Source organism: Sorex araneus, chromosome 2, assembly GCF_027595985.1.
Source record: "Sorex araneus isolate mSorAra2 chromosome 2, mSorAra2.pri, whole genome shotgun sequence".
NCBI classification, from domain to species: domain Eukaryota; kingdom Metazoa; phylum Chordata; class Mammalia; order Eulipotyphla; family Soricidae; genus Sorex; species Sorex araneus.
Genome location: NC_073303.1, coordinates 196,882,947 through 196,939,292, shown reverse-complemented (window position 1 = coordinate 196,939,292; position 56,346 = coordinate 196,882,947). Strand labels below are relative to the sequence as shown.

General features: G+C 48.5%; 1 long non-coding RNA gene across 1 annotated transcript; it reads left to right on the top strand.

The window, feature by feature from the left end:
• Nucleotides 1–357: 357 nt before the first annotated feature.
• On the top strand, nt 358–30,466 carry LOC129402393 (uncharacterized). The gene is made up of 3 exons (XR_008628651.1): nt 358–493; nt 28,877–28,952; nt 29,343–30,466. It is a non-coding gene; the product is annotated as an uncharacterized LOC129402393 (long non-coding RNA).
• Nucleotides 30,467–56,346: the final 25,880 nt, after the last annotated feature.

Sequence of the window (56,346 nt, the reverse complement as noted above, 5' to 3'; positions counted from 1 at the left end):
TTGGGTTTCCAGTTTCCCCAAAGGGAACATAGCATAAAAATCGGAGGGAAGTTGCGAGCCTCCCCCATGATGGAACTAGAGCCCCTGTAAGAAGAGGAAGAGGCTCTCACCAGAACTCTGTGAAACTCCCCCCCACCCCCATTGTGTGTGTGGCTTGCTATGGAAACCTGAGCACACCCAGACAGCCTGGTTTGTGATAGAATCAAACTTGGCTGGAACATAAAGGTGGATTGTCAGAGCCTAACCAACCGTGAGCTTGCTTTTATTTTTATAAAATCCTGCAAACGGCAACACCCCAGCTCTCGCCTGTTCACAGACTCTCTGGCATTGGGGGTCGTGAGGCTGGGTCCAGAGGAGGAGGAGAGCAAGATTCCTCTCGGGCTAGCGAGTTCTCTCCTTGCTGTGTCTGGGGGAGCCTGCGGGCGGTCGGAACGGGCTCTGGAGCTCAGGGTGGACCCCTCTGGAACTCGGATGGAGGGTTCCCGGATTGCAGGTCGGTGGAAGGGACGGGCTAGGATGATTCCAGAAGAGGCATAGCAGGACTCGGTGCTGGGTTGACTGTGTGGGGTGAGGGTCCCGGAGAGTCCAGGTAAGCTGCAAGACCGTGACTGCTGGACCATGGCAAAACGATTCTCCAAGGTGGCGTCTGGGAGAGTCGATTTCATGTGACAATGGGTGAGACCATGGCACCCAGGTTTGGGTTAAATCCCAGTCTAGATTTTCTTGTAAATAGTTGCATCTTTTTAATTTTATTTATTAATTTTTAATAAATATTTATATTTATTTACTTTTTTCTTTTTGGGTGGACTGGAGCAATAGCACAGTGGGTAGGGCGTTTGCCTTGCATGCAGCCGACCTGGGTTTGATTCCTCTGTCCCTCTCGGAGAGCCCGGCAAGCTACTGAGAGTATCCTGCCCGTACGGCAGAGCCTGGCAAGCTACCCGAGGTGTATTTGATATGCCAAAAACAGTAACAACAAGTCTCACAATGGAGATGTTACTGGTGCCCGCTCGAGCAAATCGATGAACAATGGGACTACAGTGTTACAGTGCATTGCTATATTTATTTTATTGAATCACCGTGAGATACAGTTACAAAGCTTTGATGTTTGAATTTCAGTCATACAATGATTGAACACCCATCTCTCTACCAGTGCACACTTTCCACCACCAATGTCCCCGGTATATCACACCCCCTTCCAACTCTTCCCCAGTATCCATGGCAGACAATTTCCCCCATACTCTCTCTTTACCTTTGGGCATTATGGTTTGCAATACAGATACTGAGAGATTATCACGTTTGGGCCTTTATCTACTTTCAGCACACATCTCCCATCCTGAACAATTCCTCCAACAATCATTGTCTTAGTGATCCCTTATCTATCCCAGCCACCTTCTCCCACAGCTCATGAGACAGGCTGCCAACTATGGACAGTATTCCTGGCCCTTGTGTCTACTGTCCTTGGGTGTCAGTCTCATGTTATGTTGTTTTATACTTATATCCACATATTTTATATCCACAAATGAGTGCAGTCATTCTATGTCTTTCTTTCTGACCCTCTTTCTGACTTATTTCACTTAGCATGATACTGTCTATGACTATCCATTATAAGAAAATTTCATGACTTTATCTCGCCTGACATCTGCATAGTATTCCATTGTGTAGATGTACCAAAGTTTCTTTAGCTGGTCATCTGTTCTCGGATACTCGGGTTGTTTCCAGATTCTGGCTATTGTGAACAGAGCTGTACCTTTTTTAAAAAAAAGGATGTGGTTCTGGTCATCACTTTGATCCAGATGATGACATTACTTTAAGTTACAACTACCTTCAAGAAATACTTTTATTCATTCTGATTCCCTTTACAGATCCCCAATTATCCCATACTACTTGGGATTTTCTAATGGATGATGCCCCAAAACTAAAATGAATAAGTAAATCAGAATGTGAAAGCTTCTATTCTATTTTTGGTCATATTGTCCCCTAAATCTAAAAGACCCTAAACAGTATCAGTCTATGTTTTCCTGGCACAAGTCTGCAGCTGGCAGATACTTTGTCATCTATTCTATCCTTGCCTAACTATTCTTTTCTGGGTGCATGTTTGCTATCGGAATACCCTAACCTTAGGGTTTTTTGTTAGGGGATGATTTCTCATAACAATCCATCACTTCCTAACCCCAAAGTAAATAATAATGTATATTATAAAGTATGAACACATAATTTAATTTTATAAACATTACATAAAATATATTAGTAATAACTTAATGTTATTGGTTACTAGGCAATATAAATGATTACCTAGTAACTTTGTTAATTTATTAATGAAATATGTAAGCTCTTGAGTATAATAAGAGTATTTCCCAAACATGAGAGTCTGAGGAAGATGAAATTGTTATAACTGTCTTGTAGGAGTCCATCTCCCTAGCCTGCTTAATTCTACCACTCTCTATCCAATCCGGTCTTCTTGGGAATCTGACTCCCTTATTGGCTAGCCTCTACCTTTTAACCGCCCGCTTTATGACATAATTCTCCCACCAAACCTACCACCACCTTCTAGAACCTTGGGGTTCCCATGCAGTTGTTTGTGAAGAAGTTGGGATCATAACAAGTGACCAGTGACCAATGACCAATCACTTGTGGTCTTCTGATTCAGTGTTCAGATGTACACTCGTATCGTCTCCTCTTCTCATCTATCTTTTGTTGATATTTCCCCTTTGCTGACCATGTCAGGTAAGAAATAATACTTTTCAAAGCTTTTCATTAGATTTCTTATCCCTAAACTTAGTAATCAAAGAGAAACGGCATTTAATAATGGAAGAAAGTATTCAACTAGGATTTTTTTTAATTTATTTATTTTTAATTAGAGAATCACTGTGAGGGTACAGTTACAGATTTATACACTTTTGTGCTTATACTTCCCTCATACAAAGTTTGGGAACCCATCCCTTCACCAGTGCCCATTCTCCACCACCCGTAAACCCAGTGTCCCTCCCACCCTCCCCAATCCCATCTCCCCCCCACCCCACCCTGCCACTGTGGCAAGGCATTCCCTTCTGTTTTCTCTCTCTAATTAGCTGTTGTGGTTTGCAATAAAGGTGTTGAGTGGCCGCTGTGCTCAGTCTCTAGCCCTCATTCAGCCCGCAACTCCCTTCCCCCACATGGCCTTCGACTACAATGTAGTTGGTGATCGCTTCTCTGAGTTGACCTTTCCCCGGAACGTGAGGCCAGCCTCGAAGCCATGGAGTCAACCTCCTGGTACTTATTTCTACAGTTCTTGGGTGTTAGTCTCCCCCTCTGTTATTCTATATACCATAGATGAGTGCAATCTTTCTATGTCTGTCTCTCTCTTTCTGACTCATTTCACTCAGCATGAAACTTTTCATGCCCATCCACTTAACTACAAAATTCTTGACCTCCTTTTTTCTAACAGCTGCATAGTATTCCATTGTATAGATGTACCAAAGTTTCCTCAACCAGTCATCCGTTCTGGGGCATTCGGGTTTTTTCCAGATTCTGGCTATTGTAAACAGTGCTGCGATGAACATACATGTGCAGATGTTGTTTCGATTGTACTTTTTTGCCTCTCTGGGATATATTCCCAGCAGTGGTATTGCTGGGTCAAATGGGAATTCAATATCTAATTTTTTGAGAGTCGTCCAAATTGTTTTCCAGAAGGGCTGAACCAGTCGGCATTCCCACCAGCAGTGAAGAAGGGTCCCTTTCTCCCCACATCCTCTCCAACAGCGGTTGCTTTTGTTCTTTTGGATGTGTGCTAGTCTCTGTGGTGTGAGGTGGTATCTCATGGTTGTTTTGATCTGCATCTCTCTGATGATTAGTGATGTAGAGCACTTTTTCATGTGCCTTTTGGCCATTCGTATTTTTTCCTTGGTAAAGTTTCTGTTCATTTCTTTGCCCCATTTTTTGATGGGGTTGGATGTTTTCTTCTTGTAGAGCTCAACCAGTGTTTTATATACCATTGATATCAACCCCTTATCTGATGGGTATTGTGTAAATATCCTTTCCCATTCTGTGGATAGTCTTTGTATTCTGGTCACTGTATCTCTTGCGGTGCAGAAGCTTTTTAGTTTAATGTAGTCCCATTTGTTGATCTCTGTTTTTACTAGATTGCTTAGTTCCGTGTCACCTTTGAAGATACCTTTATCTTCAATATCGTGGAGGGTTTCGCCGACCTTGTCTTCAATGTACCTTATGGTTTGTGGTCTAATGTTGAGGTCTTTAATCCATTTTGATCTGACTTTTGTGCATGGTGTCAGGTCAAGGTCTAAACCCATTTTTTTGCATGTGGTTGTCCAGTTGTGCCAGCACCATTTGTTAAAGAGGCTTTCCTTGCTCCACTTCACATCTCTTGCTCCCTTATCAAAGATTAGATGGTCATACATTTGGGGTTGTGTGTAGGGATATTCCACCCTGTTCCATTGGTCTACGGCTCTGCCTTTGTTCCAGTACCATGCTGTTTTAATTGTTACTGCTTTGTAGTAAAGTTTGAGGTTGGGGATGGTGATGCCTCCCATCATCTTTTTCCCAAGAATTGTTTTAGCTATCCTTGGACGTTTGTTATTCCATATGAATTTTAGGATTGCTTGATCCATTTCTTTGAAGAATGTCATGGGTATATTTATAGGGATCGCATTGAATCTGTATAATGCTTTAGGGAGTATTGCCATTTTGACAACATTGATTCTCCCTATCCACGAGCAGGGTATATGTTTCCATTTCCTCATGTCCTCTTTGATTTCATGGAGTAGCGTTATGTAGTTTTCTTTGTAAAGGTCTTTTACTTCCTTGGTTAAGCTGATTCCGAGGTACCTGATTTTCTGGGGCACGATTGTGAATGGGATTGCTTTTTTCATGTCCCTTTCCTCTGCCTCATTGTTTGCATATATGAAGGCCATGGATTTTTGGGTATTGATTTTGTAGCCTGCAACTTTACTGTATAAGTCTATTGTTTCTAAGAGTTTCTTAGTAGAGGTTTTAGGCTTCTCTAGATATAGTATCATGTCGTCTGCAAATAGTGAGAGTTTGATTTCTTCCCTTCCTATCTGGATGCCCTTAATCTCTTTTTCTTGTCTAATAGCTATCGCAAGTACTTCCAGTACTATATTGAAGAGGAGTGGTGAGAGTGGGCATCCTTGTCTTGTGCCTGATCTCAGAGGAAAGGCCCTTAGTTTTTCCCCGTTGAGGATAATGCTTGCCGTAGGCTTGTGATAGATGGCTTCGACTATCTTGAGGAAAGTTCCTCCAAACCCCATTTTGGCGAGGGTTTTCATCATGAAAGGATGTTGGATCTTGTCAAATGCTTTCTCTGCATCTATTGATATGATCATATGGTTTTTATCTTTACTTTTGTTGATATGCTGGATTATGTTGATTGATTTCCGAATGTTAAACCATCCTTGCATCCCTGGGATGAATCCCACTTGGTCGTGATGTATGATCTTTTTGATGAGTTGTTGGATCCTATTTGCTAGTATTTTGTTGAGGATCTTCGCATCGGTGTTCATCAGGGAAATTGGTCTGTAATTTTCTTTCTTAGTGGTGTCTTTGTTTGCTTTTGGTATTAGGGAGATATGTGCTTCATAGAAACTGTTTGGGAGAGTTCCTGGTTTTTCAATTTCCTGGAAAAGTTTGAGGAAAACAGGCAATAGGTCTTCTTTAAATGTTTGGAAGAATTCGCCAGTGAAACCATCTGGGCCTGGGCTTTTGTTTTTGGGGAGGTTTTTGATTACCGTTTCAATTTCCTTAACATTGATGGGTCTATTCAGGTATTCCAGGTCTTCTTTCTTCAGTCTTGGGAGATTGTAGGAATCAAGGAATCCATCCATTTCTTTTAGGTTCTCCTTTTTTGTGGCGTAAAGACTTTCAAAGTAGTCTCTAATGATCTTTTGAATCTCACTGGTTTCTGTTATGATGTCCCCCTTTTCATTTCTGATTCGATTTATTAGAGTTTTCTCTCTTTCTTTCTTTGTGAGACTTGCTAGCGGTTTATCAATCTTATTTATTTTCTCAAAGAACCAACTCTTTGTTTCATTGATCTTTCGGATTGTTTTTTTGGTTTCGATGTCATTAATTTCTGCTCTAATTTTTATTATTTCTTTCCTTCGGTCTGGTTTGGGGTCCTTTTTCTGGTCCTTTTCTAGGGTCTTGAGTCGTGAAGTCAAGCTATCTATGTGGGTCCTTTCTTCCTTCCTGAGGAATGCTTGGAGAGCTATAAATTTTCCCCTTAACACGGCTTTAGCTGCGTCCCATAGGTTTTGGTAGCTCGTGTCTTCATTCTCATTTGTTTCTAAGTATCTTTTGATTTCTTCCTTGATTTCCTTCTTGACCCACTCATTGTTCAACATGGAATTGTTTAATTTCCAGGTGTTTGATTTGATTTTCCGTATTTGTGGGTGGTTAGCTTCTATCTTCAGCGCATCGTGGTCTGAAAAGATGGTTGATACAATTTTTATTTTTCCGATTCGATTGAGGTATGTTCTGGGGCCCAGTACATGGTCTATTTTTGAAAATGTTCCATGTGCACTGGAAAAGAATGTGTATTCTTTCTTTTTGGGGTGTAAGGCCCTGTATAGGTCTATTAGGCCTCTCTCTTCAATTTCTTCATTCAGGGTCAGTGTTTCCTTGTTGAGTTTTGTTCTTGTGGATCTATCTAGAGGTGATAAGGCCGTATTGAAGTCTCCGACTACAATTGTGCTGTTAGTGATGTCCTCTTTGAAGTCTGTTAGGAGTCGTTTTAAATATTTAGCCGGTCGTTTGTTAGGAGCATATACGTTTAAGAGTGTGGTTTCTTCCTGTTGTACATATCCCTTGATAAACAGAAAATGACCTTCGCTGTCCCTTTTGATCTTTTTCATCCTGAAATCTATGTTGTCGGATACCAGGATGGCCACTCCAGCTTTTTTAAGGGGGTTGTTTGCTTGGAGGATTGTTTTCCATCCTTTGACTTTGAGTCTATGTTTACTCTGTTTGTTCAGGTGTGTTTCTTGCAGGCAACAGAATGTTGGGTTTAATTTCCGGATCCATTTAGCCACTCTGTGTCTCTTGATAGGTGCATTTAGGCCATTGACATTGAGAGAGATTATTGTGATGTGGTTTTGTGTCATCTTTCTGTGGGATTTGTTGTTCTTATGGGGCTCCTCCTTGTCTTACAGTAGCCCCTTTAGACCTTCTTTCAAGATTGGTTTTGAGTCTATGAAGGTCCTGAGCTGTTGTTTATCCGAGAAGTAGTGTATGGTTCCTTCGAGTTTGAGTGAGAGTTTAGCCGGATAAAGTATTCTTGGTGAGGCATTCATTTCGTTGAGTTTTTTCACTATGTCCCACCATTGTCTTCGGGCTCGGAGGGTTTCTTCTGACAGATCGGCCGTAAATCTGAGGGGTGCTCCTTTGTATGTGATTTCCCTCTTTGACCTTGCTACTTGTAGAATTGTGTCTCTATCTACAGCATCCGCCATTCTGACTATGATATGCCTTGGAGTCTTTTTATTTGGGTCTCTTTTTGCTGGCACTCTTCGGACTTCTTGTATCTGGACGCCTGCCTTCTCCAGCTCTGGGAATTTCTTAGTGATGATGTCTTTGACTGTGTTTTTTTCATTGGGGTTACTTCCCTGTGGTTCTGGTACTCCAATGATTCTTATGTTGTTCCTCTTGAAGTCATCCCCCAGGGCTCTGATTCGCTCTATAGCCATTTTGAGGTCTTTGGCCATTATTTTCAACTAGGATTTTATAAGCCTCATTTTAGCTTGACTTTGACATTTGCTGTGTGATTTTAGACATTGACTTTCTTTCTCTCAGGTGCAAAGTGTTTTTCCTCATTTATTACATTGTATTTTATACAGATTTCAAAAGCTCAAATACATGCTTATATATTAGTGTTCATTCTCTGTGTTTCCTTTTCCTTTTAATAGTGATTTTTACATGATACCCATGAAAAAAGCAAATCAGAGACACTATTTTGACAGAAACAAAAAATGTAGGTGCTGTAGAAATCTGTTAATGTATACCAGGATGCTTTATCTGTAACGGTCTCTCCACTTGTATTTGTACTTTATTATTTTTAAATTTAGTTCTATTCAAAAGTGTGTGTCTTTGAGTTTTCTATCTAAATTAGGTGATAAGAAAAAATGGGGTGTGGGGAAGGTTTGAGGTGCTGAATGATAGGGAGGTAAGTTCTCAAAGGTAAGGAAGTTTAGGGTCATTTTCATCAAGCATTGACCAAAAGAAACCAAGAAGAGGAGGATGATATGAGGGAGAATAAAACAGGAAATAAAGAAAGACTATGGAGGGATTTATCAAGGAATGGGAAACCGTTTGGGATAGAATGTTGAAGAGAACCAAAGATTTCAAATCAAAACAGAATGACTATAGTTAAATATGCTGAGAGCAAGTCAAAGCAGTTTATTTTAATGACTGCTAGGACTAGAGGGTGTCCTATGCCTCGAGTAGATACCAGGAGGAAGAGCAGTTTAACAGACAGCCACGTTGGTGGTTTCTATTCTTTTTTTTTTCTTTTTGGGTCACACCCAGTGATGCTCAGGAGTTACTCCTGGCTTTGCATGTAGGAATTACTCCTGGCGGTGCTTGGGGGACCATATGGGATGCCGGGGATCGAACCCGGGTCGGCCGCATGCAAGGCAAATGCCCTACCCGCTGTGCTACCGCTCCTGCCCCCGGTGGTTTCTATTCTTATTGTCTCTTAGAACACACTTGTCACTTGGCAGTTTTGAATATAAACACGCTTCAGAAATGATGCTTCCTATAAATAACTAATACTGGTTTTCTAGGGGGATGGAAGAAGCAGAATCTTCCATGTTTTTATTGCATTCTAGTTTGTAAGCCACATATATGCTCTGCCTGTTAAAATAAAGAAATGATATCTTCTTTAAAAAAAAAGGATGTGGTGAATATTTAAATCAGTAAACCTTGAGTAAAACTGATTGCCTTCCATTCTAAGGGGGATGCCACAGTGAGAAATTTAGGTTCCTTAAGAGGAAAGACTGGGGCTGGAGCGATAGCACAGTGGGTAGGGTGTTTGCCTTGCAAGCGGCTGACCCAGATTCGATTCCCAGCATCCTATATGGTCCCCTGAGCACCGCCAGGAGTAGTTCCTGAGTGCAGAGCCAGGAGTAACCCCTGAGCATTGCCGGATGTGACCCAAAAAGAAAAAAAAAAAAAGGAAAGACTAGGGATTAATGGATAAGTATTTTTTTTCTTTTTTGTTATTTACTTATTTGGGGGGGGACATGCCCCTGGTTCAGGGGACCCACAGCCACCCCCATCACTACCCAGCCCATCTATGTGGGGCTAAAATTTTCCGTTTTGGCCTTGCAGCTCAGAGCTGCTGGGAGCTGCCAGGGCTCCGTGGCAGAGTAGAGGGAGGGCGGGATTCGGTGCCAGTGACCGGGTAAAGTGGGGAGCAAGGGAGACTGAAACAAAACGTTTCCACCTCTCTGTTGCCGACCCACTTCAGCTGCCAGTGCTCAGAGAAGTGCCCGGCCTAGCTCAGGGCAGTGCCAACTTCCCACGGGCGCTTGGGGGTGTCACTGTCACTCGCAGAAGAGGATTTCAGGAGGCGGCGGCACGGTGAAACGACACAGCTTCCTGAGACTTGTTGAGACAGATGTGGGGAGAGAGAAGGAGAGGACGTGCTTAGCGGGACACAGGCTTCTCCAGAGTGGACAGGGGCAAGCCAGGGAGTGGGCTAGCCAGCGAGAGTGTCCGAGAGGTTGAAGAGCAGGCAAGAGAAGTTTCTGTGTCCGGCTCTTATATTCTTAAATTCTTATCAATAACATAGATTCTCTCTCTATATATATCACTTGTATCACTTGTAGTCCCGTTGATCTTCGATTTGCTCGAGCGGGTGCCAGTAACATCTCTATTTGTCCCTGTCACGAGCTAGTGCAGCCCAATGATATCTGCTCGCTCCAGGAACAGGAAGAGCCTCAAATCGTTCATTCTGAGATTTGATGAAGTAATCTGACCATCTAGTTGGTGGGTGGCCACGAGGTCTTCTGACGTCCCGTGGAATCCAGATTTTGTTGTTGGTGGTGGGGGAGGGAAGGCGGGTTTGGGCTACACCAGGCAGTGCTCAGGGCTTGCTCCTGGTTTGTGTTTAAGGATCATTTCTGGTGCTTTTTTGGGGGGTACTATATGTGGTGCATGAGAGCATGACTTGGGCTAGAGCAATAGCACAGCCGGTAGGGTGTTTGCCTTGTACACAGTAGACCCAGGTTCGAGTCCTCCATCCCTCTCTGAGAGCCTGGCAAGCTACTGAGAGTATCCCGCCCTCACGGTAGAGCCTGGCAAGCTCCCTGTGGTGTATTCAATTGCCAAAAATAGTAACAAGTCTCACAATGGAGACATTACTGGTGCCCGCTCGAGCAAATCAATGAACAATGGGACAACAGTGTTACAGTGCTACGATATGTGGTGCCAGGGATTGAACCAAGTGAGTCATATGCATGCCAAGTGTCTTAGCCCCTACCTCTCTGGACCCATTTTTGTTTGTGTGGGAGCCACACCCAACTGTGTTCAGGGCTTACTCCTGGCTCTGCCACTTAGTGATCACTCTCCGTGGGGCTTGGGAACCTCATGGGTGCCAGAGATTAAACCCAACTGCCCTACTGGCTGTACTATATCTCTTGCCTCTGGCCCCATTTTTTTTTCTTTTCAGGTCACACCCAGCAATGCACAGGGGTTACTCCTGGCTTTGCACTCAGGAATGATTCCTGGAGATGCTGGGGGACCATATGCAATGCTGGGAATCTCTTGGCTGCGTGCAAGGCAAATGCCATACCCGCTGTGCTCCCATTTTTTATTATTTCAGCCCCAGCCCCCATTTTTTATTATTTCAATTTACTCTGTCAGTTTCTGCCCTTCTATCAGCAGCATTCAACCACTCAGACTCGAAGGCATTCTTGATTGAATCGGGTCAGACCTACTACGTATTGTTTCTGTTTTCTAGTCATTGCTTGCTCCTCGTTTGCCTTTTTGTTCTTAATCTTTGACTTTTCTTCTGTCTTTACGCTCTTATTTTCTCTCCACAGTTAGATATTTTTAAATCATAACTCTGGTTCCCCTTGATGAAGGACTTCTGCCTCCCAAGTCATTTGCGACATCAGCTCTTGCCTAAATCTCTGGTTTGCCCATTGTCATGTGAGCCAGTTCCTTGAACGGAATCTCCCTTATGTGCACGTTGCATTTTCCCCTCTAGAGAGAGAGAGAGAGAGAGAGTATTTTATGAGTGGGGCTTGCATTGGGGTGTGGAGGAAATGTGGGGTACAGAGATTTGAGATATGGGGACCCCTCAAAGATAGTTCCACCAGGTTGCTGGTTCCCTGCACCCAGAGGGAAGGTGATTTGGGCTCCCAGAAGGAGGAGGACACCAGAAATGTGCAAAGGGCAACTCGCCCTGTAAATGCACAGGAGCTCCTCAAGGGAAACTCACTGGTGCAGGGGCCAGAGACGTGAGGACAGAGGGACCCGTAAGCCCGAGGTGAGAGCAAGTGGGGTGGCTGGACCTGCAGAGGAGCCAGGGAAAGGAGCTGTCGGGGGCTTCCAGGACAACCCAGAGAAGTCGCTATGGCCCTGGGTGGGAGGAAATGGCCAATCAAAGGTCCTGAAGGTGTCTGGAGAATTCACATCAAGGCAAAACTCAGGTGCAGAGGCAGAAGCCGTGGGCTTGGGACAGCGGGTAAGCCGGGCAATCAGATGATTCCTGGCATTAGGACTGAGACTGGGCGACTGGAGAAATGTTAGAATCAGCTGCGGGAGGGAAGACGGAGAAGAGAGAAGAAAGGGCATTTGCTAGTGTGGGCATGTGTTCTGGCTTTTTTTTGTTTTGTTTTGTTTTTTTGGTCACACCTGGCAGTGCTCAGGGATTACTCCTGGTGGTGCTCGGGAGACCATATGGGATGCTGGGGATGGAACCCTGGTTGGTCACATGACAGGCAAATGCCCTCCCCGCTGTGCTATTATTGCTCTGGTCCCCAACCTTATTTTCTTCCTGCCTTCAAAGCCCTTCCATTTTGCAAAGCTTTTCAGAGTTGTTGTCTGTTTGCTGAATGGTATTGCTTTCCATTTACTGATCACTTAATAAAGAATTTTTTTTATCTTCTGACCACTCAAAACCCCTATTGCAAACCACAACACCCAAAAGGAGAGAGAACAAATTGGAATGCCCTGCCACAGAGGCAGGGTGGGGTGGGGGGGATGGGACTGGGGGGGTGGGAGGGATACTGGATTCATTGGTGGTGGAGAATGGACACTGGTGGAGGGATGGGCTCCTGAACATTGCATGAGGGAAAAACAAGCACGAAAATGTGTGAATCTGTAACTGTACCCTCACTGTGACTCACTAATTAAAAAATAAATAAATTAAAAAAAAAAGAAACTGAAAAAAAGAGAATTTTTTATCTTCAAAAATAGCTCAGTTGGATTGTTTTGGCATTAAACAGTTTGGAAAAAATGTTTAAATAGCCACAATTATTATTTTGCATAACTAACAAGTAATTGTAATAGGTGCTGGAGAGATAGAACAGAAACGGCTCTGCTGGGTGCAGACCCCAAACAAAATACACACTTGCCCCGCACAGAGCTGACTCAGGGAAGACGGGTTCCACCTCCGAGTCCTCTTCCTGGCCCTTTCCTCTGTTTTTTCAGAAACAGACCAAAATAATGCTGAATATCCTAGTGACACTGTCATTTCTCAGAAAAGTCCTCATCTGCGTCTGACTTGCTGTCTGGCGCTGAAGGGAAATTCCTGAGAGGCTGTCCCCGCGGGAGCAGCGGCTGTTGCCAGAGGCAGTGCTGAAAAATGGTCTCTTGAACGAGCAAAAATTGATGGCTCAAGCCCTGACTCCAGAGTTGAGTCACTCCACGAGAGACACTAGGCGGATTGAGTATTAACCAGAAGGAAAACACAGACGGTAACTGCCTCAGCCTCCCCTGAGTCACCTCTGGCCTGGGGCTGAGTGTGTCAGGGCTGGCTCCCTGCTTCAGCCTGAACTTTCCAGAGTTGCTCCATCCGGCACCTCAGGATCCGGCCACATCTGCCGTGTCTGCGCTGTGGGGACAGCTCTGGCCCCTTTATAGCCGGTTTGATAGCTGAGAGAAAGGTACAAACCAGCAGACACATATATGTGCATGCATGCACACACAGAATGCACCGCACATACACATTACATACACAAACACACCATTCACTGCACACATCCACAGTATTCACCATATACCGTTTGCCACACAGACTACTCAACACACACACACACACACACACACACACACACACTGCATCTTCCGCTACACACACTACACTAACTCCCCCATGACTCAACACGGCCCACACCATACATACAACACACCATTCGCCACATACGTTATTCACTCCCCCACTATTCACCACATACACACCATTCACTACAGACCATGCACCACACACGTACACACACAATACACATCACACACATGTACCAACCTCCCCCACTACTACCACTACTCACCCCCACACCATTCACCACAGAGACCATTCACCACACATATACACAAAGCTCTTACCACACACACACATACACACACACATACCACTCACCACACATTCTCCACAAAATACACTGTGCACCACGCATAGACATTATTCACTACATACACCACTCGATACACACACCACTCACCACACACATCTACATCATTCACCCACATATGTGCCAAACGATGCAGCACTTAACTGTGTGTTCAGGATTATTCTATTCCGTTTTATTTTCCCAGCGCATACCGTCCCAGCCTACCCTTTCCTTCTTTCTCTCCAATGTCAAGACTCACCACAAAGACTTAATGGCCCTCGAGCAGGTTTCAGGCTGCTGCTGAAAGACACCAATTCTGAGGAAGGCAGGGATTCTCTAGGAAAGTGGCATCGGAACCACAAGCAACGAGAGAACATCTTTGGCTCCCACTCGCCAGGGACACGCAAGGGCAGGCTGTTCCGTGAAGCTGCAGGGTGAGGTGGCCGGCGTCTCCGCTGCCCACAGTACCTCCTGCATCCCGAGGGGCTGAGGCACAGGCTGAGGCCGGTGGGGTCTCACCCACCCCCAAAGCTACCTTCTCCCAGCCACAGAAAGAGGGACCTATTTGTGGGCCATTAAGCCAAGGCAGTTTTAGGCACTAGGAAAACAACAGAAAGGTAGAATAAGATGAGGGGCACAGATTGTGTGGTAAAAATAAGTTTGACTTGTCTTACATGTGTGTAATAAATGTGTGTGTGGTAAATGGTGTGTGGGATAGGTTGATGGTCTCTGGGGAGTGAATGGTGTGTGCATTATGTGTATATGTGTACGTGTGTGAGTGTGGGGAATAATAAGTGGCATATGTAAGTGTTGTGTGTGAATGTGGTATTTGTTGTGTGTGGGGTATGTGAAGTGGTATGTATGTATGGGTGTTTACAAGTGTGGAAGGTGTTTGTATAAACATGTAAATGTGATGTGGTAAGTGTGTTGTGTGTGGGGTATGTGAAGTGTGGCATATAAATGGGCATGTGTGAGGTATGCATGTGCAAAAGTGAGGTGGACATTGTATGCAATTAGTGGTGAATAGTGTGTGGTGCATGTAAGTGTGATAATGGTTTGTGTTATGAGTATGCATGTTGTAAGTGGTGTTTGTGGTCTGTTGAATGATGTCTGGTATGTGCATAGTGTGTGTAACAAGAATGGTGAATGGTGCACAGTGAATGTGTCATGTGTAATACATGTGTATGATATATAGTAGGTAAAATGGTGTGTGAGGTTTGTGACCTGTGGTATAAGTGTGGTGGTGTGTGTGTGAGATATGTGAAGTGTGGCCTGTCTGCACTTTATGTGAGGTATGTAAATTGTTATGTGTGGGGTATGTGAAGTGGTGTGTGTGTGTTGTGTGTGGAATGTGTGAAGTATGTGAGGTGTGGCATATGTGTGTGCTATATCATGTGTGAGGTATGGAAGTGTGGTAATAGTTTATGAGAATGTGATGTGGTATATTTTGTGCTGTGTGTGAGATATGTGAAGTGTGTGTTGTGTGTGAGGTATATGAAGTGTGTGTGTTGTGTGTGAGGTATATGAAGTGTGTGTGTTGTGTGTGAGGTATATGAAGTGTGGCATTAGTATCTGTGCATGTGATGCTTTGTACTGAATGTGGTTGAGTATGAGTTATGTGAGGTGTGGCATGTTGTGTGTGTGGTATGTGATATGGTGTGTTTTGTGCTGTGTATGGGGCATGTGAAGTGTGTGTTGTGTGTGAGGTGTGTGAAGTGTGTGGTGTGTGAGTTATGTGAAGCATAGTATGTTGTATGTATGGTATGTGATGTGTTGTGTGTGTGGCATGGGATGTGTTGTGTGTGAGGAATATGTGATGTGGCATGCTATGTGTGAGGCGTGTGATGTGGTGTGCTGTGTGTGGGGTATGGGATATGGTATGTTGTGAGTATGGCATGTGATGTGTCGTGTGTGTGGTATGGGGTGTGCTGTGTTGTGTGTGTGGTATGTGATGCGTGTTGTGTATATGATATGGGATGTGGTGTGTGTGTTGTGTGGGAACATGTCACGTGTGGCGTGTGTATGTGCGGCAAGTGTCCTGTGTGCCTACAGGGCTGTGTTGGAGTTCCTGCAGGATCCCTCACGGCAGTGCCCTTTTGGTGGCACTGAGTTGGCAAAGCTTCGTCCCCAGGGATCCGGCTGGTGGACCACAGTCGTGCTGCCCAGCCCAGGCCGGCCTGGCCTTCCCCCGCGCAGCCTCTTGCTGGAATGCAGGCGCAGGCCCTTCCTGTTCCGTCAGCTGCAGCCCCACCCGCACCCCGACTCTCACTGGGGTCCCCAGGCCTCTGCCCTCGTGCCGGACTCTGCTCCATGGGGGGCGACTGAGCCTGTTCTCGCTCCTGGCGGCCGAGTCCCGGCTGGACGGTCCCCAGCACCTGCCGGGGTGGAGCCAAAGGCGGGGCAAGGAGGCAGGCGCGGAGGGGGTCTGGGCTGGGCTCCCCCGCGGGCCCCTCCCCACCCCCTCTGCCCTCCTGGTGCCCGGCACAGCCTGACCCAGCCGCAGACACCGCTGCCAGTCTCCTGGCCCGTCGCTGTTCACTGTCCACGGACACTCGGTGCGGCCGCTGCCTCGCCCGAGAGGAGCCTGGATCTCGCTCTGTGCGGCCACCTATAGGCCAGAGTTCTCTGCCCCTGATTTTTCTGTCTGGCCACTCATGCACAGAGACCTTTGCTTTTATTTATTTATTTATTTATTTATTTATTTATTTATTTATTTATTTATTTATTTATTTAGGGTTGGCGGCCACCCTCCGCGGTGCTCAGGGTTTGCTCCTGCCTCCGTGCTCAGGGTGAACAAAATTGAAAATCAAGTGACTCAGTTGTGCACCCCATCCCACCCCCACCCCAATGTTTTTTTTTTTTAAGTCAGCCATTATTAGCACCTCATACTGCATTGGAGATGGTATCTTTGAAGAGGGGGTTCGTGCAAAATGAGGCCATAATCCAGTACGACCGGGGCGATAGGAGCACAGAAAGACAGCGCGGAAAGGGGGAGAGGGACCCCGGAAGGAATCTGCCCGCTTCACACCCAGCATTCAGGTTCTGGCCTCAGATTGGGGGGACAGTGCATTTCTATTGTTGAAGCGCCTCCTAGCGGCAGCGCGCGGTGAGGGCGGCCCTGTCCGGGCCTGTAGTCGCTTTTATGCTAAGGGAATGGCTCCCTCTGCTGGGCTTTTGTGAAACTTCCATCTGCGACTCTTCCCTACCTCCCTCCCGCTTTTGCACCCTCGGCTCAACATAATAAGCCAGCTGTCATCTCAAAGAGATCCGGCCACCTCAGCTCGCACAATTGCTATTTCCTAGCACAGGGAACCACGCATTTGGGGTTTCGTTTTAGAGTCGCTGGGGCAGTGCTTGGAAGACCGTGCAATGCTGTGTGTTGAACCCAGCGCTCCCCCAGGCAAAACATGCGCTCCAGCCCCTCTGCGCCAGCCCCCTGGTCTTACAGAGCAAACGTTTAGCCCTAAAAGATCCTCAGATATTCAATGACTTCTGAATTTTTTGTGCTCAGGCTTCTGTAAAATGTGTGTGTACAAAATTACAGAGCCTGATTCCTGCAGTGAGAAGCTGTTGTGTATATTCTATTCACTTTTAGCGGGGGCAAAGGCGGTGGCTCTGTGGCACTGTATGCACCTGGTGTGAGTGAGGTTCTAGTTTTGCTCTCCAGTTCCACCCTGTATCACGGGATGCTGTCCCGGCACCATCCATGCAATCGCCCTACACTGCGACCCCCAAAGAAAGTCCTTGTATACCTGTGGTATACAGAACACGCGATGAGCAAATGTAGTAAAAGAGGGATGTCTACACCACCCTTGATTCCAGTGTTCAGAGAGGAGAGGGATGGAGAAGGGAAGAAATCAAGGGAGAAGGAAGAGGATAGGAAATAGGGGGGTGGGGGAGGGCAGGCACAAAGGCTTCAGATTAAGTAAGTGATATAAACTTAAAAAGAGTAAGTGATATAAACGGGGGCAGAGCCACATACCCAAAGCACAGACCCATCAACACTGCAAACATGGGATCTGAGGTGCAGCCACTGGGACTTTGTAGTGTGCCTGTCAAGTTGACGGGTGCGGAACTTTGTAGTGTGCCTGTCAAGTTGACGGGTGCGGATGGGGCGGGAATTGGGATGATGAGGAGGGAATGTGGGAACACTGGGGGAGGGAAGTTGATACGGGTGAAGGGACTGGTGTTGAAATATTATATGTCTAGGGACTGGAGCAATAGCACAGCGGGTAGGGCATTTGCATTGCAAGCGGCTGACCTGGGTTCTATTCCCAGCATCCCATATGATCCCCCTGAGCACCACCAGGGGTAATTCTTGAGTGCAGAGCCAGGAGTCACCCCTGTGCATCGCCGGGTGTGACCCAAAAAGAAAAAAAATTATATGCCTAAAATGCAAATATCAATAACTTTTAAAACGCAGTTCTTTAATAAAAGGAGAAAGTCTCCAGCCCTTCGCTAATGTTGCTACATGGTTGTTCAATAAATATTTGGGGGGCAGGGGAAAAAAAGGTAATGACTTGAGGACTGAGGCAATAGCACAGCAGGTAGGGCGTTTGCCTTGCATGCGGCCGACCCTCCGTCCCTCTCGAGGAAAGCTACCAAGAGTATCCCGCCCACACGGCAGAGACTGGCAAGCTCCCCGTGGCGTATTCAATATGCCAAAAGCAGTAACAACAAGTCTCACAATGGAGTCGTTACTGGTGCCCGAACAAATAAATGAACAGTGTGACAATGACTTGAGTCTGCTTCGTGACTTTTCCAAATGACGGTGAAGAGATAGATAGATTGCTAAAAGAAGGCCAGCTGGAAGCAGTTTTGGATGGAACTTCCTGAGAATCGCACCCTTTTTGCTGTTGAATACATTTGAGGTGATCCAGATCTTTTCTTACTTCTTTTCCCACCACCAAGAGCTGCTCTGTCAATGACACCCTGTAGTTAAAGCTGTGATCATTAGGAGGTCGTGCATCAGTCCCCTGGGGGACAGCAGGCTCAGCTTGGCTCCAGGTTCAGTCTCTTTGATCTCAACCCAGCTGGCCAACTCACAAATGTATGACCACAAATGTATGACCACCTCCCAAGGGATGGTTTCTGGGAGGTGGCAAATACCTCCAGGCTATTGGAGACGAAACTCCCGGAATGGCGCTGTTCTTTGGCATCATGACCTGCAGGTGGCGCTGTCTCCCCAAGAAGAAAGACTGGCCCTAGGGCACCTTTATTTTTCAAACTAATTTTAAAATGAAAACGTTGTGCCTTCACCGTCAGTTTATGGTGCCTTATTTTAAAGCGTGTGCGTGATGATAGAAAATAAACGAGTTGGGGAGATTCTGCAAAATAATTAGGTTTGGTTCCCTCAGTTTTCACGCCAGGAAACAGACTAAAAAACAATACCCCAAGTCTAACCTCGGTCAGGATAAATTTCTGTCATTTTCACTATACCAAGCAGGCTGGGGTGGGGTAGGGGGCTGGCAGGAGTGCTTGTTTTATTATTATTATTGTGTTATTATTATTATTATTTGCTTTTTGGGTCACACCCAGTGATGCTCAGGGGTACTCCTGGCTCTGCACTCAGGAATTATTCCTGGTGGTGCTCCGGGGACCATATGAGATGCTGGGATTTGAACCTTGTCGGCCGCATGCAAGGCAAATGCCCTACCCACTGTGCTATCGCTCCAGCCCCAGGAGTGCTTGTTTCAAAGGGTACCACAAATAATCACAGATGCCCAAAGCAAGACAGGATGAATCACAACTACCCAAACGGATGGTGTTTCCAAACATTAACATTGTCATTAAACTTCAGAAGTCACAATTACAAACCAGACACAGTCTGCTTCGGTTTTTAATTATAAAAAACATTTCTATGTAGTTGTGATTTAATGGATGATTGAACTTACTTTTATATCCATCTGAAAGAAGCAAAATAGACCTAGAGTGGTGCTAGACAGGACGGCAAGCTCTACTTCATGCCTCTGACCTGAGTTTGATCCCCAGCAGCCCTTGTGGTCCCCCAAGTCATGGAGTTCTCTCTGAGCACAGAGCCAGGAGTGGAGTCTTGTGTGCTCTCGGTGTGGCCCCAAACCAAGAAGCAAAGCAAACAATTCACTTGGAAATTATTCTATACGAACCTAAAAAAAAACCCATGTAGATGGACGTTATTTCTGTTTAAATGATTATAATAGAAATCACTTTTATTCTCACCATCGTAGATTTCTGCAGGACATTGCAGAATCTTCAGGCTCATCTTTATTTCTTTCCCTATGTTCCTTCCTTTGGTTGGTTTTCTGACTTTGGGGTGAGGGAGCACACAGCGACGCTCAGGGCTTACTCCTGGCTCTGTGCTCAGGGGTCACTCCTGACGATGCTCAGGAGATCAGATGGGGTACTGGGGATCGAACCTGGGCTGGCTGCATGCAAGGCAAATGCCTTAAGGTCGGTCCTATCTCTATGGCCTTCTCCACGTTATCTTTTTTTTTCTGTTTATAACCTTTATTTTTAAAATTATTTTTTAAAAATGTATTTACTTTTTAATTAGTGAATCACCATGAGGGTACAGTTACAAATTTATACATTTTCCTGCTCTTGTTTCTCCCATACAATGTTCGAGAACCCATCCCTTCACCAGTGCCCATTCTCCACCACCAATAAACCCAGCATCCCTCTCACCCCCCAATCCCATCTCCCCCGACCCCACCCTGCCTCTGTGGCAGGGTATTCCCTTTTGTTCTCTCTCTCCAATTGGGTGTTGTGATTTGCAATAGGGGTGTTGAGTGGCCATCGTGTTAAGTCTCTAGTCTACTTTCAGCACGCATCACCCTTCCCTTGCGTTTCCACGTTATCTTAAGTAACCGGCTACACACACTTCACCTGGGAGTTGGGTAGGAATGCATGAGACCTCCCCCCCGCACACACATACATCTCTCTCTCACACACACACACACACTCACACACACACACACCGTAAGTGGTGCACCCAGTGACCCAAACATACAAGGCAGGAGTGTTGGGACACCTCTGGACCTTTACACCAGTGTCTGGACCTTCATGTCACATCTCTGGACGCTTCACTTTCTGAGGATGGGAGGTGAGGGGCCTGGGGCCACTCCTGGCCTTACAGTTCAACACTTAGAGCATCGTTGTTGGTGTCAGAAGAGCTGGGGGACCACCAAGACTAGCCCCCTAGTGGGACGCAGGGGTCCGAGCAGTGCCAGGGAACCAGCTTGGGTGCGGCCACCAGTTTAAGTTCCAGCCCTGGGACCTCTCTCCCTGTTCCCCATCCCTTGCTGGACTCTGTTCCCTGTGCTCATTCTCGCAACCCCCACCCAGTACTTGGGGAAGGTCACAGGGTCTAGGGAGAGGGGGTGCGTGGGGGTGAATATGAAGGTGCGTGGCTCTCTGGGGTGCTCTTGGGGGCAGGGAGGAAGGAAACTTTGGGAATGTCTAATCAGGAGTAATCATAGATGGAGCAGCCTTGGGATCAAAGTGGCAGGACAAAAGGAGGGGAGTGAGGAGAGGGTGCGGGGAGGGGAGCAGCCAGGACCCCCTCCCCCACATAGGGAGCTCTGATCGGGGGCTCAGGGGAAACTCCGAAGTCTCTGAAGCTACTGCCCATTCACCATGCACCAAAGGCACATGGGGGGTGGTGGCCGTGGGGGACTTTCAGATCAAGAGCAGCCCATTCTCCGTCGTGTTCCCATGGATAGACCAATCGAGGGAGAGTGTGTCAGTCTTTTTTTTTTCTTTTTGGGTCACACCCAGTGATGCACAGGGGTTACTCCTGGCTCATGCATTCAGAAATTACTCCTGGCGGTGCTTGGGGTACCGTATGGGTTTCTGGGAATCGAACCTGGGTTGGCTGCCTGCAAGGCAAATGCCCTCCCTGCGGTGCTATAGCTTCCACCCTTGAGTGTGTCAGGCTTAAGGGCTGGTCTAATAGAGTCATTTACCGCATGTTCCATGTGAAATTTGGGGCTTATCATCCCCCCCAAATCTCACGGGTTACCTGAAGCTCTAAGTTAACTTTGAAATTTTATCTGGTGTCTCTCCATGCATGCGGGTCAGTGTCACAAACACGACAAAAGAGGTCAAGGGAGCCGTGTGATGGTGACTTGGTCATCCCGGCTGGGAGTCCCCCAGGAGGTCCCTGCGGGTCTGGGTCAATTTATTTGGAGTCTTTATGACTCCAGAAAAGTCTTACCTAGCTTAAATTTTTTATTTTTAAAATTCATTATTATTTCACGGGGAGTTTGGGGGTCCTCCCCTGACGGTGCTCAGGGCTTCTCCTGGCTCTTTGCTGAGGAATCACTCCCAGTGAGCCTCGGGGAACTGTATGCGGTGCCAGGGATCAAACTCAGGGTGGCGGTGTGCCAGGCCGGTGACCTCCCTGCCCGTCACGACTATTCACTGTGAGGTACGGTTACAGGCTTAACAAACTTTCGTGCTGACGTTTCAGTCATGCAATGCTCGAGTACCCATTCCTGCACCGTGCCCGTTCTCCACCACCAACGTCCCCAGGATCCCTCCCGCCACCCCACCCCCTCCCCCACCTCCCTCTGTGGCAGGCACGGTCCCTTTTAGTCTCTCTCTCCTTTTGCTCACGGAGTCTTTAGACCAAATGGAACCGCACAGTCCAGGAGCTGGCTTGCAGGGGGAGAGGGACCGCCCCTGGCATGTGGGAGCCCTGGGCCTGATCTCCGGCATCACACACTCCCCGGAGCACTGCCCAAAGCGAGAGTCGGGGAGCATGCCGGGGTTTGCCCAAACCAAATATCCATGTGACCGGACAAAAACGAAAAGTCCTTTGCTTTGTGAAGACGGCCTATGACATCCTCTGGAAAACGAAGCCAAAAGATCCTTGGGGTGGGCTGAGTCGCCCTTGTAGACTGACCTTGAGGCCGGCCGCCTCTCCTCTGCTGTTTACTCTTCTCAGCCTTTCCTCTAGGCCTGGAGGCGACCCCAGCACTCGGTTGCATCTCTGTAACCATCTCTTGCAGAACCCACACTTCCAGAGAAGGTTCTAGAATGGGATTTGTGTGTTTGTGTTTTCTAATGTGGGAGTGGGGGGAGGAGTACTGGCCACAGGCCATTTGAACAGCTTCTCTCTTGCCCTCAGGATCACCTGACATGGCATGTTAGAAGAATGACAGCCAGAGTATTTTAAAATTAGGACCGTTTGTGGGGGCGGGGGGAGCAGGTTCGAGCTGGCATTCAGCAGGAAATCGATCTTGCTCTCCCCCACAGAGACCTGAGTCAACCCCCTTCAAGGACTTGAAGATCTGGAGGTGAAAATCAGGAGGCAGTTTCCTGGGAGGGGATATCTGCAGATATGTTTCATGCCAGTAGCACGGATCGGCTCTGATAGGGCAGAGCAAACGGCTTTCAACCCGTATTCAATACGTTGATTCTAAATTATCCTTGGAGCAGACATTTCCCCCCATAGCCTCCCACCCCAGGGTTTAGGAATATATTTTGTGTTTCCTATGCCTTGTTTTTAGGAAAAAATGGGAAAGTATATCTGAAAAAGATTAAGTTTTTTTAAAGTTTTTTTTTTAAAACACATCAGCGGTTTTATTGAAAGAGTAACAGCCTGTGGGTTTATTTTATGACACTCTCCAGTGAACTAGAATTAGAGTTGTCCACCTGGTTGGTTTGCAATTTTAAAAACTTTTTCCTGGGGCTGGAGCGATAGCACACAGTAGGGAGGATGTTTGCCTTGCATGTGGCTGACCTGGGTCCGCTCCCCAACATCCCTGATGGCCCCCTGAGCAGGTAGGGTAATTCCTGAGTGCAAAGCCAGGAGTAATCCCTGAGCATTGTTGGGTGTGCCTCCCCCTCGAGTCCCCCCCAAAAAAAGGAAAACACGCCCAAAATGGTTTTACCAACATGTGGGATAGTGAATTTAATGTGTGTGTGTGTTTTATTTGTACTAAAGAATATATTCTGTAGGTTTTGTATTTCTTAGTTTATAGATTTGTAAAATCTGTGACTGTTTGTGAAAAACCTCAGGTGATAAGAAATCTAAATGCTCAATCAAAGGGTGCGGGGGGGGAAAGGAACAACCAAGAAAATCTACCATTACAGACAGAATGAAACTAATCGACTCAAAATTAATCAGAATAGAAAACAGTAGCTACATTCGAATTACTCACTGAGATATATCAGAATGAATTTTTAAGATATAAGTGAATTAGTAAAATCTAAAATTTATTTATTTATTTTTATTTTTTTAAATTTTATAAGTTAGTCCACAATATTTGATTACATTCAATATTCAAACACCAATCTCACCACCATTGCACCTTTCCACCACCAAATTCGGGATGTTTCCATCCCAAATCCCAATCCCTGTCCCAAAACACAACCGAAAGAATATGTTTTGTATTGTCTTTTATGAAGAACTGCTGAACATGCTTACAAAAAAGTGTTCATATAGGAAACAGTGTGAAGATTGTTCCATTTTGGCAGGAGCCATTAAGACATTCTATAGGCTATCACTAACATGTTGTTAAAGTTTGGGTGATGTGAGCTTTGTAAACCTAAAATTTAAATTGTGACTATAAGTGGCAATATGAAATGCTGCCTTATAAGCAGAGTCTCTACATTAAATTAACTTCTCTGTGAAAGGTACATAATTTGTCCATCAACACTTGAAGTCAAACTACTTGGAACCGCTGTATATTTTATTAAAAAATGTAATAACCTTTATGAGTTGAATTTTTAAATACATTATTGCACTACTGACACATGGATAGTATAGGAGATTTAGGATATAGAGAGAAGCAAAAAGAAGTTAAAAGTCAAAGGGATTTGAAGCAGAGAGAAACACTGAACTTTATTTCTATTTCTGATAAGATTTATTTTTTGAAATGTTATTGCCCAGGTTTTTTTTTTTAAATTATCATTTTGTTTGTTCATTTGTGTGTAGAATGAGGAAGGTGACTGGGAGGAAGAAGAAGGAAGAGATTTTGCAGTGACTGATAATAGTAACAGATGAAGCCAAGAACTGTTCGGCAATTGCTTCCACTGTGTTTTCTGTGGCAGATTTAAATCCTCATTAGAAAACATCACCCCTGGAATGGTCTCTAGCAGAGTCATAGAGATATGTACACATACATAATTTTTATGGGGGTTAAAAAATACATTTTGGCATGACTTCAAAATGAATGAATAGAACACACTTTTCCTTGGTCGCCGTGATGCATTTTAGAAACACTGGACATTTTCATCCTTAGCATTTGAACCACACAACTAAATCCTGCCGACTCAGTCACCGACACTAGCAACAAAATCCTCCCTCTTTCCAGGGTCGGGAAGTGGCTTAGCTTCAGGGTCGCTTCGTAGAGGCTTGTGTGATGAAGGAGAAATAGTCAGAATTTAAACAAATTTACCCACGTGCCGGGGGGTGGCTCTGAGACTCCAAGCCTGAACTGAAATGTGCAGCTAAAATGAAACAAAAACAAAAATACAAAAACCAGCCTCACCTACGTGCCCCGTTCCTGAGAGTAAAGCCAGCACCGCGACACCCCAGAAACAAATCTCTCTGGGCTTTGTAATCAGAAAAGATTTGCCGAAACAGGCATGAAAACAAGCCCAGAAATAGTGGCGGCACCTTCCAGCTGGGCGTGTCCCCACGCTGCAGGCAACGCGGGATATTAATTTCACAGTTTTTGCAGATAAGTTTAAACATAGGAACATGTCACAAATAAGCGGCAGTCTCCGCGAGGCTACCTCAGCTGGGAGTTCGCAGTCTGCAATTTTTAAATTCAGCCCTTTCCCCAAGGACCAATCAATATTGGTGGCAATTATTCTTAGTACACAGTCCAAATGAAATGTGTGTGTGTGTGTGTGTGTTTTTCCTTTTTTTTTCATCAAGGTGGGAGATTGTGATATAGAAATAAGCAAATTCCCCTGTGGACGGCAATTGGATTGCTTACCAGCTGCACCCAGACCGCTATGGGTCTCTTCGTCTGTTTCTGGGGAACAGTCCAATAATGACCCCATTATTTTAACCCTTCATTGTGAGTTGTCTGCATTGCTTAGCTGGGGGAAACCTCCCAGGTGTCCAACAAAGAGGGGAAAAAAAATCTTTAAGAAGAGAGATAGAGAAAACAAAAAAATGAAAAAAAAAAAAGATGAACACATGAAGAGCACCTCCCAAATCAGCAGCTGGGAGCTTTGCCTTATACACAGGTTTTATTTACTGCTGGTTTCTAAGCCACAACCTCTAGAGGGCCAAAGCTTGGGACACGGGGGATGTTTTCATAAAGCAGAATCAGTTTACATTCTAGAGGGAAAGGTGGTGAAACCCTTAAAAAAATTTTTTTTTTCTTCCCTAAAAGGTGGAGATAGAATTAGACAAATACTGAGAGTTGTATGCTTGGAAACGTGAGTTACTGTTTGAAATTTGACGCGGGGGTGTCTACGGGATGGCAGAGGTGGGAATGAGGAGCAGCAAGTCAGAAAGGGGAGACGTTAAACCTCAGAAGGGCAGTGCAAGGTCCCCATCTTGGGGGGGGGCATGTTCAAGTTTGTCCCGAACACCTGGGATTTGGCAGTAATACTAACGACTCGAGAGTCACTTAGGGGTGACCAGAGGAGGGGGGGGGAATGTACAGGGCCACAGCACAAATTACGCCGGGGGTATGTTGTGAGTGCTTGGTGGGCCTTGATGCACTTTCAGTTTGGCTCCAAAAGTGCCTTGTCCTTCCATCCTCCCATGGTGCTTAGTGTCCAACCCATCCACCTCTTTAAAAGCCCGAAGAGGTGAAGAAACTCAAATTACTCAAAGGCCCTTTTAGGTTAGCTGATGGCCAAGGCGAAGCAAAGGATTGTCCCCTGCTTCCACCTGTGTTTGCACACGGCCGGGTCTCCTCCTGGTAGGAAAAATAAATAAAAGGCACAAGAAATGGAAAACTCTGGAAAATAGCCAAAGATGTAAGCAAAAAAGATCCCTAATTAAAAAAACAAAACAAAACAAAAAAACCCAAAAAACCAATCTCTGGGTTCCTTCTGTCAACCCACCAATCACTTTGGAATTAGTTTTTTTTTTTTTTTTTTTTTTTCATTTCTCTTTCTGGAATTTGCTGATTTCAACTCTCTGAGTTAGAAATGAGAATGAACCAAAAGGCAACGTGAAGAGGGTTTGAAGTCAGAGAAGTCGATTGTGGGAAGTTTCTCCTTGTTCTTTTTCATCAAGGGGTCAACTAGTATTTTCTTCCTTGGCGTGTGAAACACTCATCAACCGTTCCCATTGTAGGGTTTGTGTGACAAGTCACTCCCTCGCAGCCTCCCGGAGACTTACTGAACTCAGTGGTACCTTTTCCTTAGCAGACAGGCTCTTCCTTGAGGTGGATTATCAGAGATAATTTGAAGGGCAACCCAGAGGGAGATGAGGAGCAGAGTGGGAGCGGAACGGAGGGTGCTGATTTAGGAATCCTTCTTGCTGGAAAAAAACCAGACACAGATGGAGGGATGCGTTCACACGGGGGCCCTGCACTCCGTTCTTTGCATCAGGACTCTCTCCTTTGTTTTCCCGGAGAGAGAGAGAGAGAGAGAGAGAGAGAGAGATCAGGGTCGCTGGGGCTTAGAACCAGGATTCTAACCCTCACCCAGGCATCATTTCTTCCCCCTCCTCCCCTCTTCGGCAAATGTTTTAGAATAAAGGTTCCTGATTGCGGTAGTGACTTGTGGTTAATATCATTAGACTTCTGGTTAGGATTAATGCTGCTAATTAGTTTCAGTCCTTGACTTTTTCCAATTAAAGCATAGAAGCTTTAGTGCTAAACACCTGGGCAGATTACCTAATTAGGCGACAGAAATATACAGAGCGGTTCGCAGGTAATTATTTTAACTTTCGCTGCTTTGTTTGTACTAAACACAGTGATGAAAGGGGACATCCGGGCATCGGGCATCATGGCTGCTCTTTCTCACTGCAGGTCCTCAGCAACGCCCCCCCCCCCCACACACACACCCTGCACCAAACACTTGGGACAGTCCTGCCTTCAAAGTGGACACGTGAGGACACGTAGTGCGGGAGTGATGGATTTGGTCCCCTCTGCATCAGCAACACCCAAGACAGGACAAACACAATGCTGGAAATGCTCATTCTTTGGGATGAGCCTAGTCAAACCTGGTCCTTTTTGGGAGCACCACTACCGTATTTCACTGCATAATCGCTGTGGATTTGGGGACTTCTTTTTTTTTCCCTTGGGGCTGGAGCAATAGTACCGCAGGTAGGAAGGGCATTTGCCTTGCACACGGCCAACCTGGATTTGATCCCCAGCACTTTATATGGTCCCCTGAGTGCCGCTAGGAGTGATCCCTGAGTGAAGAGCTGGGAGTAACCCCTGAGCATTACTGGGAGTGTCTGACCCCTGTCGCCCCCCACCAAATTTATTTTTGTGTTTTGGGCCACACCGTGCAGTGCTCAGTGCTCACTCCTGGCTTCTCACTCAGAGGTCACTCGTGAAGGTCTCTGGAGACCAGAAGGGATGCTGGGGATCGAACCCAGGCTGGCTGTGTGCTAGGCAAACAACCCACCCACTGTACTATCTCTCTAACACCCAAATATTTTTTTCTGTTTGCAAAAAAAAAATGTGGGGGCCAACCATTTTGTAAAGTTCTGGTGCTTGATTTTTTTTTTCATTGAACCATGTGAATTACACAGTTACAAAGATATTCATGATTGAGTTTCAGGCATATAATGTTCCGACACCAATTCCTTCACCAGTGTCCACTACTCTCCACCAGTGTCTCAGCCCCCCTCCGCCCCCCACGGCCTGCATCTATAGCCGACATATTTTTTCTTTTTTCTTTTTCCTCTCCCCTCTCCTGCCCCTTTAAGGCACTGTGAGCTACGATACTGTTACTGATAGGGTGTCATATGTGTCAATTTACCTCCTTTCAGCACCTGTTCCTGGTCCAGAGTGACCACTGCCCTCTCTCCTTGTCACAGTGGTCCCTCCCCGCCGCCCCCATGGCAAGCTTCCTACTAAGTATCAGTTCTCCTGCTCCTCATTTATGTCGCCTGTGGGTTTTAGTTCCACCCCTTGAAACATGATTTTTTTTTCTTTTTGGGTCACACCTGGTGATGCCCAGGGGTTACTCCTAGCCTTGCACTCAGGGATTACTCCTGGCGATGATGCTCGGGGGACCATATGGGATGCTGGGAATCGAACCCAGGTTGGTCACGTGCCAGGCAAATGCCCTACCCACTGTGCTACCACTCCAGCCCCCTTGAAACATGTTCTAACCCCCCCTTTTTAACATAAAAAAACCCATACAAATAACTGGGTGTTTTGTTTCTGCAGTGGAATAGACGCTCTTGTCCACAGACCCGAGGCTGGGAGGGCTCCACGCATCCATTCTCTGGCTTAGAAGTCAGAGGTGAGTGGCTGACGAGGGGACCAGAGTGGGAAACGCGGCCTCCTGCGGTTCCTTCCACCTACAGTGTGGCCATGACTGCCCAGAGTGTTGCTCCGGGCAGGATGAGGTGGAGTCCAGCAGAGTGTCCAGCTCGGAAGACACCAGGGACCCACAGGTCCCCTGGGCCTCTGAGGCCGCATTGGAAGCTGGTGACAAATCTCCAGGCACGGTCACCACTGACCTTCATCACCTCGGTTCCATGCCTGCTACTTTCTGAGCAAGCGTTGGTGCTCCTCTCTCCGGCCCCCGCCCCGCCACGTTCGCATCTGAGCACCCCCGTCTCCCCTTGGAGGATGCCCCTGCCCTGAAGCCTTTTCAAGAACTCTGATTTCTCTCTCCTTCTGCTCCCAGGCGCCTGTCTGTGCCGTGCTTGGCAAAGGAGGGACCGAACTCTCACAGGAGACCCTTTGCCTCGTGTCCACACTCATTTGCTCAGCGAACATTCACCAACTTGTCTTGATGTGTGCCAGGCGCTCTGGCGGGCACTGACACTTCCCTGACAGTCACCCCGCTCCACAGGGCTAACACAGAGGGAGAAGGCGGGCAGAGAGCCCGGAGCAAGCCCGCCAACCAGCTCATTTGGTGAGGAGATCTGGGAAAGGAAAGAATCTCTTTGGTGGACAGGCCGGAGAGGTCGTTCAGGGGTTAGAGCACAGGCCTGCCATATGGCTCACCCTGGTTCCGTGCCTGGCACTGCACAGGGGCCCCTGAGCTACCATCCAGGGTCACCCCTGAATACTGCTGCGCGTGGCCTCAAGTGACAAAGGAAAATAAAAGGGTGTCACCAGAGAGTGAACACTCTGCTGTCACCATCATTCCATCAACTCGTCTCCTCATGTCTATGAACCAGGAACCAGAAGGAGTCGCACCTAAGGGGAGAGAAGTGGGGCCCCCCAGGGGAGAGAAGAAGTTCCACCTGAGGGGAGAGAAACTGGGTCCCCCCTGAGGGAGAGAAGTGGGGTCCCCCCTGAGGGGAGAGAAGTGGGGTCCCCCTGAGAGGAGAGAAGTGGGGTCCTGCCTGAGGGGAGAGAAGCGATGTTCCACCTGAGAGGAGAGAAGCGGGGTCCCTCCTGAGGGAATAGAAGTGGGGTCCCTCCTGAGGGGAGAGAAGTGGGGTCCCACCTGAAGGGAGAGAAGAGGGGCCCCAGCGGACAGGGAGCCTGCCAGGGCTGCCCCTGCTCACACCAGGCCTGCTCCATGCTGATCTGTAGCATGTTGGCTGTCCCCTCTCTGTGTCACAGCCACGAGAGCACCTAGAGAGGGGCCCCTCGGCCCTGGGCTGCTTCCTCAGTGGGACTCAGCCCCAACCCCGTGTGGCCCCTGCCCTCTCTCAGTTGTCCATCAGGGGGTGCCCTCTCAGTCGCCCGTAATTCTCCACTCAGCTTCCTCTGCTCTATGTTCCTGGTGTTTTCCTGCCAGGCGTCACCCGGGCCTCGGAAGGCTCTCACCTGGCTCGGACCACCCCTCAAGCAAGTGCCTGCCTTCCTCGCCCCGCCCTGCCTCCTTGGCCAGATTTGTGTAAAAAAAGAAACAAAAAATAAATTACTTATTATAGTTCGGGTCATGTGTCTGCCCCAGTGGCCTCACTTCCCGTCATTCAAGTGTCCAAGATCCTTGGCCACGGCCTTGACGTTGCCACCCGCCTGCCTCCCACCACGCATCCTCCCTCCTGCGGTTTTTCGTTTCTATACTCCAGGGCCAAGGGCTTGTCATCCTGTGACACCTGTCATTCCCCTGCTTGTCACTGTGCCCGCTACAGGTAAGTGAGATAGTCCAGTATATGATCCGTCCTTCCCCGGCTCCCTCATCTAACCTGACACCCTCACCCTCACTGCCTACAGGCTGTAGAGAACAGAATTTCCCTCCTGCTCTCTCTCTCTCTCTCTCTCACTCTCTCTTACTCTCTCTCCCTCCCTCCCTCCCTCACTCCCTCCCTCTCTCTCCCTCTCTTCTTTCCTTCCTCTCTCCCTCCCTCCCTCCCTCACTCCCTCCCTCTCTCTCCCTCTCTTCTTTCCTTCCTCTCTCCCTCCCTCCCTTCCTCTCTCCCTCCCTTTCTTTCTTTCTTCCTTTCTTTCTTTCTTTCTTTCTTTCTTTCTTTCTTTCTTTCTTTCTTTCTTTCTTTCTTTCTTTCTTTCTTTCTTTCTTTCTTTCTCTCTCTTTCTTTCTTTCTCTCTCTCCCTTCCTTTCTCTTTCTTTCTCTCTCCCTCCCTTCCTTCCTTCCTTCCTTCCTTCCTTCCTTCCTTCCTTCCTTCCTTCCTTCCTTCCTTCCTTCCTTCCTTCCTTCCTTCCTTCCTTCCTTCCTTCCTTCCTTCTCCTCCCTTTCTCTTTGCCTTGTGAACATTAAGGCTTCAGGCACCCAATGTTCCAACCCCGCACCCTCGACCAGAGTCTCTGCCTCCCCCACCACTACCTCAGTGCCCCTCCCTGCCTCCAAATACTCAGCTGCTCACCCCTGATGAGCTCAGTTCCCAGGTTTGGACGCCTTTGCCATTTGTTACTCAGGCGCTATGTTCCTCTGTATCCTGCATAGAAAGATGAGCGACATCACAAGCGCCTCTCCTTGTAACTTCACTCCACACAGGCTCTCCCGATCCATCCACACAGCAGCCAATTGCAGGATTCCACCTTTCTTTATGGCCGCATAGTATTCCCTGTGCATCTAACCAGAGCCTTTTCTGTCATGGACATTGGCACTGTTTTGGTGTCCTGGCCGTGGTCCCCGGTACTGCCATGAGCAGAGGTGTGTGCCTCTGTGTTTCTTCTGTGTGTGACTCAACAACTTAACTAAACTCCAACCCTCAAGACCACCTTCCAGTCTGGCTCTGAATTACTCCCCTCCTTTTATTTATTTTTGGACCACATGCTGCAAGGCTCAGCACTTACTCCTGGCTTTGTGCTCAGGGAACACTCCTGGTGGTGCTCAGGGGCTGCTTTTTATATACATACTTTTAATTTTAATATATTTTTAATTTTATTTTTTATAAAGTTGTTCACAGTAATTTATTACGTTCAATATTCCAACACAAATCCCACCCACCACCATTACGCCTTCCCACCACCGTTATTTAGGGTTTTCCCAAGCCTGCTCCAGTAGTAGGCCCTAAATAATTTATTTCACATTGTTTGTTGTGAATAATTCGCTAAAAATGGTCAAAAAATGTTTTCTTAGAATAACGCATGTGAAGATTGTTGTATCTCACCCTGGAGCCATTAATCCCTTGTATAAGAGATTACTAACATTTTGTTACAGGTTGAGCTGTGTGGGCTAATGTGTATATATATATATATTTTTTCCAATTAATTAATTAATTATTTTAACGAGATTGGCTGCCTTCTACTTTACGCCCATGCAATGTGGCATGCTACTCCTGGTACATCAGTGGCATAGAGTGTGGGATTCTGTGTGGCGCTGGGAATTGAATTCGAATAGTGCCTTATCCCTATACTATCTTTCTGGTCTACATTTTTTTTCCTGTTTTGGCTTTTCAAGTCACACCCAGTGATGCTCAGGGGTTCCTCCTGGCTCTGCACTCAGAAATCACTTCTGGTGGGATTGGGGCTCCATAGGGGGATGCTGGGAATTGAATCCAGGTCGGTCACTTGCAAGGCAAATGCCCTCCGTGCTCTACTATTACTCTGGTCCCTCTGGTACCATTTTGGATCCCATTTTAAAAAGTATTTCAAGGGGTGCAGTTCCAGTCCCTGTACAGACTGGAAGAGGAGAAGTTGCTCTTCTCGTGAGGCTGAGGGAGGAGGGAGTGGATAGCGATAAGAACAATGGATTTGGGGGTGGAGAGATAGTACAGTGGGTAGGGCATTTGCCTTGCATGCAGCCAACCCGGGTTCAATCCCTGGCATCCCAGATAGTCCCCCGAGCACCGCCAGGAGTAATTCCTGAATGCAGAGCCAGGACTTAACCCCTGAGCATCACCAGGTGTGACCCAAAAAGCAAAAAAACAAAAAAACAAAAAACAAAAACAAAAACAAAACAACCCAAAAAAGTGCAAAACAAAAAACAATGGATTCATCTGCAGATGTCACTTGTGGGGCATCACTAAAGTTGGGACTGCAGTTTAATAAAGTATAAAATTTGTTAACTTTAATTGTATACAATTATATATACATATATAACTACATATATATCATTTTGGGGCCACACGTGGAGGTATTGCAGGATTACTCCTGACTCTGTACCCAGTGCTTACTTCTGAATCATCCCTTTGATAAACCTCTTTTATACTACTTTGGTTTCACTCTCCGGCTGTGAAGAAGCCAGACAACCCGCTTTGCATAGCTTCCCTCGCCACACAGTCTGGCTCATCATCTGACACCTGAACAGCAAGAACCAAGACGAGAAAGAGTGAGACCCCGTCCCACCACTGACACGTGATCACTTCTGCCACATCCCATTGGCCAACGCAACTCCTAAGCCCAATCCCAGTCAAGGGGAGGAGACTCAGGCGCACCGAGGAGGGGCAGGAAGAGTGAGAGGCCGTCTCGGATGCACCCCATCTACAAAGCCCCCCGTTCTGTATATATTTTTTTCTTTTTTGGGTCACACCCGGCTTACTCCTGGCTCTGCACTCAGAAATTACTCCTGGCGATGCTCAGGGGACCATATGGGATGCTGGGAATCGAACCGGGTGGACCGCGTGCAAGGCAAACGCCCTACCCGCTGTGCTATGGCTCCAGCCCCCCTTTCTGTAGATCTTTGATCAGTCCCTAGAAGAAGCTGGCTCTGAAGGGGCACGTAACAACCCGCTTCCTGAACGTCCCAATCAGGAAGTGCACTCTTTGGAGAGCTTTTCCTGTGGTAGCGACACTGTCCTTAACTGCCCCAGAACAGATACCTAGAGATGGGCTTTCTCCAGGGAGGAGAGTTTTCAATACACACCCCCGGGGGAGGAGCCACAATTCTGTGAATTTCAGTATTAGGAGATCCTGACGTTTAGCATCATGTCCCCCTGTATAATTCCATTCAATTGCTCCCAGTTGTGATCATCAGCCCCGGCATCATCATTACTGTCACCAGCTTTATTAGGCACCTAATTGCAGGTGAACAAGTGCTGAGAGTCGGAGGGCAAACACAGGAAGCTGCAGCATGCTGGGGCCTGAGGCGGATGGGGTTCGAGAATTTTCCACGGGGCAACCCCAGAGAGAAGCCAAATGCCCGGCAAGGAACAGGCTGGCTGGTGGTGGAGTCAGCCCCAGCAGCCCAGTTGGGTTTCAGCCCTCATGGTTCTGCTGAGCGAGGGTAAAGATTGGCTGGCAGAGGATTGATTTCTAGAAGGATCCGTTTGTTGAAATGAGTCAGAGTCTGTTATTTGAGGTCGGGGCTGTCTTTGGGCTGTGCAAAAGCAGGAGCAGGACCTAAATTAGTGTGGGGGGAGGGGAGGAGGAGAGGGGGAAAGGGAGGGAGGGAGGAGAGAGAAAGAAGGAGAGAGCGAGGGGCTGGAGCCAAGCACAGCGGTAGGGCTTTTGCCTTGCATGCGGCTGACCTGGGTTCGATTCTCAGCATCCTATATGATCCCCTGAGCACCACCAGGAATAATTTCTGAGTGCAGAGCCAGGAATAACCCCTGTGCATCGCCAGGTGTGACCCAAAAAGTTAAAAAGTAAAAAAAAAAAGGAGAGAGCGAGCGAGTGAGTGAGAGAGAGCAGTGAACTTCACACATGGTCTAGCTCAGGCATCCACATTTAAAACACAAAAGGCCCAACTATGGATAAACGGATCAAGCAGGTGCCTGCAACGGAATACTATGCAGCTCTAAGAGGGGATGGAACCCTGCAATTCTCTGCATTGCGGGTGCAAGCAGAGGGTATCATGCTGAGTGAAGTGAGTCAGGGGGGTAGATACTGAAATACTGAAATACCTCGCTCAGACATGGGACTTAAAGATTCACAGCAAGGAAGCAACGAAGATCCCAAGGTGACATAACGTGAGGATTGACCTGAACAACTGAGCTGGGGGCCATTGGGGAGGGAGGGCTTGTAGGGGTCCTTGGGAGAGGGAGGTGGGTTTGCTGGTGACGGGGGGGTGGTGTTGGGATCCTGCACAGGAGAAGCCGCTGTTGATAACACTGCAAACCACAGACTCACAATCAATAAAATCATTTTCTTTTTGGGTCACACCCAGCTATGCTCAGGGGTTACTCCTGGCTTTGCACTCAGGAATTGCTCCTGGAAGTGCTTGGGGGACCATATGGGATGCTGGGGATCGAACCCGGGTCGGCCACGTGCAAGGCAAATGCCCTACCCTCTGTGCTATCGCTCCAGCCCAATAAAATCATTTTCTAAAAAAACAGCACCATGTTATGGGCAGGGCGCCTGCCATTCAGAGCAGTCCCTCCCACCACCACTGTCCCAATGGTCCCTTCTCTCTCCCCTCTGCCCTCTCCCCCAGCCCTTGAGGCAGGAATGGCCTTTTTGAGACCATGAGTTCCCCCTGCCCGCCTGTCTTCCATCTCAGCCCTTCCCAGGAGACGGGTCTCCCCTCGGCAGAAGGAATTTTGCTTTTTAATGGAGAAAGATGGTTGGTCACATACTGCATATGCCCAGCAGAATGGAGCCTGGATGAGCTGGAACCCCTCCAGGTGGTGGCCTGGGGACAGGGAATGGCCATGCTGGCCCAAAAGAGCTGCAGAAGCTCCTGACAACACACAACACCTCCCTCCACCCTTGTCTGGCAGGACTTGTTGGCAACAGTTCAGATTTTTGTCCCTTCATCCACTTTTCCTGGGCACCCACAAAGCATCAGGCTTTCTGCTGGGCCCAGGAGGCAGTGTCAGCATAGAACATACTAGAAAGGCCACACCAGAAGCGGGAACTGTGACCCCCCCAGTCAGCCCCCATATCCAATCACTTGCTCCCTTGCAGAAATGGGTCAGCCCTCTGTTGCCTGCCCCCGGGCCTGGTTCATGACTGTCAGTCAAAAAGAATGAAGCCTGGGGCTGGAGGGAGTGTGTAGGCTGTGGGGACCCCAATTTGCTCCCCAGCATCCCGCAGGATCCCCTAACATCACCAGGAGTGACCCCTGAGCACAGAGGCAGGAGTAAGTCCTAAGCACTGCTAGCTGAGGTACCAAACTGCTCCTACCCATTGAAACCAAAGATAAGGTCTTTCAGAGAATGAAGTAGCAGGTGGGAGGCACTGGACCCCCCCAGAAGCTGGGTGTACAGGTATCGGACGCCCTCTGAGTCTGGGCTGCAGACGTACCAGCCCCCCTCAGGGGCTGGGGTATACTAGCTCATTTGCATCCAAACCTGCAGTCGGGCCAGGCACGTGAAGTCCAGGTCTCATCTTAGGGTGTTGCCCCCCCTCTCCCCCCTTGATCCCTGCCCCCCTCAGGAAGGATCAGATGCCTCCGTGTGCCGAGAAGGATCTGGAATCCCATCCTTGGAGCTGTGCTATCCTGGGAAGAGCAGGAGCCTGTGTGAGGAGAAGGAGCAGAAGCACGGCCTGGCCCTGGGGCACGGCACTGCCCTGGACAGATGCTGAGACGAAGGGCCCCGGGCACCCGAGGGACAGCGAGGGTGGTGCAGGACGCTGTGTCCTGGGATGGCCTCACCCAAGTCTCCCGTCTCCGCCCTGGAACACAGGCAACAAATTTCATTTGCATGAAGAGATATGATGTCCCCTAGCAAACTAGGTGATGCCACCCAAATGTACTCTGCATCCTGCCACATCACTCACTTCATCTTCCAGGGAGCTCAGAGTCCGGCTGGTGGTGGCTGGTGGGTGGGGGGTGGTGGCAGCCTTCCTGGGTCATTTAGTTTAACTTTTTTTGGTTTTGTTTTGAGGCCACACCCAGCGATGCTCAGGGCTGACTCCTGACTCAGGAATTACTCCTGGCAGTGCTCAGGGGACCCTATAGGGTGCCAGGGATAGAACCCAGGTCAGCCAGGGATAGAACCCAGGGCAAGGCAAACGCCTGGCCTGCCCGTTGTGCTGTCCCTCTGGCTCCCTGTTTGGTCACTATTGACTCATTCCTCAAGTTGGGCCTGCGCCATTCAATGGAAGTGGACGGGGTCACCCTTCTGTTTGTGTAAACTGGCACTGACTTTTTGAAAGGAGGATTTGTTTGTTCACCAAATATTGACTGATTCCCACCCCAAGCCAGGAATGTGCTATGGGACTGGGGGGAAATGGAGGAGTGGCCTCCGAGCTGGATATGCGGACAGATACGTCACTCCAGGGGAGGGGGCTGGGGCCCTAGCTGTGTCTGCTGACTCATACAGCACCCACTCCAGGGGAGGCCCGGTGGGCACTCACGCTGTCCAGTTGTCTTCCCTCCCTTTACCAGAGATTCACCTCTGGGTGCACTAAGATGAAACCCCACTGTTAATCTCAGAAAGTAGCAGCATGAAAGAAAGAGAAAGAAAAGAAGAAAGGAAGGAAAGTAGGAAGGAAGGAAGGAAGGAAGGAAGGAAGGAAGGAAGGAAGGAAGGAAGGAAGGAAGGAAGGGAGGGAGGAAGGGAGGAAGGAAGAAAGGAAGGAAGGAAGGAAGGAAGGAGGGAGGGAAGGAAGGAGGGAAGGAAGGAAGGAAGGAAGGAAGGAAGGAAGGAAGGAAGGAAGGAAGGAAGGAAGGAAGGAAGGAGGGAAGGAAGGAGGGAGGGAAGGTGGGAAGGAGGGAAGGAAGGAAGGAAGGAAGGAAGGAAGGAGAGAAGGAAGGAAAGAAGGAAGGAAGGAAGGAAGGAAGGAAGGAAGGAAGGAAGGAGGGAAGGAAGGAGGGAGGGAGGGAAGGAAGGAGGGAGGGAAGGAGGGAAGGAAGGAAGGAAGGAAGAAAGGAAGGGAGGGAGGGAGGGAAGAAGGAAGGGAAGGAGAGAGGGAGAGAAGGAGGGAGAGAAAGAGTAAAACAAAAAAGGAAAATAAAAAGAGAAGAGGGGGCTGGAGCAATAGTACAGGGGTGAGCATCTGCCTTGCCTGTGTTCTACCCGGGTTTGATCCCCAGCATCCCATATTGTCCCCTGAGCACCACCAAGAGTAGTTTCTGGGTATTGCCGGGGTGTGGCTCAAAAACAAAAAGAAAAAAAAAAGAGCAAAAATAAAGGCTGGAAATAAAATTTTAATAAAAGGAAAAAGGGAAGAAAGAAAAATAAAGTATCTCAATTAAGATTAAAATCTGCAGAGTGAAGTAAAGTCTATATGAACATAAATATAAAATGTTACTCAAAGGAAAATGCTTCCAAGCACAGAAGTCATGGAAGCTTCAAGCAATCATATTTTTGCAACTATGATAACCAAGTGATTTGGGCGATGCTCACAGGTCAGTGGGAGAAAGACTGAGGATTTTGATCTATGACTCCATCTCCTCACAAGAATATTTTGGTTCGTTTCATTTGGGGCCCATGGCTGGTGGTACTCAGGGTTTGTTCCTGACAAAGCGCAGACACCCAATACCAGAGGTTAAACCTGGACTGGCCACATGCAGCTATAATAAAGACACTTTTTTTTTTAAAGTAAAACAGACTTTATTTGGAGGTTTTTAAAGGGGAGGAGGGAGAGAAAGTAAGAGAGAGTGGAGAGTAATGCACTCAAGAGAGAGTCGCAGGCCTCTCCAAAGACGGAGAAAGCCCCTACACACACTCCAGCATTAGATATGGAAGCATGAAAGCATGAAAGTCCATGTCTCAAGAGGGGAGATGCGGGACACATGTGCTCGGCCACATGGGCACAAGCAGCACATGGGCTTGGGCAGCATAAGCACCTAAAGACACACTTTTGGCCCCCAATTAAAAAAACCTATTTTGGGTCTGATCAAATGTCAAGAGTTGCTGATTTGGGGCCAGGGAGATAGTACAGTGGGTACCATGCTTGCCTGGCACACGGCTGACCCTGGGCTCATCCCCGGTATGGTATAAGAGTCCTCCCACACTGCCAGGAGTGATCCCTGAGCGCAGAGCCGGGAGTCAGGCCCCAAGAAGTAAACACACATTGCTTATTCATTGGTTGGAGGTTCGGCAAACACACCCCATCTTGGGCGTCTGCAGGGCTCATCACCCACCACTGCCAGGTGTTCTGGAGTACCAGGCTTTCTGGGGGTGTTTACCACGTCAGTGTGGGTGGCTGGTGGGAACCTCTGCCGGGAGCAAGGTCCCTTCCTGGAAGTATAATAAGAGGCAGAGGGAGGCTGTGAGGAGGAGGAAGGGCCGATGCACTTCGGGACTCCTGGGGTGGTTGTCCTGAGGGCTCCCTGAGTGGCGGGAGATGCAACCAGGTGCCAGGCCTTGGGGATAAAGCATCTGAAAAGCTACCTGGAGCCGGTGACTCCCCCGAGCCATCTCCCATCGCCTGTTCTGGTGGTGGGATTGGTGTTGGGATATTGGATGGAATAACTCGACGGAGCGTTCCATCTGTATCAACAGTGGGGGGTCCACACCACCTCCCACACTCGACACTGCTGATGAACCAGGCGTAGCACACCCCACGGGATGGGGTGTATAGAGGAAGAGAGAGAGAGAGAAAGAGAAAGAGCAAGACAGAGAGAGAGTGAGAGAGACAGACAGACAGAGACAGAGACAGACAGACAGACCGGTCTAGGGCTAGTATGGAGGAGGTAACCATCTCTTTCCAGGAGCAACTATATTGTTAACATTCTTCCATTTGAGTTGGATTAGGCAGAACATTCCAGATAGCGTTGGGTCGAAGCGACTGTGTCATTACGTTCTTTTGGTGAGGCTTGAAGGTGCTCTGGACCGGAAAAATCTAGACTCCTACTCCCAGCTGGACAGAACTGGTCGGTGGAACTGCACAGTGGACACTCCCTTGCTCTCGCCCCACGAGAGTCTGCCTGCCTTCCTCCTCATCACCTGACTGCAAGACACACCGTGAATCAGGTCCCCGATGGCTCCCCATTAGTCCATAATTTTTCATACGAGTGATGCGTGTTAAGCATGTTCATTGTCTGCCCCTCACCTGTGCCCACCCCCGGCACCACCTCGTAAGTCTGGGTGCTCCCTGACGGGTAATCCTCACTGTGCACAGCCAGCCCCCACCCTGCCCGCGGCCGCCGCTCTCTGCAGGGGGCTCCAAGGTCTGTGCCAGCCAGGCTCGCTTCCAACTCGTCTGCTGTTTCCTTGCCAGTAAGGGCCTTCGAGGCTGTGATTTCTGGAGGACAGGCTATTTGGAGGACACAAGAGGACACCAGGTCCATTATGTCAACAAGGACTGTGCAGGTGAAAAAAGAAGTCTTGTTGTTCTTCTTTTTTGGGGAGGCCACAGCTCCCAGTGGTGTTCAGGGTTTACTCCTGGTTCTGTGCTCCAGGAGCACTCCCGACCATGCTCGAGGATCATAGGTGGGGCCAAGGAATGAACCGGGATAGTCTGAACACAGGGCAAGTCTCTTTTTGTGTGTTTGTGTGGGGGCCACACCCAGCTGGGCTTACTCCAGGCCCCGAGCTCAGGGCTCACTTCTGGCAGGCCAAGGGCCCGTAAGGTGCTGGGAATCAAACCTGGGTAGGCCGCATGCGAGGCGAATACCCTAAGTACCCATTGTACTATTGCTCTGGCACCAGGGCAGGTCACTTAACCCCTGTACTATCTCTCTGCCTCGAAAATTGTCACTGTCACTGTCACTGTCACTGTCTTCTTGTTGTTCATCGATTTGCTTGTGTGGGCACCAGTAATGTCTCCATTGTGAGACTTGTTGTTACTGTTTTTGGCATATCCAATACGTCATGGGGAACTTGCCAGGCTCTGCCGTGAGGGCTAGATACTCTCAGTAGCTTGCTGGACTCTCTGAGAGGGCAGAGGAACCAAACCCGGGTTGGCCGTGTGCAAGGCAAATGCCCTACCCGCTGTGCTATTGCTCCACTCGCTCTGCCTCCAAAATTAGGGTCTCTTGTTATTGTTGTTTGTCTTTATAAGAATCATGTTACAGGGCCAGAGTGATAGCACAGCAGGGAGGGCGTTTGCCTTGCATGCAGCCAACCCAGGTTTGATTCCCAGCATCCCATATGGTCCCCTGAGCACCACCAGGAGTGATTCCTGAGTGCAGAGCCAGGAGTAAGCCTTGTACATCTCTGGGTGTGACCCCCCAAAAAAAATCATGTCCAAGGCGGGTGTAGGATGGGTTCATCTCCTTTTTCTGGCCCAGGTGAGCCTCGGGGGACCCACAGCTGGCGTGAGCTGCCTTGAGTCCAGTGACTTAGATTGTCTCCTCCAAATGAGAGCAACCAAAATGCAGCGCATTTAGCCAAGATCAGCCGGACACTTCCTGGAACAACAGGGTCTCAGGAACCGCTGGCAGGCTGTTATTGGTTTATTTAATCTGCCAGGTAAACCATGGCCTCCTTTCCAACGTGATCCTAGCTCCAATGTGGATGTGTAAGAGAATGTGGGTCTGGGGTGAGTACAGGGTGGACTTCACACAGACCCAGCACCAATCCCACCACCAGTGTCAGCTTCCTCCCACCAGTGTTCCCAGGTGCCCTCTCCTACCCACAACCCCCAGCCCCAGCCTGCCATCCTGACAGGCACCTTTTAAATTTGGTTGTGACAGCTTGGGTCTGGCGACATCAGCACCATGGGCTCTGGTTTGGATATTTCGCTCCATCTTTCCTTAACACCACCCACATGCCCCAATGCCCTTGGCCCCCGCCCCCGTTGCTTCTCATCTATCTCCTTCCCTTTCTCCTTCACGGTTTCACTCTTCCTCCTCCCTATATTCTGGGCCAAGGGTGATCTAGGCATCCTTCCCTTTACTTGTGTTTCTATGGTTTGTTTTTAAAAAATTATTTCTATAGCGTTGTTCACAATAGTTCATTACAGATTATATTTAAACACCAATCCCACCACCATGCACCTTCCCGCCACAAGAGGAAAGTTTGTGAGGATTGTTGTATTTTGTCCTGGAGATATTGAAGCCCTTATGTAAGAGATTACTAGCATGTATGCTACTACTTTTGGTACATCAGTGAGCTAAAGTATAAGAGGTTGCATGGCCGCAAATGCGGCCACGTGCTCCAGGAGGTTCTGTGTTGCTCTCTTCCAGAAGCTTTATTTCTTAGTCTTTGGGTCTTGGCCGTTGATGAGATTACATGGCGCCAGGGGCAGTTTGTGGGTGTGACTACCAAGCTACTGGAAAACTGGGGGACTGGGGGGAGGAGGCCCAGTCCTGATCTGAGTGAGCTTGGATATCTCAGTCACAAGCATCCCTCCCTTTAAACCAGTGCATTTCCTCATTCAGTCACTCTACCACATATAAGTGAGATCATCCTGTGTCTGTCCTTCTTCTGGTTTTACTTCATTAAACATGATATTTTCTAGTTCCATCCATGCTGCAGCAAATTGCACGATTCCATCATTCCTTACGCTGCACAGTATTCCACTGCTGCCCTATGACCCCACAAGTCCCCTTCTGGGTCTCTAGAGACCCAGGATTGAATGCTTCCACTTTCTTAGGCTGGTGAGTACTCTTGGGTTCTCGAAGACTCCATTTGAGCATGTAAGCCAAAAATCACAGGTACTAGAAAATTAGGTCTTTATAGGAGAGAAGATGATTTATAATTTTGGAAGTAGGTCTGACTGGCTTGCTGTCAAGCAGCCTTGAAAAAAAGGAAGTGTGTGTGTGTATGTGAGGGGTGGGGAACAGTCTGAGTTTATGCAAAGCACAATGAAGGTGATGTAATGTTTTTTTGTTGTTGTTCCTGTTGTTGTTTGCTTTTTTGGGGTCACACCCGGTTATGCACAGGGGTTACTCCTGGATCATGCACTCAGGAATTACCCCTGGTGGTGCTCAGAGGACCATATGGGATGCTGGGAATCAAACCCAGGTCAGCCGTGTGCAAGGAAAATGCCCTCCCTGCTGTGCTATCACTCCAGCTCAGGTGATGTAATGATTTATACATGTTTAGGAGCTTTTTTTTTTAAAGGAAAATCATGTATGTTTATGAGCATTTCCATGCACAGCAGAGAAATTATTTGCGAGGGGATTGCTCTGGATGGGAGACATGTGTGCTGAAAGTGGGTAAAGGACCAAACATGATGGACTCTCAGTATCTGTATTGAAAACTGCAATGCCCAAAAGGAGAGAGAGAGAGAGGAGAGAGAGAAAGAGAGAGAGAGAGAGAGAGAGAGAGAGAGAGAGAGAGAGAGAGAGAGAGAGAGGAAAGGTGACTGCCATAGAGGCAGGTTGGGTTGGGGGGTTGGGGGTGGCTGGAGGGAAACTGGGGTCACTGATGTTGGGAAATGTGCACTAGTGGAGGGATGGGTGCTGGAGCATTGTATGACTGAAACCCAATCATGAAAGCTGTGTATCTGTAGCTCACCGTGATTCAATTGAAAAAAAAAAAAAGAATCCCCACCCCCAAATTTCTGGTTTCCCTTCTCTGTCACCCCCTGGAATTCCCCGACCCACTCAGACCACAGACATCTGCTGACCGTGGCGGTGTCCGACCACCACCCAGCTCCTCCTCAGAGGACTCTGCTGGCCGCTCACAAAGGCTAGAGACCCCCTTGGAAATGGCCTTTGTTCGGCAAGAGGCTCAGAGCTGCAAATGAGCAGCAGAGCAGTGCAGGGGTGGCCCGCGCTCGGTGTTGGCGAGGAGGGTTCAGGAGCAGCAGGCTTGCTCCAGCCTGAGGCGGCGTGTCTCGAGTGGCCCATAAAATTCCTCCTTCATGTTTTGTCCACCCTGTGGATTCCGTGACCTCGGGTGACTGGAGGGGAAAGAGAAAATCTGTCTGGGCAGGATTTGAGAGGGGATCGCCTCGGCCTGCGTTGACAGGGCCGGCTCTAATCAGCACTGACGGCTCTGGTGGGCGGAAGGCAGGTGCCACAGGGAGCGGTGAACTCTGTCGCCGCCGCGGCCTCCGTGAGACTCACAGCCGTTCCTTCCCCTTCTGTCCCGGCCAGCCACACAGGCGAGTGCGACCTCTGGGCTTTCACACAGTCCTGGACCTGAGGGAGAGGAGTGGACGGAAGAGAACGTGCACATGTTGGATTGTTTGGAAGCGGACTGGCCCCACACTGCTGTTTCCTTTTTTTTTTTTTTAAAGTTTGTTCTTTTAAAAATTTTTAATTTTTTAAAATTTTATTGAATCACCGTGAGATAGTTACAAGCTTTCATGTCTGAGTTACAATCACACAATGATCAAACACCCATCCCTCCACCAGTGCACATTCCCCACCACCAATATCCCTGGTATACCCCGCTTCCCCGCCCTGCCCCTGCCTCCATGGCAGACAATATTCCCCATACTCTCTCTCTCTCTCCTTTTGGGCATTACGGCTTGCAACATAGACACTGAGAGGTCATCATGTTTGGTCCGTTATCTACTTTAGGCACACATCTCCCATCTCGACTGATTCCTCCAGCCATCATTTTCTTAGTGATCCCTTCTCTATTCCATCTGCCTTCTCCCCTCCACTCATGAAGCAGGCTTCCAGCTATGGGGCAATCCTCCTGGCTCTGCTGTTTTCTTTTTTAAAATGTAGGAGTACTACTATTTATTCAGCTATTGATTAAGCTGATTGAGTTGGGCATGAACTCCACATTATTATTATTATTATTATTATTATTATTGAATCACCATTAGGTACAGTTACAAAGCTTTCATGCTCGGTACTCAGCTGTACAATGATCAAACACCCATCCCTCCACCGGTGCACACTTTCCACCACCAGTGTTCCCTGTATATCTCCCCTCCCCAACCCCGCCACATCCCAGTCCTCACACTGCCTCCGTGGCAGGCAATTTCCCCAATACTCTCTCTCTACTTTTGGGCAAAATTTGCTCAAATTTTCCCACCACCATTCAAGCCTGCCTGCCTGCCAGGGGCCGGTGCTAGATCATTTATTGTCCCTTGCTCATTCTGAATATCATGGGTGCAGTGGCCGCGTGCTTCTGGAATCCTGGATTGTAGATCGCTGGGTTCCAGAGACGTTTCCGTAGGGCACTAATCCATTTTGGGATTCAGCTGGGCGTCTCTGGGCCAGGGCTGTTGGTGCGCTAAGATGGCGCCAGGAGGCACATTGGGGGTGTCACAACCAGGCCCGTGAGTGGGCGGGGAGCTGGGGAGGGACAGCCCGGCACCTCTGCAGCCATGCGGCATGGAGATTTAGTCATGGAACCTGCATATTTGGGCCTTGCTTGTGGAGGCTCTTGGTCGCCAGGATTCCATCTGGTGTAGGCGCCACGCTGCTGCTCTAATGATGTCAAAGACGTAGGAGGGATCCATGGGCCTTGCGCCTTCTGCTCCCAGCCTCAAGCGAGGAGTCCAGGGAGCATTTCTTCTAAATGCCGCTTATACCTCCCAGGGCCGGTGAAGAAGCCCCCAAGGAATAGCAAGCTCAAGAATGTGAAATATGACCGACTTGACTCCATAAAAACCTGAAAATAATTTTCCTTCATTGTTTCTAATACAGGTTTATATTTGACCCATTCTTCTGGATCCTTGTGCATTTGATTCGAGCAGGAAATGTCCTTGCGCTAGCACTTGGCTTGGGTTTGTTTGGCAGGTTTTGGGGGTCACAGCCAGCTGGGCTCAGAGCCTACTCCTGGCAGGGCCAAGGATGGAACTCAGGTCGGCAGCAAGCAAGGCAAGTGCCCTAACCCCTGTACACACACACACACACACACACACACACACACACACACACACACACACACACACACCCCTTTCTCTCTCTCTCTCTCTCTCTCTCTCTCTCTCTCTCTCATCAGGGTTTGAAGATTCTATTTTTATGACTGGAGCCTGGAGCTGGAGTGATAGCACAGCGGGTAGGACGTTTGCTTTGCATGTGGCCAACCTGGGTTCGATTCCTCCGTCCCTCTAGGAGAGCCCGACAAGCTACTGAGAGTATCTTGCCTGCACAGCAGAGCCTGGCAAGCTACCCGTGGTGTATTCAACATGCCAAAAACAGTAACAAACAAGTCTCACAATGGAGATGTTACTGGTGCCCGCTCAAGCAAGTTGATGAGCAACGGGATGACAGTGACAATGACAGTGACAGTGACAGATTTTTATGACTATAGTTGTTGTTATTGGTCAGTCCCTTCGAAAGTTGCGTTTCTTCAGCCTTGTCCATTTTGTTTCATTTGTGAGGTCAAGCCCAGAGATCACACAACTGAATTACTAAGGTTGTTTCCCACATCAGCAAGCCAACGTTTCTTGGTGGGGTAAAATGTTTGAGAGGGACCGGTTGTAGGCTTGAGAAAAATGAAAGCAGATAAAAAGTTTGGTGGTTCTGATGGAAATAAGTGAGATGCGAAGTGTTCAAAGGAGCAGAAGCATTTCTCAGACAGGGGGATCTGAAACGATAACGAAGTCTCAGCGCTCGCTCCTGCTACCGTCACCCATCACTGTTGGAATCGTGACTGTTTGGAAATGTGCATCCTGCAGTGGTTGGGGCCATTCTGGTCGCTGGGTGGTGGCTCGAGGTCGTTCTAATTTGCTGCTGTTGTTATTTTTTGCAGCCGTTTTTACAGAACTCTGCTTTAGAGTGCGGCTTTGCTAAGAGTGCCTCCAAAGACTTGTGTGGCTGCGATGAGTGAGGCGCTCTGGGCTGGCCGGAGAGGCCGAGCTGTATCACTGTGCAGGAATGTGCCTTGGTTCCCGGTTTGAGGCATCCCCAGTACCCTTCTGGCGTGCACAGCCTGAAGCTTTGCTCCTCTCTTAGAACTCTTGGTTCCTGATCTCAGAACTGAGACTGCATTTTAAAAAATTTTTTTTGCTTTTTGGGCTACACCCAGTGATGCTCAGGGGTTCCTCCTGGCTCTGCACTCAGGAACTACTCCTGGCCATGCTGGGGGGCCATACAGGATGCTGGGGATTGAACCTGGGTCGGCCTCATGCAAGGCAAACGCCCTACCCAAAGTACTATCAGTCCTGACTCTGAGACTGCATTTTCATTCCTTTTTCATTTTCTTTTAGTTTTCTTTTTGTTGTGCTCAGGGATTAAACCCAGGCTTCTGCACACAAAGCAAGCATCCTCCTCTCTGTACTATTTATCTGGCCCCAAGCCCTGACATTTTATAGCCAAGGGACTCATGAAAGTATTTCTCAAAGGAAACGGCAGAGTGCTGGTACAGCAGGTGGGGCCTTTGCCTTGCACGTGGCTGTCCCAGGTTCAGTCCCCGACACCCGTATGGTCAACTGAGTCTGCCAGGAGGAAGCCCTGAGCCCTGCCAGGTGTGGCCGCCAGACAAACAAACAGAGAAACAACACAAAGTACTTTTCAAAGGAAAGACTTGTTTCCTTCTAAGTCAAGGGCACACAAATACAGGGCAATTTGAACAAAATCCCATTTTTCTTTCTCTCTCCCCCTTGACTCCTGCATGGTGAGTGACCTGGGGGCAGTCTGGGGAGGGGGTTTGAGAAAAGTCAGAGCAGGTGAGAATCCTTATTGCCATTGTCAGCACTGCGTATCATTGGGCAAGTCGCTCTGACGCCTTTGCTTTGGTTCCCTCACCGTGAAAACAAGAAGAATCTGCCCCCTTCCAGGCTAACCGTGAGAACCGGGTGTGGGACTTACAGCTCCGCACCACAGGCGCTGGGAACCTTATTAAGGCTGGGGGGAGGGGGCGTGCTGGGGGCAGGGGGAGAGAAAAAGTTTTGTAAGTTGTTAATTTGTAATAAATCCCTAAAGAGATGTTCTTTTGTGAGCATACTGATTAAAAAATTTTTTTTAATCAACAGGGGAAAACAAGGCAGAGGAATGGAATTTTTTCAGCACAAAGCTAATTTTCTAACATTTGAGCAGTTTCTGAGGAGTGGTCAGTTGAAAGCTCAAGAATGGCTCCTCCCATCTCTCTGGGGCTCAGTATCACCCATCTGTGAAGTCTAAAGTGGGGGGTCACTTTTTTTATTCCTTTACCCACTCTCAGCGCTCAGTTCTAATCCAGACTGATCATTTCCAACTGCCATTGTTCCAGTGGCCCCTTCTCTGTCCCAAATGCCTTGTCCCCCAGCCCTTGAGGCAAGCGTCCAACCATGGGCCAGTCCTCCTGGCCCTTGTTTCTCCTGTCCTTGGATATTAGTCCCATACTATGTTTTTTCATATGTCACAAGTGAATGCAATTATTCTATGTCTGTCCCGCTCCTTCTGACTCATTTCACTCAGCATGATACTCTCCATGTCCATCCAACTAAAAGAAATTTCATGAGTTCGTTTTTCCTGGTGGCTCCGTAGTATTTCATTGTGTGGATGTACCAGGATCAGCCAAGCTCTGAGGCCTCATACACTCGGATGCCTGGGCCTTTTATGTTTTCTGAAGGACAATTATTTAAGTGTAGATTGCATTTTAGATGCATTTGTACATATATATGAAGAGTTTTGTTCCTTGTAAGAAGTCAAGTGCAGTAACACTAGGTTGGAACTGACTTTGGGGTAAATTTTTTCCTTTCTTCTTTTTTAATTGAGGCACCAGAATTTATAGGCAAATAATGTTCCAATACCAATCACACCACCAGTGTCATCCTTCACCCATGTCCCCAGGTTCCCTCCCATTCCCCATTATGTCTCTTTAACAGGCACATTTCTCAGTTTGATTTTGGGGGGTTGGGATCCACGCTTACAGCATTGATGGATCCGTGGCATATAACACACCCCTGTACCCCTGATACGTCCAAGATTCCTAACAGTTGCCCCCTTCCCTCCTGGCCAGGTCTTCTTACCCCTCTCCCACCCCTCCATTTAGTTCACCCTCTGGCCATAGCACAGAGGTTGGGCTTTCTCCTTTCATGCTGTCAACCCGTGTTCTATTCCTCCTCCCCTCTTGGAGAGCCCGGCAAGCTACCGAGAGTATGGAGCCCGCATGGCAGAGCCTGGCAAACTACCCGTGTGTATTGGATATGCCAAAAACAGTAACTAAGTAAATAAGTCTCTCAATGAGAGACATTACTGGTGCCTACTCGAACAAATCTAGGGCCCAAGGTACTTTTCTTGCTGGGCGGGTTTTCTTGGCCTTCAGATGAGCCCTCTCTTTGATACTGGCCCCTTGGAATTCTCCAAAGCTTGGGAGTTATCCTTGGTGCTGAAACACTAGTAGGGTGAGTGACTGGTCACTCAAACCCCAAGATCACTATGTTTATATATTTAAAAAAGATCTTCTAGGCCCACTTCCTACAGCCGTTGCCATGTGGACTCACCCCCAGCCCTGCTCTACAGACTTCTGACTAGACCTCTGAGGAGATGCACGCCAAGCAGCTAAAATTCATGGATATGCTGGTCCCTCAGGCTGAAAACCTGGATGTCCTAGGGGTGGCGGGTGGGCCAAGTACCTGCCCCAATAGCCACACCCACACCCGACTGCGGCAGCCATGCCAAAGGCTCAACCCCGGCCTCACCAATACTCTCTGCAGAGATGCCAAACTAGGAAGAATTTTAGGTACTCCTGTGTTAGGTACTCCTGTTCAGATCAGAGAGTCTGAAGTCTCCGGACTGCTCAGCACCCCCTAGTTCCTCAATACCGACATTCCAGTTAGGGGCACACCAAGTCAGATAGGAAAGTAACATGGAAGCCAATGAAACTCAACAAACAAAAACAATAACACAGAAGGCTCAACTAGCAGCGGACCATTTAATGAATTCTTAGACAGGGACCAAATGACCTTGTGATCCGATGTAACAATTTTCACCTAAAAAATTTAAGTTTTATACTTACTGATTTTAATATTGGAGCTTAGTTATTCAATTAATTTCAGTCCTGGAATTGTATATCAGTTGTGGCTTTTGTCTACATTAAAATGAAGACTTTAAAAAAGCCCTCTATATTTTTATAAGAGAGAGAGAAAGGAGGGAGGGGGGAGAGAGAGAGAGAGAGAGAGAGAGAAAGAATAGATGACCAAGTATGATACAATTCTAGGTCCCCTAGGTTGTTCGGCTGTTTGTTTTTGTTTTGGAAAGTGTGGCATAAGGATGTACTGATCAGAAAGAACAAAATTCTTCAGCTGTGGGGGTTCCCCGGGGAAGATACCAGAGCTTCTCAGGGCATCCAGGGGTCATAATGGGGACTAATTAGTCAATGTTTGTGCTGTATTTTGGACTCAGTGTGAGTAAAGCATGTATGGGGAGTTGTAACTTCCATGTTAAACTTCTATTTTCACAAGGGACCATGTATGGTCAGGGTCCTCGGGCAGGATCTGTCCACCTGTGCAAGCAGTGCCACGTGTGGGCAGCTCACTTTACAACTGGCATCTTGCCAAAATGGACAAAGCTGTTTTGTTTGTTGCTTTTGCGCTGACACCTTTGAGTTCCAGCAAGGGGGGAACGTTAAACTTATACATCTATCAATAATTTAAAATCACTCTCACTGTTGACAGGGCATCGTTTGGAAAACAACATGGTTTTAAGCAGTGGTGCTATAAGCAGGTCGATAGGGAGTACAGATGAACCCAGCTACCTGTCGAGTTCACCAAAAGAACTTGGGAAATTTTGCATGCATCACTCCCACTCTAAATATCATTGGGCTATTTGCGTCATCCACATAATTTGCTCCTTAGATGTGTTTTCTCTTCTGTGGCATGCGTGTTAGTCTCAGGGATCTCAAGGGTTGCATGTCCTAAACTATGTCTGTGGTGGATGTTCATGGACAGACAAGTGTCCCGTTCTAAACACGTTGCTCTCAAAAGCTCATGGGTTACGTGACCTTGGGGCCCTCACACCCTATTCTCATTGGAGAGGCCACCTTGAGCCTTTAGCACATTTATCAGAAAGCACCCTGGGCGTAGCTGGAGTCTTTCTACCCTCGATCTGCAACACTTCAGACCATTTACAGCACATGCAATCCCCCTCCCACAGCCCCTCTACATGATCCCACTCCCTGCTTTCCTTTGAACTCTTCAAGATGCAGCTCTGAAGACACCTTCAGTGAAACCTCCCCCTTTGAGGTCATCTTTGAGGTCATCTTTCAGTGACCTCAAAGATACTAGCTGCTCTTTGCTCAATAATCCAGTTGTGTCTTTATAATATTTTGTAATTCAGTCCCAGTACTATTAGCACTCAACATTCTAGGTGCTTCAAGGATCCCATCAGGCTTAGAGGGCCATTTGGAAAGACCCAGGGCCCCACCCCCATCTTACTCAGAGATCTCTTACTCCATCTGGGGGTGCTGAGGATCAAGCTCTAGGTCTCACATGTGGTGGTGGGGGGGTAGGTTCTAACTTGTTTGATGGGGTTGTTGGTTAGTTTTGTGATGCCAGGGATCAAACCCAGATCTCATGCTTCCAAGGCACATTCCAGCCCTTGTTCTTCCTCCTGAGGTAGCTCTTTGTCTCTGTCTCTCTGTCTCTGTCTCTGTCTCTCTCTCTCCCCTCCACCCCCCCCCCCCCGGTCCCTCTAGCACTACTTTTTCAACAAGTATCACTTGTCCCTCGTACCCTGAGGAATGGGTGTTAGCTTCCCAGAGGCTGTCATGAGGGTCTTTCCATAAGGCAGAGACTAGGTCACATTCAGAAATCCAGAAGTGCTTATTGGTGAAAATTTACCATGCTTCCCTCTCTGGCCAGACTTTCTGGGGGACCAGAGATGGGTTGCCCTTCTTCTGTTTATACTCTCAGGATGGGGGTCCTGCTCTCTTGCCTGGTTTCCCGAGAAGGCTTGTATTCCAATGTGTTATTTGGCATCTGGGGAGAGAAAACTTTGAGCTCTCCTAAGCGTCCCTGTTATTTATCTCTGTGATAATGTCTGTGTGTGCAACTCATCAAGGCTTAACCCTGGGGCTGGAGCCATAGAACAGCGGGTAGGGTACTTGTCTTACAGGCAGCCAACCTGGGTTCGAACCCCCGCATCTTATATGGTTCCCCCAAGCATGCTGAGGGCAGAGCCAGGAGTAACTCCTGATTGTCAGCAGATGTGACCCCAAACAAAAAAAAAAAAGAAGAAAAGAAAAAGAAAAAAAGAAAGAAACCACAAACAAAACAAAACAAAAAACCCCAAACTCTTGATCCCCTCATGACAGAAAAGAGGCTACCAGTCCTCTCTGCAGTGGGGGACAGAGGGGAGGATCCCTGAGGTTGGTGGGAGCAAAGGAGAAGGAGCATGTGTCAACGAAGTCTTATTCAAATCACCAACCCCAGTCTTCGCTGGAGCCAGGGTCCTGCTGGAGCCACGGATCCCGGAATGTGGCCCCACAAACTCCAGCTTTCCATGCTCGAGGCCTCCAGTGTAATCCCCAGCACCTCCCCAAATGCCGAGTGCAACCCCAGAGATACAGCACCTCCACCTGCACACGCACGCACGCACGCACGCACGCACGCATGCACGCGCATACATACACACAGCACAGCACACACCATAACAAAGTCCGTGACCCTCCATCACTGCAGCTGCCACAGATCAGCAAAGGGAAGAGAAGAGGACAAAAATCCCAAAGCCAGACCTGCACGGAGGCTGTGGCCCGCTGGGCTCTCTTCTCCCTGCCTCCACCTCGCAGGCCGCCAAGGAGATGGATTTCGCCAGCAAGGTGAGGCCTGGCGCTTCTGCCTGGGGTCTTCCTACCACTAACCCCAAACAACTGTAGCAGCGAGACTGAGCAAAGAAGGCAGGCAGAGAGGGCTGCTGGGGGCCTGGGCGGGTCTCCGGGGCCTCCCCCCCCCCCCCCCGACTCTTTGGTGGCAGGAATCAAAGACTCCGGGTGAGTTCCCTTCTCCTTCTCCGTCTTCTACTTTGTTCTCAGGGTGCAAACTTGAAAAGAGACCCCCCTTGCCCCCGCCCACCTTCAGTGCCGGGCGGGAGGCGTGTGTGCAGAGAGAGAGAGGGGTGGGGGAGGAAAGGCAAGACTGCTCAGACAGATGAAGTGCGGGCAGGCGGGCGGCGGGCGGCTGGGAGGAGGGCTGCGTAAACAGAGGCATCTGGTCACTCAGCATGGAGCGGGGGTCCGTGAACCATGACAGCTGCGGGCTCAGCTGTGGTTGGGCATGCGGCTTGCTGTCCAGGCCCGGGTCACGCGCAGGGCCCGTTTTAGCGGTGACAGTGCTGTGTCAAACTGCCATCCTTTCTTCCTCGGGTGGTTTTTTTTTTTTTCCTTTTGGCTTCAGAAATCTGCCAGCCCTCGGAAGCAGCCTCAACGAGGCCCCTCGGGCTCCCAGGCTGGAGGAAGTGGGCAGAGGAAAGCCGTGAGTGACGTCCAGAGAGCCAGGAGCCAGTGCGGGGGAGATGCGCAAAAGACGGGCTCGGGTGCGTGTGTGTGTGCGCGTGCATGTGTGTGCATGTGTGTGTGTGCATGTGTGTGTGCGTGTGTGCCTATGTGTGTGCATGTGTATGTGTGTGTGCCTATGTATGTGCGTGTGTATGTGTGTACATGTGCGCACACATGTGGGTTGTGCGTGTGTGCACATGTGTGCACGTGTGTACATGTGTGTACATGCATGTGTGAGTGTGCACACACGTGTGTGCTTGTGTGTGCGTCTGTGTGCATGTGTATGGGGAGGGTGGCCGAGGGCAGCCTGGATAGAGCATAGAGGAGACCCAGATACAGGGGTGCAAGTGGAAGGGAAGGGCCGTTTGGAGGCTTTGTGCTCGGGAGGGGTGTTCCAACACTCTGGGGGCGGCTGAGCAAAAGCGCTTCTCAGGCTGGAGCTTCTTCAGAGCCCCTGATGCGTTGGTGCTGGGGGCTGCATGGTGGGCCGCTGTCCTGGGCTGCTCGAGAATGAGGGCCCGAAAGGAGATGGAAGACCTACAATGGCTGCACTCATTTGGGGTATATAGAAATATAGAGTAGAAGACCAGCTGCCACGGCCAGGGAAACAGGGGCTAGGAGGACGGGCCAATGGTTGGGATCCACCACAGTGTGTGTGGGGTGGGGGGCAGGTGAGCTAGAGAAGGTGCATGTCAAACTGGCGTATGATGACAATAATTGTTGAAGATGATCATGCTGGACAAGAATTGAGTGTTAAAGTAGGTAAAGGGACATACACAATAGCCTTTCAGTACCTGTATTGCAAATCACAATGTCCAAAAGGAGAAGGAGAGAGAGGGGGGAGGAGAGAGGGAGGGAGGGAGGGAGAGAGAGAGAGAAAGAGAGAGAGAGAGAGAGAGAGAGAGAGAGAGAGAGAGAGAGAGAGAGAGAGAGAGAGAGAGAGAAGTATTATTTGCTACAGAGAGAGGCCAGGTGGGTGATGGGCGGGAACCTGGGGACACTGGTGCTGGGAAATGTACACTGGTGGAGGGATGGGTGTTGGAACACTGTATGACTGAAACCTAATCATGAACAGCTTTTTTAGGGTCTATCTCACAGTGACTCAGTTAAAAAAAAAAATGAGGACCTGAGAAATCCAGCGGGTAAGGTGCTGGCTTTGCACGTGGCTGACCCGGGTTGAATCCATGTTTCCCCCAGCACCTCCAGGAGTGATCCCCGAGCACAGAGCCAGGACTAAGTCCTGAGCACCACCGGGCATGGACCCCAAGCAGAAACGAACAACCGGGGCTGGAGCGATAGCACAGCGGGTAGGGCGTTTGCCTTGCACGCGGCCGACCCGGGTTCAAATCCCAGCATCCCATATGGTCCCCTGAGCACCGCCAGGAGTAATTCCTGAGTGCAGAGCCAGGAGTAACCCCTGTGCATTGCCAGGTGTGACCCAAAAATCCGCCCCCCCCAAAAAAGAAACCAACAACCAAGAATGCAGAATCGCTCATCGCCTGAGGTCTCTTAGCACTCAAGGGAGATGCCTCGAGCTGCTCAGGACGCTGAAACCCCATTCAGGAAGCGGGCGGGAAGGGCTGGTTGCTTGGATTTCAAACTTGTCTTCCTGTCTGTCTCGTTCCCTTCGCCTGTTCATCTCTGTGTGTGCCATTTTTCTATTCAGCTTTTCTTTCTCTGTAGGCCTCTGATTCAGTGTCTTCATCTGCTTCTCTCTCTGCGTTTCCATTGATCTTTCTGTCTGCCCTGTGTCTTTCTCTATGTCTCTGCCTAAGCCTCTCCCTCTCCCTCTCTCCCTTTTTCTCTCCCTCTTTTCCTCTCTTTCATTCTGAACTTGCTTTATTTACAGGAGCACCTGTCCGCCAACCCAGATTTCTCCTTCCTGCTTGCTCGCCTTCATTTCTGGTCTGGTGCTGGGTTGCAGGAATTGCCTTGTGGTCTTTATCAGGGGGAGATTTTCCCCCATGGCTCGAGTGCATGCACATGTGTGTATGTGGGTGGTGCATATATGTGTGTAGGGGGGAGATAGCATCCTTGTACACTCAGACCCATGTTTTGGAGTTGCATGTTTTGGGATCTCCTTTCATCTCCAACCCACCACATCCCTGAGTGACCACTGACGTCCATCTGATTTCCCCTCCTGTCCCTTCTGCCCTGCCAGGGACCCATGGCAGGTATGTTGGCAGATGAAGCATAGATCTACTTCCGGGGCCACATACCTAGCAAATGTCCCTCTGAGGTGGCACCTCAGGAGCCTGGGGTTTCCGGGTCTCCGTGATGTGAGCTAGGGTTGGGTTTAAAGGAAAAAACCCAAAGCAAGGAGCCAACGCCAGCCCTCACCGTGTTACTCACCGGTCTGGGTTCTGAGCGTGGCTGACACCATGGAGTCCCTATCCCCTGTCATTTCCTGTGCCAACAGAATCTTGGTGACAGAAGGACCATGGTGGAGGGTCGTGGACACTTTAGTGGTGGGGAGGTCACAGTGTTCGTCAGAACCAGAATCATTAGCACTGTTGTAGACATGGACCCATTCTTAAAAGGTTTGTACAAGTAATAATCTTTCCCCTTTCCCACTTTCTTTCTTTCTTGGGGGTCATCAAGATCATACCTGGTGGTGCTAAGGGGGCCGTGGCCATCCCCTCTCTCACTCTCTTTCTCTCTCTCTCTCTCTCTGATGGGCACATTTCACCCATCTTAGAATGACTTCTTTCCATAAATCCTTATGCCATCCTGCATGCACGGTGGTTAGACTAAAAAGGACTCGGGATTTCGCATTGTTGAAGTCTTGATTGATCAGTTAGTTTCAAATACAGGTTAGATCACTCTTCATGAAGATGACGCTGCTGGGAAACAGTGCTCCAAAGCAGTGACTTAGAGCCATTTTTTACTCCTGAACCTTGAAAAGATCCTGTTTATGTGACTCAAAAATAACCTGACTATCCTTTTGCACCCGCACGGGCAGAGCCTGGCAAGTTACGTGTGGAATACTCGATATGCCAAAAACAGTAACAGTAGGTCTCATTCCCCTGACCTGAAAGAGCCTCCAAACATTGGGAAAGACACAAGGAGAGGCTGCTAAACTCTCAGGGCTGGGAGGAATAGAGACGTTACTGGTGCCCGCTCAAGTAAATCGACGAACAACAGGTGATAGAATGAGATTCTCTCGCCCACTACATCTGCTCGCTCTTTGCTGGTTGTGGTTTGGGGGCCACACTCGATGGAGTTCAGGGGCTACTTCCAGATCTGTGCTCAGGGGGGACTCCCAGCAGTCCTGGGGG